General features: G+C 43.6%; 1 protein-coding gene and 1 long non-coding RNA gene across 3 annotated transcripts; one reads left to right on the top strand and one right to left on the bottom strand.

Moving 5' to 3' along the window:
• Positions 1-14631: 14631 nt before the first annotated feature.
• On the bottom strand, positions 14632-49679 carry LOC139574090 (rho guanine nucleotide exchange factor 37-like). 2 transcript variants are annotated; one of them, XM_071398259.1, is made up of 14 exons: positions 49496-49679; positions 39403-39480; positions 37093-37487; positions 36476-36605; positions 33809-33956; positions 33171-33370; positions 32886-33016; positions 32359-32463; positions 31792-31905; positions 31230-31547; positions 29431-29559; positions 26991-27186; positions 26428-26639; positions 14632-19405 (listed from the first exon to the last, which is right to left on the bottom strand). In XM_071398259.1, the coding sequence occupies exons 3-14, from the start codon at positions 37474-37476 to the stop codon at positions 19199-19201; spliced, it is 2274 nt and encodes a 757-aa protein (XP_071254360.1). In that variant the 5' UTR covers positions 37477-37487; positions 39403-39480; positions 49496-49679; the 3' UTR covers positions 14632-19198. The 2 variants fall into 2 exon arrangements, with proteins under 2 accessions (XP_071254360.1, XP_071254359.1); XM_071398258.1 differs by lacking the exon at positions 49496-49679 and having other exon boundaries at positions 39403-43406.
• A 15673-nt stretch (positions 49680-65352) lies between these two features.
• On the top strand, positions 65353-66867 carry LOC139574089 (uncharacterized). The gene is made up of 2 exons (XR_011674718.1): positions 65353-66317; positions 66427-66867. It is a non-coding gene; the product is annotated as an uncharacterized lncRNA (long non-coding RNA).
• Positions 66868-72089: the final 5222 nt, after the last annotated feature.

Raw genomic sequence — 72089 nt, 5'->3', positions numbered from 1 at the left:
AGTTGTGCAATGCATTTCATAGATAAAAAGATAAGTTGCATATTGTTTTTAAAGGTGTGGATGCTTTTTTCCTCTGAAAAAACAAAAGCTGATTCCAAGGGCGTGTGGCAGATTTCAAAACCCTTCAGCGAATGACTCAGGTAGGATATACATGACTCTCCTTGATGAAAGATGGCTTTCAAGGATGGGAGGACATTCTTCTGTTTGCCTACTAATGAATTGACATCTACCAAATGAGAAAAGGCCAATGTCACCGCATCAGCTTACAATAATGAAGTCACAGCCAGCCAGGCAGAAAATGTTGTGACCCCGCCCACCTCTGGCATTTGACCTTGGGTCTTATTGGGTACAGGGCGTGCACCTGTCAGTCCGAGGGGCCACTGCGAGGGTCCCTAGCAGCAATGTCCAATCCAGATCCATAATCCTGACACACATGTGCTCAGCTCAGATCAAACAGCATTAGCAATCTTCTTGCCACCTTATTATTGACAGAACATATACTGGCAGTTCAAAGCTTCAAAGCTAGCTACAGTAATAACTTAGCAGGGGAAAGTAGGGTACAGAGACTGCACATTTATGTAACACTTTCAGTCCTAACAACAAGCGTGTGCACATATTTATACAGAACAAAAATATAAACGCAACATGTAAAGTGTTGGTCCCATGTTTCATGAGCTGAAATAAAAGATCACAGAAATGTTCCATATGCACAAAAAGCTTATTCCTCTCAAATGTTGTGCACCAATGTGTTTACATCCCTGTTAGGTGAGCATTTCTCCCTTGCCAAGATAATCCATCCACCTGAACGGTGTGGCATATCAAAAAGCTGATTAAACGGCATGATCATTACACAGGTGCACCTTGTGCTGGGGACAATAAAAGGCCACTCTAAAATGTGCAGTTTTGTCACACAACACAAATCCACAGATGTATCAGGTTTTGAGGGAGCGTGCAATTGGCATGCTGACGGCAGGAAATTCCACCAGAGCTGTTGCCAGAGAATTGAATGTTCATTTCTCTACCATAAGCCGCATCCAACATTATTTTTGAGAATTTCGCAGTACGTCCAACTGTCCTCACAACCGCAGACCACGTGTAAACAAGCCAGCCCAGGACCTTTACTTCCGGCTTCTTCACCTACGGGATCGTCTGAGACCAGCCAACCGGAGTATTTCTGTCTGTAATAAAGCCCTAATGTGGGGAAAAAACTAATTCTGATTGGCTGGGCCTAGCTCCCCAGTGGGTGGGCATATGTCCTCCCAGACCCACCCATGGCTGTGCCACTTCCCACTCATGTGAAATCCATAGATTAGTGCTTAATTAATTCATTTCAATTGACTGATTTCCTTATATGAACTGTAACTGTAAAAATCATTCAAATCGTTGCATGTTAAATTTATATTTTTGTTCAGTAATAGTTGCATTGCCTGGAACTGACAGACAATCATCCACATGTACATAGTAAGAGACGTATCCAGTGCATACCTACAGTGCTCACAGGCTCATGCACACACTCAAACACCCTCTCTGCCTCTCTCCTCTCCTCCTATTTCAGTCATGGCCTGCAGACACAAGCACGCACGCGGACACACAAGTCAAATGACTTTACTTTGTCCCTCCATGATTTCCAGGCTGGCTTAAACTGCGTGTGTGTGTGTTACTAATAACTCAGACATGGCAGATATCTGAAGCATTTAGTTGCAATTCATACTTCAGCTCCCCCCCCCCCCCCTGCCCTCAGAGTGCTCACACATCTATCTCTCTCTGCTCTCTCTCCCTCTACTCTCTCTTTATCTATCTATCTGCCCCCCCCCCCCCCACCTCTTTCCCTCACTCTTTCTTTATATATCTCTGTTTTCTAAAACAATGAGTTCTTGGAGTGTTTAGAGTGTGCGGCAGGCAGGGCTAAGCTGTACAGACTGAGTCACAGAACCGCTCCAGCCCCGAATCTGTATGACTAATGGGGCCGCTGAGGAGCCTTACTCCTTTTTAAAAAGGACTGCTTTGAAAAATGCATCCAGCACCAACTTTCCACCTACCTCCCACAGCCCAAAATCTACTGTGGCTCTCATAAGAGCAAACGGATGTATTATTGAACAGATGGGCTCCCAGCTCAGGGGACTGGGGTCGTCACATCAATAGCTCTGGTAGAAAACAGCCCTTTGGTCAAAATACAGGAGCACTAAGAATTCTCCAAGCTTTGAGAGACGAGGCTCCCCAAACTCAGTTTGTATGCTAACTTGAGCTTCAGCTAGAGGACTAAACTCCAGTGCTTCAGCATGGGATAGAGTTAGTAAAGCACCATTGAGTGGCTAATAGTAAATTGCTCTCCTTGTCTGACCTTGATCCATAGGGGTCAGTCTTACCTCAAGGATATCATTTGGACAAATTCTGTCGTAAGGATTACATACGCCTCTGAACATGTTAAGAGTTTGCTTTTCACCAGAGTGCAGCCATAAGCAAATGAAAAGCTTACATTGACAACCGTTGGCAGGAAGGGCGTGCAAGAGTCAAAACAGGTCACAGCGAGCGGGAGAGTCAACGCAAAGCAGTACCGGGCTTATAAAATGAACTCTCATCTTTCCGGGTTACTCATTTCCAGGGAAATTGTCTCTTCTCTGAAATCCTACAGCGGTGATAATGTCAGGCCTGCAGTGTGCAGTTGGGGCTTACAGCAATATAAATCACACTGGCCCTCTGGAACGTGCCAAATGTTTTATAGCATGAGACATGAGAGGCTATCTGGTTTCATGACAGAATAGACTGCGTCCATGTGGGATTATACGGGTCACCAACTGGACAGGACAAGCATACAGGCATACGAGCCAGCCAGGCAGGCAGGAAGGATAAACATCTGCATGCTTGCTTATCAGATTAGTGTTTACAACTGGTTGAAAGACATAATAACGGTTGTGGGTATGAGAGGTTAGTTGATCATTGTTTTGTGGCACGCAGTATGTTTTGGTTTAGTAAATGCCATGGTGTGACCTTTTAACCCCTACCAAGTCATTCATCGGTGTAGGTGTGATGAGTAAGCATCACTTCGTGTCCCTTGCTTATGTGCAACTTGTTTTTTTCCCCCCCTTTCATTGTGAGGAGGGAGGTGGCCATGGTGCGTAACATTAGGTTGTAGGGGAGCCGTGTGTCTCTGTGGAATAGGTTGTGGCTAATGTCTCTGTGGAGGGGACCTGTGATGGGCCTCGCAGGCAGTGAGTGGGGGCGTAGTGCGGCCGGCCATCCATCCATCTACCGGGATTAAGAGCTCAGAGCCAGTTTCTGCTCTCACACAGAACAGAGTAAGGGAGGGGACCCTAGAGAGGAGATGTCACCTCAATCAGAAGTGCTCAGAGCATTCACTCGCCACCACTGTACCAGGAGCCAGCAACACTGCAGCAATAACACAACCGCAGTTGAACTAGACGTTATTACTTTAGGTCAGCATTAGCTCAAGGTATTAGTCCCTGATCACGTCCCATAGCATTGAAGCACAGATGGGAATATCCTTTATACCAGTGTGTGTAATTCAAGATTGATCCAATAGAAATCTGGGACAGCCACTAGGCTAGGCATAGTTTGAGCCGGGAGGACGCCATCTACTACTTGTTTACATTTGTGGCCAACCCTGCTTCGGGCTGGGTTATATAGACAATACAATGTAATACAGTACAGTACAATGTAATACAGTACAGTACAATGTAATACAGTACAGTGAAATGTAATACAGTACAATGTAATACAGTACAATGTAATACAGTACAGTTTAGTAGTACAATATAATACAGTACAGTTTGCTGTGCTAAAGGAGGGTTCCTCCTTCTTTAGATAACTGGTGTGTTTTTATTCATTCCCAGACTAATATGAGCCCAGACCAGTACCATACTATGTTGCCCAGCCCTGACAGGGAGAGACAGAGAGAACAAGCCTTACTACAGTGGGCTTTCACAGTTCACAGCCCAAGACAGACACAGGCTCCTGTTTATGAAGGAGACAAGCAGCCTAAATTTAGTTTGAAAGCACTACGCCCCGCCCCTCCTTCCTGCCTCCCGACAGCACCGACGGAGCCTGTGGCTCTCTCAACAAGATGGATGACGTCCACAGAGTTCATCGAGGACCAACTTCACGACATAACATCATGAATGAACACCGCATTCCGATGTTCAAGATGGGGTTATCACCAAAAGGTTTAACCCTTAACGGTCACTCGGAGTAATTGGACACACTTATCGTAGCATTTCTACAGCGTCTCAGAGAGTGCTACTTTCACATTGTAATGTCCATGAGAGTATAGGAGGACAGGGTGGACGGTAGAGAATGGAGGGGGGGACAAAGTCCCTGCAGCTAGTCGGCCTTGATTGCTGGCGATCATGATGTAATCAAATCAGGCTTAATGGAGGATTTGTTGTGTGTGTGGGACTCTCCTCCCTTCCCTTCACTCTCATTGACTGACAGGACAGCCTACCTGACTGACAGTATAGACTAGAGCCTGATCTGTGTGTACGGGGGGTGGGGGGGGGGTAATCTGCACAAACCCCCGGCCCAGAGTGGATGGTCGGTCCACAGGGAAGACAGCCAGGTCAACTTTAAACTGTCATTGAGATTACTTACGCACAGCTCTCAGTCCATCAGAATTGGGTTGTGATTGTGCTGCTGCGTCACTATCTTGACTTGGACATCTGGTTGATAGCTTGCCCTCTTCATTTTTTGTTTCTCTCCATCCTTTGGAAAATGACAGCAATAAAAGAGGCGAGATATGAGTGTCGTTTGATGTTTCAATCAGTTACAGAGCAATCGTGAATGGCACTCTCTGATACACACACAATGGATTTGCAGTGGACGAGGATAGGGACATGAAATCCTGTTCGTTTTTGTAATTTCATAACTGTTCTCGCTCTCTAATGTTATGAGACAGTAGGCTATCTAAAATGAACCAGCCAGAGGTTACACCGTAGGCTGTGTGTACTGTTACCATTATAGTAAGGCATCTATTGATGCAATCCTGAGAAAATCGGTAAAGTCTGGTCAAGATGTGGGGGCCATATCATATGGAGACTGATGGGCTGCATGACACAAAATTGTTTATTGATAATCTCTCCAGGAAGAGAGGGCGAGGGGGGGGGGAACAAGCTGACGTTGCCCCTAGTGGCGGCAGATGGCAGAGATCTGTTTGGAATCCAGACGAAAGATTGTGACAGTAACACTAACCTTAATTCACAGCAGGCCTTCAGGCCAGGGAGTGAAACAGCAGATGATGCACTATACAGCATCAGTGTTGTCTCCTCAGATTCAACACTGCACCTCCTCCTTGGTTGGTCTGCAGTGAGGCACACAGACATATGCACGTACACGTGTACACACACTTACACGTACACGCGCGCACACACACGCACACGCACACACAAAATAAATGTTTGGGTTCCACCAAATCATGGAGAGGTATGGAAAGAGAGTCAGAAAGAGAGTCAGGATTTCCAAATATTTATTGAATGCGGTATGCTGAGCAGTAGTGCTCTTGTTAACCGCCTAGAGTCGATTGATGCACCGGTACGTCAATATAAGAAACATAATTCAAAAAATCCCCATCAAAATGCGTCAGTTTAAGCTAGAGAGATGTCGCACTTCTCACAAAAATGTCTGTAGCGTCTGAACCGTTTGGACTACAAACTAATGTGACCCCACTGTGGAAATTCTCACGAACTCGATGGTTCTCCGTTTTGCTCTATGACCCCCATAAGTGTCACGGGACTCATCTGAAGGTTATAAAAAATAAATGTAAGTATGAAGGTAGTTTTGTGCCTACCCAATACGTTTCTCTAGGCTATGGTAGTAAAGGCCAAATTCTATATTTTATCAACTCATTTTTGTGTATATTTTTATAACTAAAGGGGTCCTTAAATGTTTTATCAAATAGCTAAATGATCCATAGTATGACCATTTTAAAACAATTCCATCTTAAAACACATTTTTTCATGCTCTTTCACAACTGTTAATTGTTAAAACATCATTATTGTAGGGTTTACGTCATACTTGCTGTAAACTGCAGTCATGGACATTATAAAAACCGTTGCATCATAGCAAAGATTTACAAGGCATCCGTTGTTATCAGGAATATCAAACCATGTTGTTTTGAGTGCCAATGATCCACCATGTTGACTGTTTACAGTGACAACATTGTTTACTCCAATCAGCCAGCATGATTCACTGAGGGCAGTGTTTACATGTAAAGCATATTAAAGAGGACTCATAACATAACCCTCTGTGATCTCTCTCTCTGTTCGGTGTGTGTGTGCACGCGCGTGTGTGTGTGTGAGTACAGATAGGGGAGAGAACAGGCCGGCAGCATCCAGAGAACCTGTCCCACCAAATGCCTCTAAATACCAGGATTAGGGCCTGAAATCCCTTCATCTGCACAGGGATTACGGTGCAAGTGAAACAGGTGTTTATGACATATCATTCAGCAAGTCAATAAACAAGCATCACAACTCACCAGAGTACCACTTGTAGTGATAGCCGGGCTAGAGCTAGGGTGACTGGGGACACAAATAGGCAGTGCTGGCTGGGACGTGACTGGGACATGTGTGGCTGTAAGAAAGGAAATCCTAAAAAGTCAAAGTCAGTCAGGGCCTTGTGCGTGCCTGACGATTCCTGACCTCTGGTGTGACCCCCCTCCCTTGGCTCCTGAGTGCTCTGCGTCCTGTCCTAGCTGCTCTGACTTATGTCGTTTTTATCACAGTAGCATTTCTTGTATGTCAGTGCTATTATAGACATGACCTTGAGTTTCAAGGCAACCTTGATTGAGTGGCTGGCTGGGGCTGGGAGGCAGAGAGAGGGGCAGCTGCCTCGGCAGTCACACTGGATATAGGGGGATAAAAAAAGAGGGAGAGAGAAGGGGGGGGGCGAAAAGGTGGGAGCGAAAGGAGGAGACAGATGGAGAAATAGGGTGAAAGATGGGGTGGGGGTAAAGAGAGAGAGAGAGAGGTACATGAACAGGGAAAGGCACAGGGCTTTTAAGATACAGGCAGTTACTCATGTAGCAGAGGGATGCATTACATGATCACATGGATACACCATGACATGTTCTACGCTAAAGAGCATTAATTCACCATATTGCATCTGTGCACTCTACTATTGATGAACTAAGTGCATTTAAAAATCTGTTTCACCTGCTACAGCCCTCATAACATTATCTACGGCATTTTGTGTGTCGTCTGTTTTCCTAATTGGCGTCGGCATAGCAGGCTGTGGGCTGTGGCAGTCAGTCACCTCGGTCTCTTTCGTCTGCTTTGCTCTCTGTTAATATCAACCCACCGTCTCCAATCCACTCCAGTCTCTGCTCTGGGCTTCCTCACAGGCTGATTCACAAGCCTAAATTTGCCAACATTTCAAGCTGTGCTGGTCAAGCTGGTCTGACCAGCATGGTCTAGATCAGGTATTCTCAAACTGGGGTATGCGCAATGCCGTCGGGGTTTACGACCAAATAAAATTGTGATTCACATTTTAAAACAGTTTACATTTTCCAACGGGGCTATACATTTCGGTGAAGTTTTTTTCTCGCCTGAGTAGCCTTGTTTCACTGCCAAAAATAAAATGAAACCATCTAGTGTTCAGCAATGTCAAATACAGGTAGCCTAGTCAAATAATTAACATCCAATCATAATAACCATTAGTCTCTCCCCAAAGGTAGCTGCTGCTCATTCCGTTTGCTCGAAAATGAATAAATGGTTAAATAGAGACACATACCAGCTCTAGTGGTAGTACTGCTACTACCAGCTGCTACTACCAGCAGTACTACACCTGCACCTATCAACGACACAAGTTGTTCTGCTTCCACGAGCACATCCGATGCTAGCATCAGTAATTCTACATTTGTTGTTAGCCCAGCTAGCATGGACACTGACAGTTGTGAATCTGATGCAGGCGAAGAGCTACTGCCCCCTTACCCGGGAAACCACCGAACAACAGACAGGGACGTTGGACCATCGAAAAGGCACAAATATGATGAGGACTACATTGATCTGGGGTTCACTTATACTGGAAGTAGTGCCTTTCCTCAGCCACAGTGTGTTATATGTGCAAAAGTACAATCTCACAACTCGATGAAATCTTCACTCTTGCGCAGACATTTAGAAACAAAACATGCCAATTTGAAAAATAAGCCACAGGAGTTTGAGCGATGATTAAGACGACTTTCGAGTAGAAAGACGTATAAAAGCAACAGATACCATTAATAAGAAGGGTCTAGAAGCGTCTTATATGGTGAGCTACCGAGGGACTAGGACAGGCAAGCCCCATACTATTGTGGAGGATTTAATGCTTCCTGCTGCCGCGGATATGGCTGGGACAATGCTGGGGGAAAAGGCCCAAAAAACTATACAGACAATGTCTTATCAAACAACACTGTTTCACGATGCATCAGTGACATGGCAGGAGATGTTTTGAAACAATTACTGCTTCGCATATCTGGGTGATGTCTTTTCTCCCCTGAATGATCTGAATCTAGGATTACAGGGACTCTACGCAACTATATCCAATGTGCGGGACAAAATAGAGGATATGATTAAGAAGTTGGAGCTCTTCTCTGTCTGCATTAACAAGGACAACACACAGGTCTTTCCATCATTGTATGATTTTTTGTGTGCAAATGAACTCAAGCTTACGGACAATGTCAAATGTGATTTAGCGAAGCACCTGAGTGAGTTGTGTGCGCAATTCCGCATTTACTTTCCCGAAACAGATGACACAACCAACTGGATTCCTTATCCCTTTCATGCCCTGCCTCCAGTCCACTCACCGATATCTGAACAAGAGAGCCTCATCGAAATTGCAACAAGCGGTTCTGTGAAAATGTAATTTAATCAGAAGCCACTGCCAGACTTCTGGATTGGGCTGTGCTCAGAATATCCTGCCTTGGCAAATCGCGCTGTTAAGACACTGATGCCCTTTGCAACTACGTACCTATGTGAGAGTGGATTTTATTTGTTAAAAAAATGGATCATAGCAGGCTTACAATGATGGAGATTGAATGTTTTAAGGGGTACGGGAGTATAACATATTTGGGAACCACTGGTCTAGATGTTGATGCTGGTGACTGGTACGTTGGTGATGCATGTGACCATCTCATGCTGGCATACTGGTGATGCTGGTATGCTGGTGATGAGCTTATGCTGGTGATGCTGGTATGCTGGTGACCAAGCTGGTCTATGCTAGTCCAGCATGGTCTAGCAGTCAAGCTGGTCTGCAAAACCTCGCCGATCATTATCATATTTCCCAGTATGCTCTATTGCAGTTATATTTTTTTATTGTTTGTTTCAATATCCGTGTTTGCATTTACAATGATTGATTAATGACTCAATTAATGTATCTTATGTGCACACAGATCAATAAAATAAATGTTTCTAAACTAATTCAATCTGTTTGTTGGACTTAACTGAAATGGTTGTTCCAGTTTATATGATTTAGGTAGTCTCATTTATCATCTTTCCAACCCTGGCAGTCATTCTGAATGCAGATCGTAGGTGAATACAACTTCCAGTTGCTGGATATCCCCACTCTGGCTGTATTCCAATAGGAATTAAACATCACTTTACAAGCCAGCATAATGTGACTTAATGCTGGTTTTACTGGTGACCAGCATACAGATGTAGGATCTTAATTGGATCACTATGTTGCAGAACTTTCCTAGCCTGATGTCTCATGCTAAATTCTTCAGCTGCTCTGTCGTTCGCTACATAAATTAGTCTGAGACTGCCATCATTGAAATTGTTTGTGGTGATGAGGGGCGTTGTACAAAACAAAGTCATCAGTGATTGGATCGTCTCCAACCAACCAGAGTATCAAAGCCAATGACGAATTTACAATCCGCCGCTGTACCCACGTGTGTTCTGGCCCAACCCATCGGTTTTTAGACCAATCAGATGGCCCCAATTGTGTTCACGTTCGGTGAAGGGTCGGGGAGGTACTCAGATCCGGACTCATCGCGGATAAGAAACTAACGTCCTTGGGCGTGGCGCAGCATTTGGCCAGAGCAAGGAGTCTGGGTAGCCAGGCAAGAACTTTCCTGCAATGCAGGACATTTTTAACTTTTAGTGTATTTGAGGTTTAAAAAAAGGCTTCTGAAGTTTGTAATTTACACTTTGAACTTTTCCCTTACGAAAAATGTAACAAGCCCTACAAAAATGTCTGTTAATTATACTCCACATAATAATTTACATTTCCTGTTGATGCAGGATTATTTTCCTGCAGTAGCAAACTGGCTCAAATTAAGATCCTACATCTTTATGCTGGTACGCTGGTGACCAGTGTCCAAAACACAACGAAGGCTGGTCACCAGCAAAAAACACAGCGAAGGCAGGCCACCAGCAAAAACACAGCGAAGGCTGGTCACCAGCAAAAACTCAGCGAAGGCAGGGCCCTGTGGGACTAATTTCCAGTGTGTGTGTTGTTGTTTATGTCTGTCAAAGAGCCGCGCAGTCTAGATCTCATCACTCCTCACCTCCAGCTCGTGTCTCCAGCCAATTAGACTGTCCCCATGCCCCCCACCCTCTTCCCATGCACTGATCATGATTGGTCAGCTGCTCCTAGCTAGCCCCGCACTGGCCAGTCGGGTCCGTTGCATCCTCTCTCAAGCGTATAAATATGAGCCGGGCCCAAACTGTGCTTTTCCAGTCCGAGAACATGGGTGGGCATGGGATGCATAAACAGTATTCTATGTAGTTTCTCATTCCTGTTATTATGTTACTACTGATATTGTCCGCATTGATTAGTCACTGTTTACTACTTCCTATTTATTTACATATACTCTTTGCCATTATTCTTAATGTGCTACTGCCATCTTAGTCATTAATATGGTGTTACTATGTAATACATGGTTATTAGGTCATTATTAGATACAGTCCTTGTTCTCGAGTATTGCTGTGTAATAGCCGACTGTTTATTGCGGCAGTGAATTATCATACAGTCCTTCCTATTGTGCTATTGAAGTTCTATGCCATTACATGTTTATAGCTCATTTATATCATCCATTCCATACTTTGTTCTATTCAGTGCACTCTGCATTACAGAACCATCCCCATGTTCATCTTCCCCAGTGTGTTTAAATAAAGTTCCTGTGTGTGTTAACTCTTGGGCTGCTTTATTCCCCTCTAACCGCGGCGGTGTCAGTGGGTCACAAACCAGTCAAATATGTAGAGCCGGGTCGCTCTCTGTCAACCAGTGAAGGCACCAGCAAAACACAGCGAAGGATGGTCACCCGCAAAAACACAGCGAAGGCTGGTGACCACTGACCAAGGTGACCAGCCGTGGCTGGTTTATGATGGGTTTTTTTCAGCAGGGAAACACAAGGCAGGAAGTCCAACACCAAGCAGCCAAATCATTCCGCTCTGTAGTCTTTACTCTAGCTAAACACACACACACAATTACTCCTCAATGATTAAGCCATGCTTATTAATCTAAACCAGCAGTCTTTCACAGGGCTCTGTGGAAGGGGGATGGTGTGTGGTGACTGAGCTGTTAATTTAATCGCAGGGAGGGATCCATGCAGGGGCTGGAGCTGGTTGGATACATGAGGAAAAGGTCTCCACACAACCTGTGTGTGTGTAGGTTTATGTTGCGACGTGAAGACATGGGGTGTTAGCAGCTTCTCATTGGCCAGGCCTCTGGGACGAGGAGATGCAAAGATTGGAATGGAATTTTCACAACAGACAGATAGTGATGGTTTCTGAAACGCCGGACTGCAGCGTAGCAATAACAACCTTCAGCTGGCTGGGAGAGACGGGAAAATCAAGCTCGTAAAGATGACGCCGTATACAGTGGCTTGCGAAAGTTTTCATCCCCTTTGGCATTTTTCCTATTTTGTTGTCTTACAACCTGGAATTAAAATTGATTTTTGGGGGGTTTGTATCATTTGAATTACATAACATGCAAAGATGCAATTTGTTTTAAATTGTGAAACAAACAAGAAATAAGAAAAGAAAAAAATGAAAACTTGAGCGTGCATTACTATTCACGCCCCCCAAAGTCAATACTTTGTAGAGCCACCTTTTGCAGCAATTACAGCTGCAAGTCTCTTGGGGTATGTCTCCAAGCTTGGCACATCTAGCCATTGGGATTTTTGCCCATTCTTCAAGGCACAACTGCTACAGCTCCTTCAAGTTGGATGGGTTACGCTGGTGTACAGCAATCTTTAAGTCATACCACAGATTCTCAATTGGATTGAGGACTGGGCTTTGACTAGGCCATTCCAAGACATTTACATGTTTCCCCTTAAACCACTCGAGTGTTGCTTTGACAGTATGCTTACGGTCATTGTCCTGCTGAAAGGTGAACCACCGTCCCAGTCTCAAATCTGGGACTGAAACAGGTTTCCCTCAAGAATTTCCCTGTATTTAGCGCCATCCATCATTCCTTCAATTCTGACCAGTTTCCCAGTCCCTGCCGATGAAAATCATCTCCACAGCATGATGCTGCCACCCCCATGCTTCACGGTGAGGATGGTGTTCTCGGGGAGATGAGAGGTGTTGGGTTTGCGCCAGACATAGCATTTTCCTTGCTGGACAAAAAGCTACATTTTAGTCTCATCTGACCAGAGTACCTTCTTCCATATGTTTAGGGAGTGTCCCACATGCCTTTTGGCGAACAGCAAACGTGTTTGTTTATTTTTTTCCTTAAGCAATGGCTTTTTTCTGGCCACTCTTCCGTAAAGCCCAGCTCTGTGGAGTGTACGGCTTAAAGTGGTCCTATGGACAGATACTCCAATCTCCACTGTGGAGCTTTGCAGCTCCTTCAGGGTTATCTTTGGTCTCTTTGTTGCCTCTCTGATTAATGACCTCCTTGCCTGGTCTGTGAGTTTTGGTGGGCGGCCCTATCTTGGCAAGGTTTGTTGTGGTGCCATATTCTTTCCATTTTTTAATAATGGATTTAATGGTGCTCCATGGGATGGTCAAAGTTTCAGATATTTTTTTATAACCCAACCCTGATCTGTACTTCTCCACAACTTTGTTCCTGACCTGTTTGGAGAGCTCCTTTGTCTTCATGGTGCCGCTTGCTTGGTGGTGGCCCTTGCTTAGTGGTGTTGCGGACTCTGGGGCCTTTCATAACAGGTGTATATATACTGAGATCATGGGGCAGATCACGTGACACTTAAATAAAGTCCACCTGTGTGCAATCTAACTAATTATGTGACTTCTGAAGGTAATTGGTTGCACCAGATCTTATTTAGGGGCTTCATAGCAAAGGGGGTGAATCCATATGCAACCCCCACTTATCAGTTTCACATTTACATTTTATAATTTTTTTAAACAAGTTACATTTTCATTTCACTTCACCAATTTGGACTATTTTGTGTTTGTCCATTACATGAAATCCAAATAAAAATCAATTTAAATTACAGGTTGTAATGCAACAAAATAGGAAAAACACCAAGGGGGTAAATGATTTTTGCAAGGCAATGTAGAGGCCACCAAACCAAACTTCCTTCCAAAGTTCCCAACAAATCACCATTACCTCAAAATGAATTTAGTCAATAAGCCACACTACCAACTTCATATCTACAATGGTTTAACTTTGAAGTCCGCCTCCAAATCCTATTCAGACACGCTAATGTGCAGTATGTTTTCATAGAGATTGTGTACAGTGCCACAGTTATTCACACAAGCTGCATTTAAAGGTTGCAAACCAATTAAAAGGGAGAATTTAAGGGTCATTGCATGTGTTGTGACATGACGGTGATGAGATTGAGGAGAAGTAGCTAGCTAGTGCAACAGTGAGTAGAGGGCAGCGCCCTATGTGAACACTAATGACAGAATCTTTATTGAATGGCCATAACGGTGCCCTCTCCCCAAAGACATATTACCACATTCATTTTACGGCCACAGAGGCGGAGAGAAGATCCGTCAATGACAGCTTTAAGGAACTGTTGGATTGGGGTGAATCGAGCAGAGGAAGGTCAAAGATTCACCTGCCACGTGAGGCGTGAGCAATGCACAGGTTCCTCGTCGTTCTACTGCATTATTGACACGGGATCAGACCCAGGGCTGGAGCATGAGCGAGAACACGAGCCAGCTTCACGTGGCCTTGATCGCAGGTGCCAAATACAGAGGCTGGTTTCCACAGTGTGGACATGCTATAGGTCTATTGGTAGGGCCCTGTGTTTAGGAGAATCATGTCAAATGACCTTGTTTTTAACATATAGTTAAAACTTTTTCATCAAACTGTCCACTTTTCTTTTTATGTCAGATGGTCCTGCACAATCCTCAGGCATTTGCTTTCATTTTTGGTGTAATTCTCATTTCTGGAAAAGGCTTCAAATAAAAAGGTTTAAATCTAGGTCATGTGACATGATAGTCCAAAACACAGGGCCCTCCCTACTTATCGGATATCTACTACTACAGATATCACATTGGTATTCAGAGCACACCCTATTGGCTGAGCTCAGGCTATCCAGCTGTATGTTCGAAGAATCCAATGGCCAGAAAATCCATTCCCTGCGTCTCATCTTCCCTGAATGTCCCCCCCATACAGAGCAATGCACAGGTTCCTCGTCGTTCCCACCTCAAGAAACATGTTACCGTACACGGGCAGAATAACACAATCAACTAAAAACAGGGCAAGACACAGAATCACACATCTCACAGGGGGGGGGGTTTAATATATGTTTAATGTTAAACATATTTGCTAAATATGTACAATACATGTACAACTGCAAAACTAAACAGTTAGTTCCACCACTAGCAACATAGCACTTCATTTGGCGGTAGCTGCCGTCCATACTGTACAATACAGCAACAAGGGAACATGAAATGATTGACAGTTTAAAGAGCGAGATGAAAATATTAGTACCAGATCTATTAAAAAAATATAAATAATAATAAAACATTCAATAGCTTGACACAGCAGCGCCTAAACTTAGAAATTCAGTCCAGCTGAAAGAAATTTGCACTTCACGTGTTATAATGTGTGACACCCTATAAGCGAAGTGTCATGTAAGTGTTATAAAGTGCCTTATCGGGTTGCCAGAAGGGGGCATGGCACATAGTCTGTCCCGGTGTCGGATGGTGGGGATGAGCTCCTCTTTCACATCAAACATAAACACCCCCTTCCCTCCCTCTCCGCATGGCTCTGCGTTTCACGCCCACTAGACTATAGCAAGCTCTAAGCCCTGCGCCCTCGTGATGGCGGTTGACATCCCTGACATTCTAGGCCAGCGCTGTTTACAAGAGAGGGCTGGGCTTACGTATGGACCACACGGTTACCTGTTTCAAAACACAGTTAGGGTCGTCACATAATTGGGCTGGGAGAGGTGGTGCCCTGTCCTCTCTGCTGAAAAACAAAAACCGGGCCTTGAGCGGCCGCCTGCCCGCCTTGCGAGCCAGTAGCCAGCCCATGACTGTACGTCAAAGGGTTCAAACAGAAACAAAAGAAAAACGGAGCGTCTCGATGCCACATTTCGCAGCGTAGTGAATGAGAGAAAAAGACAAAGCAACGGCATCATTTCAGGAAATGTAAGAAGGGAGGGGGATTGTACCGAGACTGTAGGTTCCAGCGGAGTGTCTACAAACTCTGGGTTAGAACAGTCTATGATCAACGCAGTCCCCCTCCAGTTAGAATCCTCAGAGGCCCGAACGCAGCCTCTCGCTCTACCCCAATCATCCCTTGCCCTCACCCCCACCCATGCGCCTCCCTCAGTCTGAATGGGCCCCAGGACCCAAAAGGAATGGGCCCCAAAGGATCGTCCAGTCTATTTTGTACTAAGGGGCCAATGTGATTTACACCAAGGGAAAGGGCACTGCCCTATACAGCACAGTTGAGATCAACATGTAAACAATCCTGTAATACTCTTTGGTTACAAATAATGTTTGGCCAATTAAAAGTATCCAGTTATAGAACATCAAAGCAATTCCTTTATGAAGGCCACATAAGTAGCCCTGTTCGAGACGCTAGTCTATTGCAGGCCACATAACTTCCTTTAAATGGAAAGGGTATATAGAATTCAGTTTCAAGTCAGTGTGTGGGAAAATTATGAATGGAATGATATCCAGTTGAAGGGAAATGTAAATTGTATCTCTTATGTCAGTGTACAGTGCATTCAGAAAGTATTCAGACTCCTTGACTTGTTCCACATTTTGTTACATTACAGCCTTATTCTAAAAGTTTTTTTTTTCTCCCCTCATCAACCTACACACAAAAATGCAATCCATTTTAGAATAAGGCTGTAATGTAATAAAATGTGGAAAAAGTCAAGGGGTCTGAATACTTTCCGAATGCCCTGTACATCTGTCTTCTGTATGTCTTATTCAAAGGAGGGCTGGAAGCATGAAGGAGAAAGCAGAAAACAGCCGATGTCCTGGAATTAGGAACAGCCAAGTCAATCCTCCTGACGACAAGGAGATCTGTTAAGCTTGACTGCCGTGGCTCACTCACACGCTCTCACTGACACACATGGCGATTGGGCCATGTCAGTGGCTCTCTCCCCAAGGGGAGCCTCAGGAGAATTTTGCTGCATGGCTGCAGAGTGTCACATGCATCCCTGCCTTGCCGTACCCTGCACCGTCCACGCCTCAGTCTCACCACTATCTTCTAAACCCCCAGTCATTAGCTACAAGCCTAAGGAAAATGTCCCATTCTAGTCCAGCAGCAGAGGGGATGAACCATTGTTAAAACTAAATTGGTTTTGCCAGAGACAGGGCCTTAAAGAGCCAGCTGACAGGGTCTTAAAGAAGCCAAGCTAAGGCATCAGGGGCGGTGCCAAATGGTTACCAAATACAGCCCTGGCTTAAAACAACCAGGACAAGCCCACTGCTGCTATTTCTGTGGCCAGCCCAGCGCGGCTTTGACGGATCAGCCCCCGTTACACTGCGCTTTAACACTTCCTCACAAGTCAGGGGAGGTGGTGGAGGGAGAGACTCTCAGGAAAAATACCCCCCCGGCACCCAGATGCTCTTTCCCTTGACAGCCACAGTGACCCCCTAAAAATGGACAATAATTTCAGCGCAGCACATAAATCTGAGGCTGCAGCCAGATAAGCAGACAGTGTTACAGTGGAGCAGCTGATCCACACTCTGAATGGAGCCTGAGGCTGACAGAAACATGGACGCCTCGTCTCAGCCCTGCCTGCAAAGCACCGGATTACCCTCATAGTCAGGAGCCCAATTCTCAAAGACAGAAACAACAACCAACCTAATTGTTGTCTGTATACTCCCCTATGGATTTTAAGCCAAGAGCGGCCCTGGAGCCATGCAGGGGGGATAGTATAACAGCCGCTGTTATGGGATTTACCACCCAGAGGAGGAAGGAAGGGAAAAACAACTTGTTTCCACAGTAGCCAGCAGGGGGAGGCCAAGGGTCCAACAAGGGATGCTATAACGACAGTAGTCTATTTATAGAACCATTGAATGAGAGAAAGTGTATTTTTAGAGCTGCGTAGGGTTCTGTCATGCTAGGGATAGCGGTAGCTGCAGGGAGTCACTGCATCAAATCCCTGTTGACAACCCGTCCTTAGCATCAAGGTGACAACCACAAATGCGGAAAAAAGCCACACATATGTTTAGATGTCATATGGAGGACAGCACGCGCCACACAGTAGCATTGTTTGGTTACGTTAAGTGCAACCCTAAAAGCCCTGACGTCCGTTTACACTTGATTACCCTCCATTCTGGTGCTCTCTTAGTGAAAGCTATGTTATAATAGCGCTCTCAAAAGATGGTGACCCATTTACGTGGCCTTTCCTTAAAATACATCTCAAATTCAGAAACTGCACCATCTTAGAGCCGCATACAAATCCTGTTCTGAGCCAACATGGTAAAATGGAGGTGAATATCTGAAAGGCTGTATACCCAGCTTGAATTTTGTATTATCCAGGCCACACAGACTACTATTCTGCAGCAATCAGCATAACAATGACACTGCTGCACCAACAGAGCAGAGCTGTGCTCCCTTTCAAACTGTTTTTGGCTATACTGAGTCATTTCATCTTCCATAGCTCATTTCATGAGAACACACGAAAGCCTGATGTGCGGCCCTGCTAGGGGTAAATAAAAAGAATAAATAAAAAAACACGGCATAGGATTATCCCTGACAGTAGACTTACTGAGCAAACGCATTCTCATTAGATAATATTATGACGCAGATAGTGACAGTCAAATTAATTATATATGACAACACTGTTAAGATATGAACATGTTTAGATTGTGCAACATCCACCAGAAGCTTAACATCAATACTGACTGAGGTAATAATAAAGATGATAAAGCTAAAGCCTACAAAAGCCATCTGTTAGGTGAGAATTGGTGAGGTGCGCCCCCTTGTGGCCAGCTCAGAGAAGACAGAGTTCTGCCTCGTCTAGACAGCCCAGATACAGCAGCAGCATCATGTAACGTCTTGTCTTCTCACTCTGCTCTGACATTTGGACCAATGAGAAGGCGCCGCTAACACTACAAGTACTTTGCTATTAAAGCCATGACAACCGAATGATGCAATTGCTTTAATAACAGATGTTTGCTGCCATTTGATATCTGGAATCAAACTAGCTACGCTTCATCCATTTGAACAGGACTTCTCTCATCCACTCTCCCCCTCATTCTTATTTGATCATGCACTCTAGCATTAATGTTTTAGTATGCCGACCTCATTTCTTCTTAGAAATCATAAAACTATTTGCCTGAGCATAAATTGCATTGCTGTCAATGCCAGTGGCAGATTCACAGAGTCAGGGGTTTGTACATATGTCCATCAGTTTAACTGCCAGCGCCAGTTGTGAGAGAGAGAGAGAGAAGAAGATCCGCTCAGTGGAGAAGCTTTGTCAGGTAGGTAAAATATTCACAAGAACCAATTCCCTTGCCACAGACTGCCTGCTCTCCTTCATCCTCATGCTGTGCTGAGGCATTGCTACCTGCCTGCCAGTCAGTCATTCTCTGTAGGAGAAAGCAGCATTTCACCCCTGGTTCCTGGTGATGGAAGCGGCCTCCCACTTACATGCTTCTAATAGGTGCTGCAGTCGAGGGCTTGGAGCACTCTACATGCAAATGCCTGGTGCACCACTTCACACACACCTGTCATCCAATCCATCACACACACACACACACACATCTCTCTCTCCCTCCTGTAGATGTCGGCTTCAGTGAGAGCGCTTCTCCCACTGAGCAGAGGTGCGTGGGCAGCGATGGTCGAGTGGCGTCTAGCACGTACTGGCTGGTTGCCCGGGGCAACCCTAGTGGTAGGGGGTGGTGGGCGACATAGATGTAGGCACCGCTGCCAGGTAGTTGGAGGGCACATACCCCCTCTGTTCCCGCACCTCCACCAGGCTCCAGTCACGGCTACCCCTCTTGTCGTGGGGTTCCAGGACTCTGATTGGTTCCCCCGCCCTCAGAGAGACCTCGTGACTGCTCCTCGCCGTGAAGTCATAGCCTGCAAACACCTGCAACGATACCGCGGTGGACAGACAGAGCAAACAAGGCTTTATTATCGAGCATGGTGATCTAACAGAGATTGATGCCCTAGCAGCCTAGCAGGGCTAATTGCGGTTTTTAAGCTTGGTGGTCTGGCCAACGCCATTAGTAAACACAGCTCTTCTCTGGACAACATGACTTTAGAAAGTTGGCCATCAGCAAGGCATGTAAGTGCAGTTTAGGGCTCCGCTGTGAGGCCTGTGAATGTAGTGGACTTATAATCACCAGCAGTCTCCTCTGCTCACAAAGGCACAGAAATTACAGACTCAAAATGGACGACCCGAGTTGAAGAATTCAAGCCTTAGGGAATTGTCACCTGCCTATGATTAGTGATCATACTTCCAGCGGTACATGATGATGGCTGGCTATAAGGGTATGATAAATGCCTCCCAAAGGTCATGAGGATAATCACTCACTTTTACAACTTGTGACATTTCTTTCTTCTTAATGCATTTGAGCCATTTGTGTTATGACAAGGTAGGGGTGGTATACAGAAGACAGCTCTATTTGGTAAAAGACCAAGTCCATATTATGGCAAGAACAGCTCAAATAAGCAAAGAAAAACGACAGTCCGTCATTACTTTAAGACATGAAGGTCAGTCAATCCGGAATCATTTCAAGAACTTTGAAAGTTTCTTCAAGTTCAGTCGCAAAAACCATCAAGTGCTATGATGAAACTGGCTCTCATGAGGATCGCCACAGGAAAGGAAGACCCTGAGTTACCTCCGCTGCAGAGGACAAGTTCATTAGAGTTACCAGCCTCAGAAATTGCAGCACAAATAAATGCTACACAGAGTTCAAGTAACCATGTATACACCAATGTATACTGATGTTTGAAGAGCTAAAACAAATCAATTAATAAAACAAAGAGGGTTTGAGGGCACTCTGCGTATCAACACTGCTGACAAGGGTAAGCAGACATTTTGGAGTTTTCCACCAAAACCCTCACACACATCTGATAGGGTTTGATTGATGGGATGCTGTTCCCCCCAATTGCATACACCCATCATCCATTTCCCTGACACACAAAGCAGAGCAGGTAATCAGATGTGCTTTAACAACCTGCCACTCAGAAACCACCCACCCCTCACGCTGCTCTGGCCCTCGTGTCACTCACTCGTGTGAACTCGCCCCTAGACGCTAATCCTGGCTCAGATTAGCATTTTTCCCCCCACTAATGGTTAAGGGATAGTTCACCCAAATTACACAATTACATTGGTTTCCTTAGCCTGTAAGAAGTCTCTGGACAAGGTATGACATCAATCCATGCTTTGTTTCTTTTGTAATGTTTCCACATGCCAACACTATTTTAGCATTTGTTTGTGCCACAAAAGTCATGGGAGTAAATTGTTCACATATCATGTCCAAATCATCCGAAAGTATCTCACATTGATTGTGAAGCTCAACAAAATCACTTAATATCAAAACTTTTTCACGTGCCCCGAATACAAGTGTAGACTTTACCATGAAATGCTTACTTACAAGCCCTTAACCAACAGTGCAGTTCAAAAAGAGTTAAGAAAATATTTACCAAGTAGACTAAAATAAAAAGTAACGATAAAAAGTAACACAATAAGAATAACGAGGCTATATACAGGGGGCACCGGTACCGAGTCAGTGTGCAGGGGTACAGGTTAGTTGAGGTAATTTGTACATGTAGGTGGAGGTGAAGTGACTATGCATAGATAATAAACAGCGAGTAGCAGCAGTGTACAAAAGGGAGGGTTAATGTAAATTGTCTGGTCGCGATTTTATTAATTGTTCAACAGTCTTATGGCTTGGGGGTAGAAGCTGTTGAGGAGCTTTTTGGTCCTAGACTTGGCGCTCTGGCACCGCTTGCCGTGCGGTAGCAGAGAAAACCGTCTATATCTTGGGTGACTGGAGTCTCTGACAATTTTATGGGCTTTCCTCTGACACCGCCTATTATATAAGTCCTGGATGGCAGGAAGCTTGGCCCCAGTGATGTACTGGGCTGCACACACTACCCTCTGTAGTGCCTTACGGTCAGATGCCGAGCAGTTGCCATACCAGGCAGTGTTGCAACCAGTCAGGATGCTATCGATGGTGCAGCTGTAAAACCTTTTGAGGTTCTGGGGACCCATGCCAAATCTTTTCAGTCTCCTGAGGGGGGGAAAATGTTTAGTCGTGCCCTCTCCATGACTGTTTGTTGGTGATGTGGACACCAAGGAACTTGAAACGCTAGACCCGCTCCACTACAGCCCCATCGATGTCAATGGGGGCCTGCTCGGCCCGCCTTTTCCTGTAGTCAACGATCAGCTCCTTTGTCTTGCCCACATTGAGGGAGAGGTTGTTGTCCTGGCACCACACTGCCAGTTATCTGGGGAGGGGACTAAGTACTCACCCCTGAGGGGCCCCAGTGCTAAGGATCAGTGTGGCAGAAGTGTTGTTGCCTACTCTTCCAACCTGGGGGCGGCCCATCAGGAAGTCCAGGATCCAGTTGCAGAGGGAGAGGTCTAGTCCCAGAGTCCTTAGCTTAGTGATGAGCTTCGTGGGCACTATGGTGTTGAACGCCGAGCTGTAGTCAATGAACAGCATTCTCACATAGGTGTTCCTTTTGTCCAGGTGAGAAAGGGCAGTGTGGAGTGTAATTGAGATTGCATCATCTGTGGATCTGTTGGGGTGGTATGCGAATTGGAGTGGGTCAAGGGTGTCCGGGAGGATGCTGTTGATGTGAGCCATGACCAGCCTTTCAAAGCACTTCATAGCTACAGACGTGAGTGCTACGGGTCGGTAGTCATTTAGGCAGGTTACCTTAGTGTTCTTGGGCACAGGGACTATGGTGGTCTGCTTGAAACATGTAGGTTAGGGACTCAGTCAGACTCAGTCAGGGAGAGGTTGAAAATGTCAGTGAAGACAGTACTTATTTTTTAATAACACCTTTATTTAACCAGGTAGGCCAGTTGAGAACAAGTTCTCATTTACAACTGCGACCTGGCCAAGATAAAGCAAAGCGACAAAATTACACAGAGATACACATAGGATAAACAAAAGTACAGTCAATAACACAATAGAAAAATCTATATACAGTGTGTGCAAATGGAGTAAGGAGGTAAGGCAATAAATAGGCCATAGATGCAAAGTAATTACAATTTAACAATTGACACTGGAGTGATAGATGTGCAGATGAGGATGTGCAAGTAGAAATACTGATGTGCAAAAGAGCAAAAAAACAATATGGGGATGAGGTAGGTAGTTGGGTGGGATATTTACAGCTGCAGCGATCGGTAAGCTGTTCAGATAGCTGATGCTTAAAGTTAGTGAGGGAGATATGTCTCCAACTTCAGCAATTTTTACAATTCGTTCCAGTCATTGGCAGCAGAGAACTGGAAGGAAAGGCGGCCAAAGTGGGTGTTAGCTTTGGGGATGACCAGTGAGATATACCTGCTGGAGCGCATGCTACAGCTGGGTGTAGTTACGGTGACCAGTGAGCTGAGATAAGGCGGAGCTTTACCTAGCAAAGACTTGGGTATGGCGACGAATATGTAGCGAGGGCCAGCCGACGAGAGCATACAGGTTGCAGTGGTATATGGGGCTTTGGTTACAAAACGGATGGCACTGTGATAGACTGCATCCAATTTGCTGAGTAGAGTGTTGGAGGCTATTTTGTAAATGACATTGCCGAAGTCAAGGATCGGTAGGATAGTCAGTATTACAAGGGTATGTTTGGCAGCATGAGGGAAAGAGGCTTTGTTGCAAATTAGGAAGCCGATTCTAGATTTACATTTTGGATTGGAGATGCTTAATATGAGTCTGGAGGAGAGTGTACAGTCTAGCCATACACCTAGGTATTTATAGTAGTCCACATATTCTAAGTCAGAACCGTCCAGAATAGTGATGCTAGTCGGGCGGGCAACGATCGGTTGAAGAGCATGCATTTAGTTTTACTAGTGTATAAGAGCAGTTGGAGGCCACAGAAGGAGTGTTGTATGGCATTGAAGCTCGTTTGGATTTTTTTTTAACACAGTGTCCAAAGAAGGGCCAGATGTATACAGAATGGTGTTGTCTGCGTAGAGGTGTATCAAGGAACCACCCTCAGCAAGAGCGACATCATTGATATATACAGAGAAAAAAGTCGGCCTGAGAATTGAACCCTGTGGTACAGGCCCTCCAATTTGACACACTGAACTCTGAGAAGTAGTTGGTGAACCAGGCGAGGCAATCATTTGAGAAACCAAGGCTGCTGACTCTGCCGATAAGAATACGGTGATTGACAGAGTCGAAAGCCTTGGCCAGGTCGATGAAGACGGCTGCACAGTACTGTCTTTTAGCGATGGCGGTTATGATATCGTTTAGTACCTTGAGGGTGGCTGAGGTGCACCTGTGACCAGCTCGGAAACCGGATTGCACAGCGGAGAAGGTACGGTGGGATTCAAAATGGTCAGTGATCAGTTTGTTAAATTGGCTTTCGAAGACTTTAGAAAGGCAGGGCAGGATGGATATAGGTCTGTAACAGTTTGGGTCTAGAGTGTCACCCCTTTGTAGAGGGGGGATGACCGCGGCAAATTTCCAATATTTTGGAATCTCGGACGATACGAAAGAGAGGTTGAACAGACTAGTAATAGGGGTTGCAACAATGGCAGCGGATAATTTTAGAAAGAGAGGGTCCAGATTGTCTAGCCCAGCTGATTTGTACGGTTTCAGGTTTTGCAGCTCTTTCAGAACATCTGCTATCTGGATTTGGGTGAAGGAGAAGCTGGGGAGGCTTGGGCAAGTAGCTGTTGGGGGTGCGGACCTGTTGGCCGGGGTTGGTGTAGCCAGGAGGAAAACATGGCCAGCCGTTAGAGAAATGCTTATTGAAATTCTCGATTATCGTGGATTTAAAATCGGTGGTGACAGTGTTTCCTAGCCTCAGTTCAGTGGGCAGCTGGGAGGAGGTGCTCTTAATCTCCATGGACTTTACAGTGTCCCAGAACTTTTTGGAGTTATAGCTACAGGATGCAAATTTCTGTTTGAAAAAGCTATCCTTTGCTTTCCTAACTGACTGTGTGTATTGGTTCCTGACTTCCCTGAAAAGTTGTATATCCCTGGGACTATTCGATGCTAGTGCAGTACGCCACAGGATGTTTTTGTGCTGGTCGAGGGCAGTCAGGTCTGGAGTGAACCAAGGGCTATATCTGTTCTTAGTTCTACATTTTTTTAAAGGGGCATGCTTATTTAAGATGGTGAGGAAATTACTTAAAGAACAACCAGGCATCCTCAACTGACGGGATGAGGTCAATATCCTTCCAGGATACCTGGGCCAGGTTGATTAGAAAGGCCTGCTCGCAGAAGTGTTTTAGGGAACGTTTGACAGTGATGAGGGGTGGTCATTTGACCGCGGACCCATAATGGATGCAGGCAATGAGGCAGTGATAGCTGAGATCCTGATTGAAAACAGCAGAAGTGTATATGGAGGGCAAGTTGGTCAGGATAATATCTATGAGGGTGCCCATGTTTACAGATTTAGGGTTGTACCTGGTGGGTTCACTTGACAGTTGGTCCACGTATGCTTTGAGTATACATCCTGGTAATCCGTCTGGCCCAGCGGCTTTGTGAATGTTGACCTGTTTAAAGGTTTTGTTCACATCGGCTACCGAGAGTGTTATCTCAGTCATCCAGAACAGCTGGTGCTCTCGTTTATGCTTCAGTGTTGCTTGCCTTGAAGCGAGCATAAAAAGGCATTTAGCTCATCTGGTAGGCTCGCGTCACTGGGCAGCTCGCGTCTGGGTTTCCCTTTGTAGTCCGTAATAGTTTTCAAGCCCTGCCACATCCGACGAGCGTCAGAGCCGGTGTAGTAGGATTCAATCTTAATCCTGTATTGACGCTTTGCTTATTTGATGGTTCGTCTGAGGGCATAGCGGGATTTTTTATAAGCATCCATATTAGTCTCCCGCTCCTTGAAAGCGGCAGCTCTAGCCATTAGCTAGATGTGGATGTTGCCTGTAATCCATGGCTTCTGGTTGGAATATGTATGTACAGTCACTGTGGGGACGACGTTGTCGATGCACTTATTGATGAAGCCGATGACTGAGGTGGTGTACTCCTCAATGCCATTGGATGAATCCCAGAACATATTCCAGTCTGTGCTAGCGAAACAGTCCTGTAGTGTAGCATCCACATCATCTGACCTCTTCCATATTGAGCGAGTCACTGGTACTTCCTGCTTTAGTTTTTGCTTGTAAGCAGGAATCAGGAGGATAGAATTATGGTCAGATTTAGCAAATGGAGGGCGGGGGAGAGCTTTGTATGCATTTCTGTGTGTGGAGTAAAGGTGGTCTAGGATTTTAATTTTTCTCTGGTTGCACATGTGACATACTGGTAAAAATGAGGTTACACGGATTTAAATTTGCCTGCATTAAAGATCCTGCCACTAGGAGCGCTGCTTCTGGGTGAGCATTTTCTTCTTTGCTTATGGCCTTATAGAGTTGGTTGAGAGCAGTCTTAGTGCCAGCTTCGTTCTGTGGTGGTAAATAGACGGCTGCGAATCATATAGATGAGAACTCTTGGTAGATAGTGTGGTCTACAGCTTATCATAAGGTACTCTACCTCAGGCGAGCAATACCTCGAGACTTCTTTAATATTAGACATCGCGCACCAGCTGTTATTGACAAATAAACACATATACCCCCACCCCTCGTCTTACCAGAGGTAGCGTCTCTGTTCTGCCAGTGCATGGAAAATCCCGCTTGCTCTATATTGTCCGTATCGTCATTCAGCCACGTCTCGGTGAAACACTTAGATGTTTTGAACATGCCAATATCGGTCCAATGACTTGAATGGGATTTGTGCCACAAATGCTAAAACGTTAGCATGTGGAAAAAAACAAAGCATGGATTGCTGTCATCTAGTCTATAGACTGCTTACAGCGTAAGGAAACCAATAAGTAATTTTGTAATTTGGGTGAACTATCCCTTTAAGATTAGGATTGGGGAGGGGGACACTGATCCTAGATCTGTACCTAGAGGAAACTTTACCAGGGAGTGTCACTTACCTGGAGGCAGGGCATGGTCATCGACAGAGTCCTCACGGGCTGGGGTGTATCAGGGGAGAAGGAGTGTCGCCTGATGTCAGGGGTGTAGGAGTGTCGCCTGACTCCTCCAGCACAATCCATGGTAGTGACTGTCAGATGAGGGGACGGGGGAGGGGCCATGGTTACCTGGTGGTAACGCACCAGTTTGGAGGAGGGGACGTATCCTCTTGGACCTGGACACAGATTGTGTAATAGATGATCATAAAAAATGTGTTTATCAATTTTATACAGTAATAAGATACATTATAAACCACATATTATCCAATAACTGATCTAATCTATTTGGATAGATAGAATTAAACACTTACTATGAGTCAGCAGTAACAGTAAACAACCATTAGATGTCTCCACTAACTGGTGGTGGCTGAACCAGAATTCTAGTTTGGTATTCACTGCTACATTGAAAGACAACTCAATACATTGACTAACTAAAGGGACTGACTTTCCTTTAGAATGTGAAGCAGTGTGTTTTTTTTAAAGATCATCCCCTCAAGTGAAAAGGTGAGATATCCTGGAGGTCTTACCCCCTGCGTCGACCAGCCAGCGGCGTCTGTCCCCCCGTGTGTCCATCTCACTGATGATAGCCACCAGCTCTCCTCTGTTCAGGCTCAGGTCCAGGTCTCTAGTCCCCACCACATGACCCGTCAGCTGGTAGATCTTGCCTGAGCCGTGCTTGTCTGTCAGGACCTTCAGACACTTCTGAGACCCAGGGCTGAGAGGCTGGGAGGACACAAATGAACAGAACAGGGGTGTGCTCATTACGCACAAAACAGAAGGAAACTGACTGAAACAGGGGGACTACCTGGATTTATCCAATAATAAAATGCTATGTTTTCACTTTCCGTTGCAAAAAGTTGAAACGTTTTGATACGGTATGCCCTAATGAACCCATACTGTACGATCAGGAACATAGTTATGCAGCAATCAGGCACATAATTAAGCAACATACAGTAGTTTAACTAATTAGCGGCATCAAATAAAAGTGTATTGGTCGTGTACACAGTTTAGAAGATGTTATAGCGGGTGCAGTGAAATGCTTTCGTTACTATCTCCTAACACTGCAGTAAAATGCCAAACAAATACACAAATAATCACACACAAAGAAATCAAGAAATGTGGTAACAAATCCAATAGCACTGTAATCCTAATGCAATCTATATACACCTGATGAAGACATACTAACAATATATCTAGTGTACAAAACATTAGGAACACCTTCCTAATATTCAGTTGCACCCTCTTTTGCCCTCAGAACAGTCTCAATTGGTCGGTGAATGGACTATACAAGGTCCTCGAAAGTGTTCCACACGAATGCTGGCCCATGTTGTCTCCAATCCTTCCCACAGTTGTGTCAAGTTGGCTGGATGTCTTTTGGGTGGTGGGACCATTCTTGATACACACGGTAAAAAGCGACGGCAGAGCACAGCAGCATTGCAGTTCTTGACTCACTCAAACTGGTGCGCCTGGCACCTACTACCATACCCCATTCAAAGGCACTTAAATATATTTTCTTGCCCATTCACCTTCTGAAAGGCACACACACAATCCATGTCTCAATTGTCTCGAGGCTTAAACATCCTTCTTTAACCCGTCTCCTTCCCTTCATCTACACTGATTGAAGTGGATTTAAAAAGTGGCATCAATTAGGGATTATCGCTTTCACCTGGTCAGTCTATGTCAGGGGTAGGCAACCCTGGTCCTGGAGCGCCGCAGGCACTTGATGTTTTTGATTTAACCGACCTGGAAGACCAGGTGTGTGGAATTTAGGCAATCATTGAACTGATCAATTAGCTGGTCAGGTGTTGTGACTAGTTGGAACAAAATCCTGCAGTTCCTGTAGCACTCCAGGAAGACGTTTGCCAACCCTCTGGTCTATGTTTTGTACACCCAGTGTGTATTAAGAGTGAGCACTCATTAACACTGGTGTTTGTTCGCCTGCTTAGCTTCACCCGGGGTGACTTGTAAGGTTTATGGCTTTACTATCTCATCTAAGAGCAGCTAATGAAGTGATCCCGTTGCCTTCTAGTGCTGTAGAAATGGTGCCTGTAAGTGAGAGCCATCGCCAGCCACAAATGAGCTACCCATCCCCACTACTGCTGTCATGTATTCCTGTAGATCTGACAGGCGGAGGCTCATTACTATCATATAGGATCCATCGCAAATGGCACCCTATTTCCGATGTAGTGCACTACTTTTGGCCAGGGCCCATCTGTTCTGAGGGCTGCTCACACTGCAGACAGAAAGACATAAAACACAGATTTTAATGTGGGCTGTGTGAGAGGTCTAGATTAGGCTGAGACATGAAACCAGACCCTTTCTCTCTCCTCTTCTCTTGGCTTCACATTCTCATCATTTAAAGTAATGCGTAGTGGTGTGGTGATGATACGAGCCACGTGTTAGCTGGAGTTAAGTTATTACTATTATGACTAAGCAAAATGAATGGCGCTTTCTGTTCTAACTGGGGAGGAAAGATAATGGAATTTCCAGTTTGCTATTTATGCATGTTGAACAGAAAATATAGTTTGTGAGTTGTGAATGTGACATGTCCTAGTGTGTTAGTTTTGACAAATGGCTTATGCTTAGTTACAGTACTGTCCCCTCAGGCAGCACACCTTCCTCAGAACCTTCAACAGGTAAACAGGTCATCTCGGTTAACTCAGAACTAAAATACTGCGCAATTTGATTAGTCGCCCGTCTGTCCACGAAAAAGATTACTCAACAACTCTAAGGCTAATATAAATAACCATCCCGATCCAATTCAGGTTATTCCAAACACATGATGGATTTAGATAATAAGAACATTTACAGTGAATGGGTCTAGTATGAATCGTCCTGCTGCTATTTGACAAGTCCTGTGAGGCTGTGGATGTATACATGCACTGTCCCTGGCGATGTTCCCCGGCAACAAGTCACATCACCACCAACCAAACAACAGATTATAGTGCAGCTTCTGTTGGGACTGACCTGGACAATGGGAGCATTGAGTTGGTCCTCCACATTCCGACACAGACTCTCCAGCATCCTCGCACCCTCCAGCACCGAACACTCTGCCCACTCCCAGAATGCATTAGGCTCCAGGGAACTGTGAGGGAGCTGCAAAGAGAGGTCAGACAAAACAAGTTTAGAAAGATAGTTAAGTTCAACTTCAGCTGGATCTCTGGCCTTAGATATAGTTCTCACTAATCAATCACTGAAAGTGACACTGTGAAAACTGCAACACAACATGCTTAACAATATCCAGTGAATAAAAATGCAACAATTTCAAAGATTTTACTGAGTTACAGTTCATATAAGGAAATCGGTCCATTTAAATAAATTGGGCCCTAATCTATGGATTCCACGACTGGGAATACAGATATGCATCACAGATACCTTTAAAAAAAGTAGTGCCGTGGATCAGAAAACCAGTCAATATCTGGTGTGATTACCACTTGCCTCATGCAGAGCGACACATCTCCTTCGCATAGAGTTGATCAGGCTGTTGATTGTGGCCTGTGGAATATTGTCCCACTCCTCTTCAATGGCTGTGCAAAGTGGCTAGATATTGGCGGAAACTGGAACACGCTGTCGTACATGTCGAGCCAGAGCATACCAAACATGCTCAATGGGTGACAAGTCTGGTGAGTATGCAGGCCATGGAAGAACTGCAACATTTTCAGCTTCCAGGAAATATATACAGATCCGTACGACATGGGGCCTTGCATTATAATGCTGAAACATGAGGTGATGGCGGCGTTTGAATGGCACGGCAATGGGCCTCATCACGGTATCTCTGTGCATTTAAATTGCCATCGAAAAATGCAATTGTGTTTGTTGTCCAATGTTGTAGCTTATGCCTTCCAAAACCATAACCTCACCGCCACCATGGTGCACTCTGTTGACAACGTTGACATCAGCAAACCGCTCGTCCACACAACGCCATACACGCCATCTGCCTGGTACAGTTGAAACTGGGATTCATCCGTGAAGAGCACACTTCAACTTGCCAGTGGCCATTGAAGGTGGGCATTTGCCCACTGAAGTTGGTTACGATGCCTAAGTGTAGTCAGGTTAAGACCCTGGTGAGGACGACTAGCATGCAGATGAGCTTCCCTGAGACGGTTTCTGACAGTTTGTGGAGAAATTCTTCAGTTTCATCAGCTGTCCGGGAGGCTGGTCTCAGACAATCCCGCAGGTGAAGAAGCTGGATGTGGAGGTCCTGGGCTGGCATGGTTACACGTGGTCTGCGGTTGTGAGGCCGGTTGGTTGTACTACAAAAATATCTAAAACAACATTGGAGGCGGCTTATGGTAGAGAAATTAACATTCAATTCTCTGACCACAGCTCTGGTGAACATCCCTGCAGTCAGCATGCCAATTGCACACGCCCTCAAAACTTGAGACATCTGTGGCATTATGTTGTGTGACAAAACTGCACATTTTAGAGTGCACAAGGAACACCTGTGTAATGATCATGCTGTTTAATCAGCTTCTTCATTACCTTGGAAAAGGAAAAATGCTCAGTAACAGAAACGTAAACTAATTTGTGCACACAATTTGAGAGAAATACGCTTTTTGTGCGTATAGAACATTTCTGGGATCTTTTATTTCAGCTCATGAAACATGGGACCAACACTTCACATGTTGCGTTTATATTTTTGTTCAGTGTATAATGGTCAATTGCAATGGTCAGCATTGGTCGTCCGCAGATACCCTATACTAAAGTCTATCTTGTTACCCCCTCTAAACCCTTCTACAGTGACTGTGGTGTACCCACTAACCCACCTGTTGGGCAAAGCCCTGGAAGAGCTGCTCCATGTCTGCAGCCAGATCCTTGTGCAGGCAGCTGAAGGCCCCCAGCATGCCCCAGAGCAGGGTGAGGGCCAGGCCATTAAACTGGGGCAGCTCGTTGAGGAGCAACGTGTTGATGGTCTTATAGGTGTTTGCCACCGCCTGCTCATCGTAGCTCAGACTGGGCTTCTCTTCGATCAGCTCGTAGTCAAGCAGCTTGTCCAGGCGCTTACGGATCAGGTTACGAGGCCCCGCCAGCAGTTCTCGAAGGGCACAGAGGGGCTTGTGGACCAACGTCCTTATCCTCTTCTCCTGGAAATGGAGTGGGGGATGGGGAGAGAAAGAGAGAAATATTAGGGAATAGAGAGTGGGGGGAGGGCGATGGATAGAGGCGTGAGGTCCAGGCAGTGCAATCTGAAGCCTGAAGGACATGTGGGAAAGTGAAACACGGCCATGGGCGTAATTCAAAAAAGATGGTCTGTCCGCCCACCCAACTTATTTTCTGATGCCCATTGTTGTAGCATGCATAACAAAGGGGTACTTTGGCTTGACTCACGAATGTAGGAAGTATCCATTGTCTCAATGCTGCTGTGATTTCCTTGTAGCATATAGCAGGCTTCTCCCCGTCCATGTCAAGGTCAAACTCCTCCGGTCGACAGCTAAGGAATCTCTGTAATAGAACGATGGAAGAAAAGATGCCACGCAAACTATATTGAGACGTGGAAAAAACGCAAACAGAAAACTGAGGTAGTTGTCAGAAATGCATGGTTTATGACAGGCGGTGGCTGTTTGACAGTGGGGAGGGTCTGCATTCAAATAGGTGCGGCAATGTGAAGGAGGCTGAAACCGTAGATTTTCTTACAACATCTTTACATTTTCAAATGCTCACCACTGAAACATTAGCCAAGTAGTTGTAGTTGACACCTGGTGAGGAGGATTACTGATCCAACAGTGCTCATTATTTAGTGAGAAGAGGATGCCAAGCTAGAGGTGAATCTAAAGGGATTGGGCACTAATTGTATGTTGAGTGGAAAGCCAGGTGTAAACAAAGTGATTCCAATGCTGTCATGGTGATCTTACTCTGGTCTCCACGGGCACAGGGATCAGGTCTACAAAAGCTCACCTGCAGATGGCTGAGATACGTCTCCACATTTTCATGTAGCACGGCGATACCATTTTCGAGGAGATAGAAAAAGCCCTCCAAGGCATCAAACTCCTCATCAACCAACTGGAATTGAACCGAGGGAAGTTATTAACAGAAAATTCAATACATTTTTTACAGAGATTTAAATAAGAATGTTCTACCATCCATCGCTAAAAAGAGACCCAGAGCTTTAGTTTGTGACTTGATGAATAATATGTCTAAAAAAGTCCGCAAGGGAATACTCATAACCATGTGACATGCCACCAGCATAGTACGTGTCATTGTATTCAGCTACTCTCTACATACTTTATGTAATAAATGCTCCCCGGAGGTGTGAATCAAGGTTCGAATACAGCGAGACCTTTTAAGAAGTAAACACTGGTCATGTCATATGTTATCTCACAGCTTTTTCCATTCCCTATGTTTAATTATTAACCCAAAGGCGCTGAAGAAGGGCGTGTAGCTGCATTTTATGGCTGAGTGAACAGGTACGGAAAGTGCCTTACCTTTGGTGCAATCCCCGTCTCATGCTTGATGAACTGACTCAGTCTGGCAGTCTTCTTTGCGATGCTGTGGCTGTTCAGACGATTTATCTTATCTCTTATGGTCAGGGTTTCCGTCTTCTTGTATTTGTCCGCTGTGATGAGAAGACAAGAAATTCTAATATGGGTGTTCAGAAGAAAAAAAAAGTGAAGGCAATGCCCACAATCTATCAATACCCTTGGTCTGAATAGTTAAAATCAATCATAGGATTTGATTACTAGTACGTGATAGCTATCATGTGTCCTCACCAACGTCTCGGAAGCGTTTGTACTCATTGATCCTGCAGTTGACGGCTACGGCGGCGTGGGCAGTCTGCTCCAGGAGAGAGTAGGCCGGGTGCCCAGGGTCTGTATGTTTCATGATGGTCTGGAGGAGAAGAGGGTAGCGAGCGATCCTTTGGACTGGCATCACCAGGAAGAAGCTCAGAGAGGTAGCATTCACCTCTGGCCTGTACACAACATAGTATAAACGTGTCTTTTTCTAGATTTGTAATGTGAGAAAGCTGTATTTTGACATCCGTAAAACATATATATATTTTTTTAAATGGGGTGTGATATTAAGGGCAATTTCAGTATTGTATTTCAATTGGACAATAGAGACAATGTATGGTACGAACAGGAATGCAGAAAGTGAGACAAAAGGTACGTCCATTCACCTCTGGCCTGTATCAACACATATACTGTGACAATACTGAAGGATGGACATTGTATTTCAATCTGACAATAGGGTCAAAGTTAGCCTGGTCACAGATCGGTTTGTGCTCTATACCCTATTGGGTGTTTGGCATGAAAACGACCATAGATTTGGGGCCAGGATAGGAACAGAAATGCAGTATGGTAGCAAGTACGGTTGGAACAGGAATGCAGAGAGAGAGCGATAAACATACGCTGAGGACTTGATGACTTTCACCATCTCAGTCCACAGGGGTTCTTTCTGTTTGTAGCTGTTCTCTAACGCTGTGACGTTGCTGTAGTTGGACAGGTACTCCTTGTAAGCCGACTCTATGTCTGTTGATAGACTGAGGAAGGCGTCGCCTGAAGGGAATATGAATCAAGTATTTATGACGTGACATAAATGTACATGTATGCCTCCCGTGCGGGTCCTTTATCCGTCCCCATGGAGCGTTGCTAAGGTGATTTGTCACATGCTCCGAATACAACAGGTGTAGACTTTCCCGTGAAATGCTTACTTACGAGCCCTTTCTCAATAATGCAGAGATTTAACACGTGATATCAATAAGGGATCATAGCTTTCACCTGGATTCACCTGATCAGTCTGTGATCGAGTGTAGAAAACATTTCTGTGTATATTTGTCTCTCTAGCCATTCTTGCAGGTTAGATCTCTGCAGAAAAGAGGAATGTGTGAACACCTCGCAGTCCAGCTGCTGAGCGAGGTCAACTAAATAATGGAAAAAAGGGAACTCTGACACACCGGCACTCTTGTTTGCTCTACATTGAAATATAGCAGGGCAAACAAGGTCGCAACAGAGAGGGAGTTTGTTTTTCCCATTATTTAGCTGACCTCAAGCAGCTTGACTGCAAGGTGTACTGTATGAAGTGTTTGATTTGCAACACCATGGTGGGAAATGTGCTAGTAGGCTTTTAATACACGCAGGTACAGTGAGGGAAAAAAGTATTTGATCCCCTGCTGATTTTGTACGTTTGCCCACTGACAAAGAAATGATCAGTCTATAATTTTAATGGTAGGTTTATTTGAACAGTGAGAGACAGAATATCAACAAAAAAATCCAGAAAAACGCATGTCAAAAATGTTATGAATTGATTTGCATTTTAATGAGGGAAATAAGTATTTGACCCCTCTGCAAAACATGACTTAGTACTTGGTGGCAAAACCCTTGTTGGCAATCACAGAGGTCAGACGTTTCTTGTAGTTGGCCACCAGGTTTGCACACATCTCAGGAGGGATTTTGTCCCACTCCTCTTTGCAGATCTTCTTCAAGTCATTAAGGTTTCGAGGCTGACGTATGGCAACTCGAACCTTCAGCTCCCTCCACAGATTTTCTATGGGATTAAGGTCTGGAGACTGGCTAGGCCACTCCAGGACCTTAATGTGCTTCTTCTTGAGCCACTCCTTTGTTGCCTTGACCGTGTGTTTTGGGTCATTGTCATGCTGGAATACCCATCCACGACCCATTTTCAATACCCTGGCTGAGGGAAGGAGGTTTTCACCCAAGATTTGACGGTACATGGCTCCGTCCATCGTCCCTTTGATGCGGTGAAGTTGTCCTGTCCCTTTAGCAGAAAAACACCCCCAAAGCATAATGTTTCCACCTCCATGTTTGACGGTGGGGATGGTTTCTTGGGGTCATAGGCAGCATTCCTCCTCCTCCAAACACGGCAAGTTGGGTTGATGCCAAAGAACTCCATTTTGGTCTCATCTGACCACAACACGTTCACCCAGTTGTCCTCTGAATCATTCAGATGTTCATTGGCAAACTTCAGACGGGCATGTATATGTGCTTTCTTGAGCAGGGGGACCTTGCGGGCGCTGCAGGATTTCAGTCCTTCACGGCATAGTGTGTTACCAATTGTTTTCTTGATGACTATGGTCCCAGCTGCCTTGAGATCATTGACAAGATCCTCCTGTGTAGTTCTGGGCTGATTCCTCACCGTTCTCATGATCATTGCAACTCCACGAGGTGAGATCTTGCATGGAGCCCCAGGCTGAGGGAGATTGACAGTTCTTTTGTGTTTCTTCCATTTGCGAATAATCACAGAAACTGTTGTCACCTTCTCACCAAGCTGCTTGGCGATGGTCTTGTAGCCCATTCCAGCCTTGTGTAGGTCTACAATCTTGTCCCTGACATCCTTGGAGAGCTCTTTGGTCTTGGCCATGGTGGAGAGTTTGGAATCTGATTGATTGATTGCTTCTGTGGACAGGTATCTTTTATACAGGTAAGAAACTGAGATTAGGAGCACTCCCTTTAAGAGTGTGCTCCTAATCTCCGTTCGTTACCTGTATGAAAGACACCTGGGAGCCAGAAATCTTTTTGATTGAGAAGGGGTCAAATACTTATTTCCCTCATTAAAATGCAAATCAATTTATAAAATTTTTGACATGCATTTTTCTGGATATTTTTGTTGTTATTCTGTCTCTCACTGTTCAAATAAACCTACCATTAAAATTATAGACTGATAATTTCTTTGTCAGTGGGCAAACGTACAAAATCAGCAGGGGATCAAATACTTTTTTCCCTCACTGTATGTAGTACACATAATGAGAAGCAGCTGGTATCAATAGTCCTGTGAAACAGAGGTGCTTGACGTGAGCCTATTCTTGAATAGCCCCATAGAATTAGTAGGTGGGGTGATGCAGGTGTGAATATATTACTAAGTACCTGTGAGTAAGAATCACTAGGTGTGATAGTGTATGTTTGAGGTGTGAAGGTAGCTCGCCGCGGTGACGGTCCTGCAGTACTGCTCCTGTATGGCTCAGTTGGTAGAGCATGGCACTTGCAATGCCAGGAATTCAATTCCCACGGCCACCCATTAGTAAATGATTTTGATAAAAAAATTATAATAATCTGCTTACACAGGGTCTCCAGAAAGAGAGGATCATGGGGCGTGACCTGCTTCTGGTCCAGGAGGCTGAGGAGGCGTCCCGACACATCAATCACCTCCTCTATGTACAGGAACATGCTGTCCAGGTTAGGCAGCTGAGGCTGTGGTGGGGAGGAAGGTACACCATTTATCATAACGACTTTACTTCTGCACAAAGGGCATCATTCACCCACCACTACACTACCCCCTCCTCCTATCCACCTTTCTATCCCTTCTCTCTCCATTCTCCTCCCTGTCTCTCACCCTCTGCATCCTCCTGCCTCTTTCCGTCCGTCCACCAACATTAGCCCTCCTCATCATTACCACTGGCTGACGCATAGAGAGGCTTGCCTTCCAGCCCATAAAATGTGATTTCATCCTGTTTTTACGAGACTCCCATTTTAAGCACAGCCTTCTATTCAAATACATTCGATGATATGGTAATTTAAATACCTTCAGAGACAGGAAAGGAAATAAAGCGTGGTGCTTCAAGACCATTCCTTAGAGATTTGTCTATTGACTTTAGACCCACTAGGGTCCGTAGTTTTCCCCGGACAAGTCACATGGTCAGGAAACTCCTAGCCCTGTGCAGCGGTGCAGTAGAAGTACCTGTAGTTTCTGCAGGTTGCTCCTGATGGTGCAGGTGCAGACCTGGAGGAGTCTCAAGTAGTTCCTCTCGGTGTAGACCAGCTCCTCTGTGGCCAGGAGCTGCCTCTGAGCCTCTCTCTCAGCCCTCTCCTTGGCTGCAGCCTCCTCAGCCGCAGCCTTCTCTGATGCATCCTCTGCTGGCGCCTCCACAAACACGGTCATCTTTGATAACAGCGAGAGACATATAGGGTCCTCCTCTGTGTCCACTGCCTCACACTTATCCGCTGTTCCCTCGCTCTCCTCCGACCTCTTCTCTTTGGCCTCAGCTCTGGGACTTAGAGAAGGAGTATGGTTTCGGGGAGCCAGGGTTGGGGTAGCTGGCTCAGCCCTCACTGGGCTTTCCATGCTGAGGCTGTCTGTCAGAGAAATAGGGGGTTAGCTCCATGTGGGGCCTGAGGTCTATATCCCACCCAGTAGTAGCAGCCAGTGGCAGGGCTATTATAGTGGGTCTGAATGGCTTATACTCTGCATTGTTTCCTGTCCTTTGAGCTGGAACACCACGTGTTCGCACAACATGGTCCTGCTTTTACAAAGCTGTTGCTACTAAAGCAACTTCCATTTTGAGCAGATTTCAATCAATCAATGTAATAAGGTTTACAGTGCCTTGAGAAAGTATTCAAACCCCTTGACTTGTTCCACATTGTTGTGTTAAAGCCTGAATTCAAAATGTATTAAATTAATTCTTTATCACCCACTACACACAATACCACATAATGAGAAAGTGAAAACATGTTTTTTAGAAGTGTTTGAAAATGTATGAAAAAAGAAATACAGAAATATCAAATTTAGGTACTCAACCCAGAGTCAATACTTTGTAGAACCACCTTTAGCAGTGATTACTGCTGTGAGTCTTTCTGGGTAGGTCTCTAAGAGCTTTCCACACCTGGATTGTGCAACATTTGCCCATTATTCTTTTCAAAATGTCTATTAATTGGTGGATGTCATTGTAAACAGCTTTCGTACGCTCTTTTTTACTACAAAAACATAGACGTGACATTTTCACATAATTTGTTGATGTTGGGGTGGTGATGGAGATTACATTTCCTTTAAAGATTACAAGCATACCCATAACATGATCCAGCCACCACTATGCTTGAAAAATATGGAGAGCAGTACTCAGTAATGTTGTTGTATTGGATTTGTCCCAAACATAACACTTTGTATTTAGAACAAAAAGCGAATTGCTTAGCCATATTTTTAGCAGTATTACTTTAGTGCCATTTTGCAAACAGGGTGCATGTTTTGGATAATTTTTTATTCTGTACGGGCTTCCTTTTCACTCAGTCAATTAGGTTAGTATTGTGGAGTAACTACAACGTTGTTGATCCATTCTCAGTTCTCTAATCACAGCCATTAAACTCCGTAACCGTTTTAGTCACCATTGGGCTCATGGTGAAATCCCAGAGTGGTTACCTTCCTCTCCGGCAACTGAGTTAGGAAGGACGCCTGTATCTTTGAAGTGACTGGGTGTATTAATACGCCATCCAAAGTGTAATTAATAACTTCACCATGCTCAAAGGGATATTCAATGTCTACTTTTTTTTTTATACACATCTACTGTACCAATAGGTGTCCTTTTTTGCGAGACATTGGAAAAACCTACCTGGTCTGTGGTTGAAATTCACTGCTCGACTGAGGTACCTTACAGATAATTGTATGTGTGGGGTAGAGATGAGGTAGTCATCCAAAAATCATGTTAAACACTATTATTGCCCACAGAGTGAGTCCATGCAACTTAAGCACATTTGTATAATTATTATTATTTAGGCTTGCCATAAATGATGGTGTATTGTGTGTAAACAAGTGACAAAAAATCTCAATTTAATCTATATAAACTCAGGCTGTAACACAACAAAATATGGATGAAGTGAAGGGGTGTGAATACTTTCTGAAGGCACTATAGCCGTTTAAAAACGCAGGTACTGTCTTTGACTCATTCATGTTATGGGAATACTGACTAGAAATGTGTGGAGGGACATTCAGTGGTTGTGATTCAGCAGCAAAATGACTTGAAAAATGTTGACTTAGCCGTGATTCACCACTGAACAAAAGTTACCAAAACAAAGTGATCTACCTAATGAGTCATACTGTTAATTAATAAGGTGGATAGAAATACAGACATTACATAAATAGACACACCACCATAACAAAACAGGTCTCTGGATTACTAGTTTAATAATCCAATATCAACAACAACAACCTCACCTCAGGCTGAAAATATCAGGTTCTCAGTGACAGTGCCAGCAGAAAACAACCATTAAAGCATATTACCTTGAGAAGAGGCCTGGGATCAGACGCAGCAGGGCTCGCAGGCCAAAGGATTGTGCTGCGGTTGTTGCAGTCGAGTGCCTGGCAAACACACCAACATATAGAGACTGGTGTAACTTTCTCCACTGACTCACTCACTAACAGAGCTGTGCCTCATGTGGCATGGGTGTGTGAGTGGAGGCTTGTGGGGGAATGGGGGATGGGAGGGTCAGCGGCATGGGATGTTTGTTGGGGTAAAGTGGGAGGCAGATAGGGAGGTTGTAGGCTTTTAGCAGTGTGGAAAGCCCTGAGCGCACACAGCACATATCCTCTCTGTGCTGAATAAGCTGATTGACTGCAGCAGCCGGTGAAAAGGAAGTGACGCCTGCTCAGGAAGAAGCTCATTGGCTGGCACCCATTCAAGAAGAAAGGCTGGCCCGCCAGTAGAGAGACAGCACCATGCCGATTGATGTTTTCTCACAGGAAACAAAAGCTCAAAGGGAATTCAATGCCAATTGCCACCCAAGTAATTGCAAAGATTTTCCACCTGTAAGAATTTAGAAATATGTGGATGTCTGAGTACAAGACAAACTCATATGGAGTTCACAGTAAATGTTTATCTTGAGGGTGATGAAATTTGTCAGTTATTTACAGAGAAACAATTCAGCTAACAAACATTTCAGGCCCAACAAGGAAAGAAAATGGATCCGAGTTGATAATATTGGAACTGGGCCAAGGAATGCTGCGTAAATTGATGAATTAATAGTTCATAGTTCGGTCATCATTGTGATCACTTGTAGTTGTTAAACAAGTACAGGTGATGATAACTCATTGCTAATTTTACAACAGGAAACAGCAATAACCTTACCCATGTGTTCAAATTTAAATATTCCATTGACCAGGGAGGAAACTTGGATTCCAGGGATAGCAGGATACTGAATGGCTGATGGGTCGGTCCTAATGACCAGAGGATAAAAATATGTTTCAGACTAAATATCCTCCACTCATCACATCATAATTATCTTCCTTTTTACTTAGGTCATGGCCCATTTCAAATGTACAGTATAGCAGATTGTAGAAAAATTACAGTAGGCCTACTACTTCTACAGCAGTAGATTGTAGTACTAGTATACAGTTGAAGTCGGACGTTTACATACACCTTAGCCAAATAAATTTAAACTCAGTTTGACACAATTCCTGACATTTAATCCTAGTAAACATTCCCTGTCTAGGTCAGTTAGGATCACCACTTTATTTTAAGAATGTGAAATGTCAGAATAACAGTAGAGAGAATGATTTATTTCAGCTTTTATTTCTTTCATCACATTCCCAGTGGGTCAGAAGTTTACATACACTCAATTAGTATTTGCTTGCATTGCCTTTAAATTGTTTAACATGGGTCAAACGTTTTGGGTAGCCTTCCACAAGCTTCCCACAATAAGTTGTGCGAATTTTGGCCCATTCCTCCTGACAGAGCTGGTGTAACTGAGTTAGGTTTGTAGGCCTCCTTGCTCGCATACACTTTTTCAGTTCTGCTCACAAATTGTCTATAGAATTGAGGTCAGGGCTTTGTTATAGCCACTCCAATACCTTGACTTTGTTGTCCTTAAGCCATTTTGCCACAACTTTGGAAGTATGCTTGGGGTCATTGTCCATTTGGAAGACCCATTTGCGACCAAGCTTTAACTTCCTGACTGATGTCTTGAGATGTTGTTTCAATATACCCCAAAAATATTCCTGCCTCATGATGCCATCTATTTTGTGAAGTGCACCTGTCCTTCCTGCAGCAAAGCACCCCCACAACATGGTGCTGCCACCCCCGTGATTCACGGTTGGGATGGTGTTCTTCAGCTTGCAAGCCTCTCCCTTTTTCCTCCAAACATAGCGATGGTCATTATGGCCAAACAGTTCTATTTTTGTTTCATCAGACCAGACATTTTTCCAAAAAGTATGATCTTTGTCCCCATGTGCAGTTGCAAACCGTAGTCTGGCTTTTTTTAATGGCGGTTTTGGAGCAATGGCTTCTTCCTTGCCGAGCGGCCTTTCAGGTTATGTCGATATATGACTTGTTTTACTGTGGATATAGATCATTTGTACCCGTTTCCTCCAGCATCTTCACAAGGTCCTTTGCTGTTGTTCTGGGATTGATTTGCACTTTTCGCACCAAAGTACGTTCATCTCTAGGAGACAGAAAGCATCTCCTTCCTGAGCAGTATGACGGCTGCGTGTCTCATGGTGTTTATACTTGCGTACTATTGTTTGTATAGATGAACGTGGTACCTTCAGGCATTTGGAAATTGCTCCCAAGGATGAACCAGACTTGTGGAGGTCTACAATTTTTTTTCTGAGGTCTTGGCTGAGTTTTTTGATTTTCCCATGAAGTCAAGCAAAGAGGCACTGAGTTTGAAGGTAGGCCTTGAAATACATCCACAGGTACACCTCCAATTGACTCAAATGATTTCAATTAGCCTATCAGAAGCTTCTAAAGCAATGACATCATTTTCTGGAATTTTCCAAGCTGTTTAAAGGCACAGTCAACTTAGTGTGTCAACTTCTGACCCACTGGAATTGTGATACAATTAATTATAAGTGAAATAATCTGTCTGTAAACAATTGTTGGAAAAATTGCTTGTGTCATGCACAAAGTAGATGTCCTAACCGACTTGCCAAAACTATAGTTTGTTAACAAGAAATTTGTGGAGTGGTTGAAAAACGAGTTTTAATGATTCCAACCCAATTGTATGTAAACTTAAGACTTCAACTGTAAGTAGTAGATTAAATACTTCCCGAAGGCACTGTATCTTGGTAGCCAGAGTTCTTGACTTTTTTCACATGGTTACAGCCTTATTGTAAAATTGATTAAATAATTTTTTCACCCATCAATCTACATACAATACCCCATAATGACAAAGAAAAAACAGGATTTTAGAAATGTTTGCAAATGTATTTTAAAAAATTACAGAAATATCACATTTACATAAGTATTCAGACCCTTTACTCAATACTTTGTAGAAGCACCTTTGGCAGCAATTACAGCCTGGAGTCTTCTTGGGTATGATGCTACGAGCTTGGCACACCTGTATTTGGGGAGTTTTCCCATTCTTCTATGCAGATCCTCTCAAGCTCTGTCAGGTTAAATGGGGAGCGTTGCTGCACAGCTATTTTCAGGTCTCTCCAGAGATTTTCAATCAGGTTGAAGTGTAGGCTCTGGCTGGGCCACTCAAGGACATTCAGAGACTTGTCTCGAAGCCACTCCTGTGTTGTCTTGGCTGTGTGCTTAGGGTTGTTGTCCTGATGGAAAGTGAACCTTCACTCCAGTCTCAGGTCCGGAGCACTCTGGAGCAGGTTTTCATCAAGGATCTCTCTGTACTTTGCTCCGTTCATCTTTCCCTCGATCCTGACTAGTCTCACAGTCCCTGCCGCTGAAAAACATCCCCACAACATGATGCTGCCACCACCATGCTTCAGCGTAGAGATGGTGCCTGGTTTCCTCCAGAAGTGACACTTGGCATTCAAGCAAAAGAGTTCAATCTTGATTTCATCAGACCAGAGAATCTTGTTTCTCATGGTCTGAGAGTCTTTAGGTGCCTTTTGTCAAACTCCACCCAGCCTAAACCCCAAAGAGCAAGCAAAGCAGATGAAGCTGAGTTTACAGCACCAGATAAAAGAAAGAGCATTTAATAAGATACACGCTTGGCCGAATCGAGAACTAAGAAAACTTAATGATGCTAAGGTTGGTTGAAAATTGTGTGCTACACCAAACAGTACCTAACCTGTAACTCCCAGTAATGGATACCAAAAATCTTAAGTTAAATCACATTATCTGGTGTAACAATCTGTAGCTACTCTACCCCCTTCATAGAAGCTAACTACTTTAGAGCCTATTGACAATAGTATCTGTGACCCGATTCAGGAAACTAGGCGTATGTCGCAAGTCACGACTTCACAGAAGAGCCGTTTCAACGTAAAAAATATTTTATCAAAATGCTTTTTTTTGGAAGAAATACCTTCTCGAACATGTGAACTTTTATGTGGCTTAATAACAAACTTGTATGCCATCTGTAAATACAAATAGAATTGTTTAATTACGAGCCATGTTGTTTAAGCCACAGAAAAAGACAGCAACCTTCCAACTAGCCATGATTGGCTGAGATAATGAGTGGGCTGGACATGCCGAGAGAGGAGTTCGCATTGGTCTGCCATATAGAAGGCTTCTGTCTATTTGAGCTTGTCAGTCTGTGTTGTTAATCCTGTCGAACACTGATTTTTTAAAATGTATTGTGTAGTGGAGCTGCATAAGTTTTGCTCTCCACTTTCTGGAGGATCAAGTTATGAAATTGGTGGAATTAGAGTATAATAGCTAGATAGAGGTGTTTTCTCCATGTCTCCGGATTATATCTTCAAACTAAGGGCAACCGTGGTATGGCATTCCTGACAGGGAGATGCGTCCATCATGCATGATGATGTATACAGGTCAGTTAGCTAGCTTCATTTTCAGATATTACACGTTTCTAATTTTGACAGAAAGTTGTTTAATTTCAAGCTAAAGTGTACTGTTAGCTAGCTAGCTGACATTAGCTGCTGGCTCCCTAGCTGACGTTATTATTTGTTTCCCAGAGTCGTTTGCTTTTCTAGTTGGAGCCTAATGTTAGCTAGCTAACATTGAACCTGGTTGGTTAGCTCCCAGCACTGTGGCATTGTTGGCACTGTTCATTGTTGTTTAACTAGCGAACGTTAGCTGGCTGTCTCCTTACCTAACGTTACGTGTGTACACCACCTGTTGAATATGGCCGGTGTCAGTTAACGTCTGCAAAAAAAAGCATAATCAAATTGTTGCCAGCTGAGCTGGTTAGGCTGTTTTCATGTTATCCAGATGTAAACTAATTGTCAGCCAGAGCGCCATGTGTGCACTCCGAGGGCAAAACGAGATGGGTGGGGCTTAAGCTTAAGAGGGTGTGAACGATGCTGAATGGGTGTAGACAAAGAGCTCTTCACTAGATACCAAAACATTCAAAGGCCATTTTCTCAAAAGTGAGTTTACAAGTTGATCAACTTTCAAAGAAGAATTATTTTCCCATTGTTCCTCAAATGCAGTGTATGATATACCATTTTGTAGCTCTGAGTCTCTACCTTTATCCAATGTAAAAATCCCCATTTCAAATTTTGCTACATAAGACCGAATCCGAATCCAGTCACAGAGTTGCAAAGAAAAACCCATATCTCAGACTGGCCAATAAACACAATGGGCAAAAGAACACAGACACTGGACAGAGGGACTCTGTCTAGAAGCCCAGCATCCCGGAGTCGCCTCTTCACTGTTGACATTGAGACTGGTGTTTGGCTGGTACTATTTAATGAAGCTGCCAGTTGAGGACTTGAGGCGTCTGTTTCTCAAACTAGACACTAATGTACTTGTCCTCTTGCTCAGTTGTGCACCGGGGCCTCCCACTCCTCTTTCTATTCTGGTTAGAGCCAGTTTGCGCTGTTCTGTGAAGGAAGTAGTACACAGCGTTATACGAGATCTTCAGTTTCTCACATGAAATAGCCTTAATTTCTCAGAACAAGAAATAGACTGACGAGTTTCAGAAGAAAGTTCTTTGTTTCTGGTCATTTTGAGCCTATACTCTAACCCACAAATGCTGATGCTCCAGATACTCAACTAGTCTAAAGGCCAGTTTTATTGCTTATTTAAATCAGAACAACAGTTTTCAGCTGTGCAAACATAATTAAAAAAGGGTTTTCTAATGATGAATGGGCCTTTTAAAATTATAAACTTGGATGAGCTAACACAACGTGCCAGTGGAACACAGGTGTGATGTTTGCTGATAATGGGCCTCTGTACGCATATGTAGATATTCCATTTAAAAATAAAATCTGCCGTTTCCAACTACAATAGTCATTTACAACATTAACAAGGTCTACACTGTATTTCTGATGAATTTGCTGTTATTTTAATGAGTAGTGTATATTCAACGGTAGTGTATATTTTTTTAAAGGTAAATTACTACACACCTTTATAGGGTTAGTGTTCCCGCACGGCCATATCTCCATGTTACAGTGCTGGTTTAGACAGATGGAACACACAGGCCGCCACCTTTACCTAAACATCATACTGTTACCATGGCTACTCCATGGATGTTCAGTCTGACTAAAAAAGACGCAATAGTCTCTGCAAGCCAGAATGTTGAATAAAATTATTTTTACACTTACTTTACCGGATCTACATGCTGTTGGTTCTTTTGGCAGCAAAAGGTAGAGATAGAGTATCCGCAGGAGAGTGTTTCCTACCCAACTTTTTGCGGCGCCGGTAGGTTCTGTCGTTTGTATTTTCTCTTGACACATTGCATGTCATGCACAATATGTAAACCATAGTCGAATGTAACCAAACTTGGTCTACCGAAGCATATTTCCTCGCAATTACCTGAAAGTGTTTGCTGTTTGGTCTGCGGTTCAGCTCTGCCATATTGTGCAAGTGTTTGTCACATGCGAATTTCATCAATATTGAAAATAAAATCCGGAAATACAAACTGATCATTGGCGATTTTAGCATGTAAATCTTGGTAGAGAAAAAAAAAAGTGGGATGCATGCCAGCAAAGCCACTACACAACAACACATTAATTGCACTATAACGGTGACAAACACTGCCCACAAACTGTTAGGGCCTAAATAAAGCTGTCCCAACAGCAGAGACCCAACATCTTACCACTGCTACACCTGGCTTTCAGCGGAGCCTTATCTGGCAGCAAAACTGTTCATTCAGCCTCATTTACTGCCTTTAAAAAAAACATAGCTGACATGACTGACTTGCTTAAACTAATGTGGTTTTCACTGACTATGGAGATGTACAAACTGTGGAATAAGGGGATGACAAGCGGATAAGAGGCAATCTGTAATTTCGATTAAGACATTAATGAGCGAGCGACGACGGACGTAGTCAATATAACTATTTGTTCAGCACTTTTGAAATGTACAGCGACAGAATTCAGAACATGGGCCATTCTTACAGTACTCCCTGTACAACAAGTCAGAACGGTAGGATAAATAAAGGGGGCATATAAACAGAAAATGAAAGCTCTTACAATATTCGATGATCACATTTCTCTAAAAACAGGTTATAGGCTACATGTGCACCACCAAGTTAGAACAGTAGGTGAAATTAAGAGGTGAAAATAGACCAAATTATTAGGGTGAGGCACATTGAATGCCGTTTGGGTCTTTGAGTGTCAAAAAAGATACGTTAAAAAAGGTTTTAATTTGACACGTCAAATAACAATTATATTATAGAATGTTTTGTGTGCTAAATTTGCACGTGCAAGCCAAGCACCACCACTACTATCAAAGCTGTACAAAAAAAGTTAGCAAACAAGCACACACCGGCCACGAACGATGTGTTTACAATACATCGTTGGTGAAAATAGACCAAATTATTAGGGTGAGGCACATGGGCTACTAACAGCTTACTACACAACATACAGTATTACTTTCTAAGCTACAATATACATATCTCCCTTGCATATTAGATCATTTATGCAGCAGCATACAAGCATACAATTTTTGGACTCACCTTATGAAGGTGGCGCAGCCGGTCCTTTGTGGGCAAATTTTGTCATCAAACAGTCATCAAAGTCTGGCATTCTCTGGATTTATGGTGGGAACTCTGGGGGGGGGGGGGGAACACAGCCGCTCCTTTGAATCGTTAGCTTTGCAATGTTTGCAGTTAGCCACTGATTCCTTCCAGATATAATTATTGTTGAAATTTTTCCAACTTGTGTAATCTTTATGTCCAATGGCCGATGAGCACTGATACATTTTATCTATAATTTCTCTTCATTATTTCTCTTCATATGACAAGGATTAAAAGGATTTTCCAGTAGATTGTCGACTTGATTCATTAAGACTTTGAAAGTGAGATGATGACAAAAATGTGGGGCTCAAATCAGGTGGGGTTCTGCCCTGAATGACGGGTCGTCACTGAAACTGATATACAGACAAGCCAGTGGAGGCTGCTGAGGGCAGGACGGCTCATAATAATGGCTGGAATCATTCCATTGACTCCATTTCAGCCATTATTATGAGCCAACCTTCCCTCAGCAGCCTCCACTGAGACCAGTGTACTGAAGGTCGGGTTGATAACAAAAATCGGCAGGTAAATTAAGTTGAAATTAAGTTTGTTCAACATTCTGACTTGTAATGGGACTGTTCGGGAATGCTGAGCCTTACATGTTGACCAAACCGCTCACGCATGTGCGATCAGGACACGCAGGTTGAAATACCAAAACAAACTCTGAACCAATTATATTAATTTGGGGACAGGTCAAAAAGCATTAAACATTTATGGCAATTTAGCTAGCTAGCTTGCTGTTGCCAACTAATTTGTCTTGGGATATAAACATTGGGTTGATATTTTACCTGAAATGCACAAGGTCCTCTACTCCGACAATTAATCCACAGATAAAACAGTAAACTGAATTAGTTTCTCGTCATCTCTCCTTCCTTCGGGCTTTTTCTTCTTCTTTGGACTCTATATGGTGGTTGGCAACCAACTTTACGGTGCATTACCCGACTGGAGTGTGGATGTCAGTTCATCTTTCAATCACACACGTGGGTATATGCTCCTAAAAACCAATGAGGAGATTTGAGAGGCAGGACTTGCAGCGTGTTGAGCGTCACAAATAGAACCAAGTTCTATTTTAGCGTCTGGCCACGTAGACGCTCGCGAGCGTGTAAATATTTCACTCTGATAAGAGGCAACCCCCACCTGTGCCAGTTAGCCATCTAGCATGCTCCGAACACCTGTGTAAGCTAACTGTGTAGAAAATGTAGTTAGTCAACTGGCATGAAAGATATGGGGCATATGTTTCGAAAACAATGAGACGTTTCCAAACAGTGTTGGAATAGTAGGTTGTGGGAGACTAATGGCTAAAAACCCTACAGTACATAAGGAGAAGGGTTTTCGATAAGTAGCTATTCGAGCACAAGATGTAGGACTCCAACTGTTCACAGCACAACTCCAACTACAAGATCAGCGCTCACAGAGAAATCAAAGGGTGTGTTCTTAAATTCAATCTACAGTGTCAGAGTGCGCTCAAAGCGTTGTCGTCTTTCTTTTCCCCAACGCAGTTAACCCAAAACCACACCCCGTTATTCAGAGGGACGTCTCACTCACAGGCGATCAGCGCAGAGACCGTGACCTTCCAAGGTAAGGATGGAAAATGTAATATAACAACTAGCTACCTACCTTAATGCAGGCCTATTATTATCATCACGTTTGGTAACATTTGCCCATGTATTTATTTTCAGAGTTTCAATGAGTTGTCAATTTCTCAGAACTCTGCTGAATTCCCTCAATTGAAGGTTGCTTATTATTCATAATTTCTCTAATATTTATTAGCTAATTATTCAGTCGAATAAGCTATGCTACAGCCATTGAATCGGTCTTTGAGCATTAAGGGACGTTAATGGCTAGCTCGGTCCACGACATTTTGTTATTATATTTTTCAATCTTGAAATACAAGGGCAAATGTTATTAATCAGTCACTGAAATTTCGCGCTACTTGATATCCACTTCCGGACTTGGAGAGCGCCCCACTGAATAACGGGGCGTGGTTTTTGCTTAACTGCGTTGGGAAAAGAAAGACGCGTTCAGACCGCACACTGAATGCTCTGGCCAAGGTCACGCACCCAAGATAACTGGCTAACGTTGGTTAGCTACTTCCAGACACAATGAGAGAACACCTCCCTCTTACCATTTTATTTGCCCTACTAGCAGAGCTGGTTAGCCTGTTTTCATGTTATCTAGAGCGTTGGTGACTAACTGTGCTGCTGGCAACAATTGATTTGCGCTTTTGCCGATGTTTACTGACGCTGACAATAGTCAATAGGTGTTGAGCATTCTTAAATTCATCAGTTATTATGCGCTCTGGCACACAGACGAGAGTGTTCTGAAAACGGAGTAGATAGCCAGCTAATTTACCAGCGCACCCAAAATTGTCTTTACCCTAGGGGATTAAATAATCTTCTAAAATATTGTGGAACTACTGTGCGATAAAGAGATCACGCTTTTAGAAGCTGTAACGTAGTCTACTGCGGCGACACTGTCACAAAATACACGCTCACCTTAACACTTATTGTTCGTCTTTGAACCCTCATTCACCGGAGTGGTATACTACGAAGCAAGCTAACGTTATATCTACTCAGGCGTTTCTAAAGCTAGTTAGCTTCACATTGCAGATCAGTCTTCATCTGTACTACAACCGTAGCTATTGCTCGTTTGCCTGCTGCTAACTCTAGCAGGTTTATAACTGCACATATGTTGCACGTGGTTAGTTGAATGCCGAACTCTTCAATGAATACAACGCTAAACCACGCAGCCTGGTCTCATAGACTAAACGTAGCATAGTAAACTGAATCCGGGAACTTATAATAGTGTATTATACAACGGGTGGGTTGTATATAAAACCGCATTCCAGCCGCTGTCTATTCCACAAGTTACCACCGGCTAAATCTATGACATTAAAATGCCTATTTACTCTGTTCCATCTGACTGCGGCAATCCACTGTCTCATCAGCCCAGCCAAGCAATTTATAAACTTAATCTCCACTATACAAAGCACCGCTAGACAATATCTCACATTTCTTTTAGACTAACATTTAGTTTTCAACAGCGGAAAGATTTGTATAAACCTTGCTGTCTGTCTCTCTGACATTTGAAACATTGTTTTAATATTCACATTTGATATCCAGCTGTCCCATAGTAATGAACGTGTCGAGACGAGATAGACAGGCAGGCAGCGTTTCTCATCCAGTCGAAATCATGAATCAACTGGCATTATTTTTATGGCTAGCGTTAGCCACCTAGTGAACGTTAGCTTTACCCACCTAGCTAATGTTAGCCACAATATATTGGAATTCGTAACATATACAATGGGGAGAACAAGTATTTGATACACTGCCGATTTTGCAGGTTTTCCTACTTACAAAGCATATAGAGGTCTGTAATTTCTATCATGGGTACACTTCAACTATGAGAGACGGAATCTAAAACAAAAATCCAGAAAATCACATTGTATGATTTTTAAGTAATTAATTTGCATTTTATTGCATGACATAAGTATTTGATACATCAGAAAAGCAGATCTTAATATTTGGTACAGAAACCTTTGTTTGCAATTACAGAGATCATACGTTTCCTGTAGTTCTTGACCAGGTTTGCACACACTGCAGCAGGGATTTTGGCCCACTCCTCCATACAGATCTTCTCCAGATCCTTCAGGTTTCGGGGCTGTCGCGGGGCTATACGGACTTTCAGCTCCCTCCAAAGATTTTCTATTGGGTTCAGGTCTGGAGACTGGCTAGGCCACTCCAGGACCTTGAGATGCTTCTTACGGCGCCACTCCTTAGTTGCCCTGGCTGTGTGTTTCGGGTCGTTGTCATGCTGGAAGACCCAGCCACGACCCATCTTCAATGCTCTTACTGAGGGAAGGAGGTTGTTGGCCAAGATCTCGCGATACATGGCCCCATCCATCCTCCCCTCAATACGGTGCAGTCATCCTGTACCCTTTGCAGAAAAGCATCCCCAAAGAATGATGTTTCCACCTCCATGCTTCACGGTTGGGATGGTGTTCTTGGGGTTGTACTCATCCTTCTTCTTCCTCCAAACACGGCGAGTGGAGTTTAGACCAAAAAGCTCTATTTTTGTCTCATCAGACCACATGACCTGCTCCCATTCCTCCTCTGGATCATCCAGATGGTCATTGGCAAACTTCAGACGGGCCTGGACATGCGCTGGCTTGAGCAGGTGGACCTTGCGTGCGCTGCAGGATTTTAATCCATGACGGTGTAGTGTGTTACTAATGGTTTTCTTTGAGACTGTGGTCCCAGCTCTCTTCAGGTCATTGACCAGGTCCTGCCGTGTAGTTCTGGGCTGATAACTCACCTTCCTCATGATCATTGATGCCCCACGAGGTGAGATCTTGCATGGAGCCCCAGACCGAGGGTGATTGACCGTCATCTTGAACTTCTTCCATTTTCTAATAATTGCGCCAACAGTTGTTGCCTTCTCACCAAGCTGCTTGCCTATTGTCCTGTAGCCCATCCCAGCCTGTTGCATGTCTACAATTTTATCCCTGATGTCCTTATACAGCTCTCTGGTCTTGGCCATTGTGGAGAGGTTGGAGTCTGTTTGATTGAGTGTGTGGACAGGTGTTTTTTATACAGGTAACGAGTTCAAACAGGTGCAGTTAATACAGGTAATGAGTGGAGAACAGGAGGGCTTCTTAAAGAAAAACTAACAGGTCTGTGAGAGCCGGAATTCTTACTGGTTGGTAGGTGATCAAATACTTATGTCATGCAATAAAATGCAAATGAATTACTTAAAAATCATACAATGTGATTTTCTGGATTTTTGTTTTAGATTCCGTCTCTCACAGTTGAAGTGTACCTATGATAAAAATTACAGACCTCTACATGCTTTGTAAGTAGGAAAACCTGCAAAATCGGCAGTGTATCAAATACTTGTTCTCCCCACTGTATGTTTTGCAAATTCAAAACATATTGTACAAATTGCAATTACTAACATATTATATAAATTGCAATTCTTAACATGTCATATGAATTGTAATACGTAACAGCGTATGAAATGGATGATGGATATTGTTGTGACATGAATACCATTAGGGCAATGACGATTATTTTTAAAAATCAATTAACTACGTTTAACCTCTCTTGGGTACGTGAGACGTTAGCGTCCCACCTCTTCAACAGCCAGTGAAACTGCTGGGCGCCAAATTCAAATACAGAAATACTCATTATAAAAATTCAGAAAATATATTAATAATATATATATTTTACATAGGTTTAAAGATGAACTTCTTGTGAATCCAACCACGGTGTCAGATTTTAAAATGCTTTACGGCGAAAGCATACCTTACGATTATTTGAGAACATAGCCCAGTAGACAAATCATTACAAATAGTAACCAGCCAAGTAGAACAGTTACACAAGTCAGAAATAGAGATAAAATTAATCCCTTACCTTTGCTGATCTTCATATGGTTGCACTCAGCAGACATTCATTTACTCAATAAATGTTCCTTTTGTTCGATAAAGTCTCTTTATATCCAAAAAACTCAGTTTTGTTCGCACGTTTTCTTCAGTAATCCACAGTCTCAAACGCAGTCAAAACAGGCAGACAAAAAAATCCAAATTGTATCTGTAAAGTTCATAGAAACATGTCAAACGATGTTTATATTCAATCCTCAGGTTGTTTTTAGCCTAAATAATCGATAATATTTCAACCGGACAATAACGTCGTCAATATAAAATGTAAACAAGAAAGGCACTCTCTCGGTTGTGCGCATGAAAAAGCTCCGTGACCCTTTAGGGTCCACTCATTCAGACTGCTCTTACTTACTAATTTTTAAGAATACAAGACTGAAACAATTTCTAAAGACTGTTGACATCTAGTGGAAGGCATAGAAACTGCAATTTGAGTCCTAAGTCAATGGATACTGTAATGGCATTGAATAGAAAACTACAAAACAAAAAACTACTTCCTGAATGGATTCTTCTCAGGTTTTCGCCTGCCAAATCAGTTCTGTTTTACTCACAGACACTATTTTAACAGTGTTGGAAACTTTAGAGTGTTTTCTATCCAAATCTACCAATTATATGCATATCATATCTTCTGGGCCCGAGAAGCAGGCAGTTTAATTTGGGCATGCATTTCATCCAAAATTCCGAATGCTGCCCCCTACCCTAGAGAAGTTAAATGTTTACGTGATTAAATTAACCACGTAATAATTAACTTATTAGCAATCTTGGGGCACCATGGGAAAAGTTTGTTTAATGAACTACCGTTTCTCAAATTAACTCAAGAATATCAGAATATACCGTTATCATATTAGTCATCCATTAATTATTATTACCTCATATCAGTCTCAATATGAACGTCATTGACTTCAAATCTGCACGAACCCTGGTCTGCATGATGATTCAGTGATACACAAATTGGCTTATTTATTTATTTATTTACTAACTAACTAAATAATCACACAGAATTACATAAACACACACACAGGATAGATTAGACGTTGATTACTAACAAAATACAATGAAAAGTCCCTAGTGGAGTAACCCGATATGACGGCAATGAAAGGGGTGGGGAAAGAAAGAGCGGAAGAAGGAGAGACAAAGGAATTCAACTATCGTACATACAGTTGAATAATATGTTCATCGTAAATATGTATATTTAACACCCTAACAACCGCTCATTCGGATTTAGAAATGCAATGTACATATTTACGCTTACCATTTTCTGGTCTGGTAGAGTCTAACCATTTTACACATGTAGCCACAGCTCCACACTTTCTGGTCTAGTAGTTTTAAACCATTTGTGACGTCCGGCTTACCGTCCGTATACTGGTCTAATGTACATTTTGTTAGGAGTCCTTTTATAAGCACTCTGGAAAAAGGGGCTTTCCAACCTTTTGGCATAATGTCTGTGCTAACGTGGGCGTGGTTACTTTACATGAAAACAATTATCTAATTTAGAAGGCTAAAATCACATTTCATCTTCTCACAAATAGTTTTATATTTAATCATATGTCATTTTTACAACATTTAGATGTAACTCTGACATATACATTGTTAAACCTCTTAAAGTTACAATGTTTCCATTATAATGTCTTCAATGGTACCACAAAACAATAACTGATCTGACATGATTGTTCCCTCCCGACAATTTCTCACATTATTTATGTTAGAAATATTGTTTTAATGTCCAATCTTTTGATGTTAAAGTATTTAGGCCAGAGTCTCTCTCTACACACACAAGATTTTTAACTCAGTTCTACAGAGCAGAAGGGAGGGTTTCTGCCAGGTATTTACGATCCGGTTGTTAAGTCATAAAACTCTGGTGGGAGGAGGGGGGGTGGTCTGGTTATCTGTCAGCCCTGTGCCGAGCTGATCTGGCGCCTATAATCCTCACCCAAGAGAGAGAGAGTCATGACAATATCCACAAATTAACACATACCATACTATTTGAGGTGTCCCGGATTTACGTTTACTATGTTACGTCTACCCCTTGATCCATGGACAAGCAGTGACACATTTTTATTTGTGCCGAAATCAAAATTAAACAAAAGTTACCTTGCAAATTCAGCAGGCTATCATGTGAAAGACTTTTAGTGCTGTATTTATTTGATTACTTTGGTGCGCTTTGATGTGGTTATCATTATCAATGCACAAGCACCTTTTTTCCCCCACTCCTACCGATAATATAATTGTATTCATAATATAATTGTAGTAAGTCATACAAAAGTTTTACTTGAAGTTTTGTAATTACAAAATGCAAAATGCATTCTCTACAAAATGGGGCTGGAAGAAATGGCAGCAGTTTTATGGGCGCCCAACTAATTGTGCTATTATGTGTTTTTTTCCGTGTTATTTGTAATTTATTTTGTACATAGTGTTTCTGCAACCGTATCTTACGGAAAAAAAGAGCTTCTGGATATCAGGACAGAGATCACTCACCTCGGATTAGACTAAGATATTTTCTACAACAAGGATGACGCACAAGACATTCTCCAAACACCCCACAGGGCCGCTCGTTATTTGCAAGAGGAAGCGATGCAGGTACAGAAGACAAAAGAGCTGGATACCTGGTCAGGACCCGGAGAAGGCGACTGGGAAAGCTGCCATTACTGTCAATACTACTCGCCAACGTGCAATCATTGGACAATAAATTAGACGAGGTACGATCACGAATATCCCACCAACAGGACATTAAAAACTGTATTATCCTATGTTTCACGGAATCGTGGCTGAATGACGACCTGGACATTCAGCTAGCGGGATATACGCTGCACCGGCAAGATAGAACAAGATAGAACAGCACACGAGGGGGGGGGGGGGGGGGTCTGTGCATATTTCTAAACAACAGCTGGTGCACGAAATCTAAGGAAGTCTCAAGATTTTGCTCGCCTGAAGTAGAGTATATTGTGATAAATTGCAGGCCACTCACCCAGGGGCGGCGCTCCTAGTGGCCCGGAGACTTTAATGCAGGGAAATGTTAAATGTGCAACCAGAGGGGGAAAAAATCCAGATCACCTGTACTCCACACACAGAGACGCGTACAAAGCTCTCCCTCACCCTCCATTTATTAAATCCGACCACAACTGTATCCTCCTGATTCCTGCTTACAAGCAAAAATTAAAGCAGGAAGCACCAGTGACTCGGTCTATAAAAATGTGGTCAGATGAAGCAGATGCTAAACTACAGGACTGTTTTGCTATCACAGACTGGAACATGTTCCGGGATTCTTCCGATGACATTGAGGAGTACACCACATCAGTCACTGGCTTTATCAAGAAGTGCATCGAGGACGTCGTCCCCACAGTGACTGTACGTACATACCCCAACCAGAAGCCATGGATTACAGGCAACATTCGCACTGAGCTAAAGGGTAGAGCTGCCGCTTTCAAGGAGCGGGACTCTAACCCGGAAGCTTACAAGAAATCCTGCTATGCCCTGCGACGAACCATCAAACAGGCAAAGCGTCAATACAGGGCTAAGATTGAATCATACTACACCGGCTCTGACGCTCGTCTTATGTGGCAGGGCTTGCAAACTATTACAGACTACAAAGGGAAGCACAGCTGCGAGCTGCCCAGTGACACGAGCCTACCAGATGAGCTAAATCACTTCTATGCTTGCTTCGAGGCAAGCAACACTGAGGCATGCATGAGAGCATCAACTGCTCGAGACGACTGTGTGATCACGCTCTCCGTAGCTGACGTTAGTAAGACCTTTAAACAGGTCAACATACACAAGGCTGCGGAGCCAGACGGAAAAAAGGAACACTTATGTGAGAATGCTATTCATTGACTACAGCTCAGCATTCAACACCATAGTACCCTCAAAGCTCATCACTAAGCTAAGTATCCTGGGATTAAACAACTCACTCTGCAACTGGATCCTGGACTTCCTGATTGGCCGACCCCAGGTGGTGAGGGTAGGTAGCAACACATCTGCCACGCTGATCCTCAACACTGGAGCTCCCCAGGGGTGCGTGCTCAGTCCCCTCCTGTACTCCCTGTTCACCCACGACTGCATGGCCAGGCACGACTCCAACACCATCATTAAGTTTGCAGACGACACAACAGTGGTAGGCCTGATCACCGACAACGACGAGACAGCCTATAGGGAGGAGGTCAGAGACCTGGCCGGGTGGTGCCAGAATAACAACCTATCCCTCAATGTAACCAAGACTAAGGAGATGATTGTGGACTACAGGAAAAGGAGCACCGAGCATGCCCCCATTCTCATCGACAGGGCTGTGGTGGAGCAGGTTGAGAGCCTCAAGTTCCTTGGTGTCCACATCAACAACAAACTAGAATGGTCCAAACACACCAAGACAGTCATGAAGAGGGCACGACAAAACCTATTCCCCCCCAGGAAACTAAAAATATTTGGCATGGGTCCTGAGATCCTCAAAAGGTTCTACAGCTGCAACATCGAGAGCATCCTGACTGGTTGCATTACTGCCTGGTACGGCAATTGCTCGGCCTCTGACCGCAAGGCACTACAGAGGGTAGTGCTTACGGCCCAGGACCTTGCCATCCAGGACCTCTACACCAGGCGGTGTCAGAGGAAGGCCCTAAAAATTGTCAAAGACCCCAGCCACCCTAGTCATAGACTGTTCTTTCTACTACCGCATAGCAATCGGTACCGGAGTGCCATGTCTAGGACAAAAAGGCTTCTCAACAGTTTTTACCCCCAAGCCATAAGACTCCTGAACAGGTAATCAAATGGATACCTGGACTATTTGCATTGTGTGCCCTCCCCAACCCCCCCAACCCCTCTTTTTATGCTGCTGCTACTCTCTGTTTATCATATATGCATAGTCACTTTAACTATACATTCATGTACATAATACATAAATTGGCCGACCAACCGGTGCTCCCACACATTGGCTAACCTGGCTATCTGCATTGTGTCCCGCAACCCACCACCCGCCAACCCGTCTTTTACGCTACTGCTACTCTCTGTTCATCATATATGCATAGTCACACCATATCTACATGTACATACTAGTTCAATCAGCCTGACTAACCGGTGTCTGTATGTAGCCTCGCTACTTTATAGCCTCGCTACTGTATATAGCCTGTCTTTTTACTGTTGTTTTATTTCTTTACTTACCTATTGTTCATCTAACACCTTTTTTGCACTATTGGTTAGAGCCTGTAAGTAAGCATTTCACTGTTGTATTCGGCGCACGTGACAAATAAACTTTGGTTTGACTAAATGTGTAATGTGTTAGGTATTTTAACATTACTCTTTTTTTAACACACAAACACATTTGATTAATTAATGCCCCTATTACCGAGGAAGAGATAATGTTCGCAATTAAGAATCTGCAAAATGGTAAGGCCCCAGGACCAGACGGGTTTTGTAGTGAGTTCTATAAAGAGTTCCATGGCCTGATCCTTGAGCCATTGCGTGATATGTTTAACCACTCATTTTCAAATGACCAGCTCCCTCAAACGCTGAGAGAAGCCGACATATCACTTATTCTCAAAAAGGGAAAATGTCCAGAGTCTTGTTCCTCGTACAGACCAATTTCCCTTCTGAATGTGGATAGAAAATTGCTTTCTAAAATTCTAGCCACAAGATTAGAGGACTCACTGCCACTAATTGTGAAAGGAGACCAAACTGGCTTCATTTAATCAAATATTTACTAAATTGTCTTCCTCAAATTATGTGGACAATAATGCAATATGTGAGAGGGAGAGAATCTAATTACATTGATCCTCAACTCGCTCAGAAACTTTATTCAGGATAAATGTATACTGAACAAAAATATAAACGCAACATGCAACAATTTCCAAGATTTTTACTGAGTTACAGTTCATATAATGAAATCAGTCAATTGAAATAAAATCATTAGGCCTTTAATCTATAGATTTCACATGGGGATACAGATATGCATCTGTTGGTCACAGAACCTTAAAAAAAGGTAGGGGCGTGGATCAGAAAACCACTCAGTATCTGGTGTGACCACCACTTGCCCCATGCAGTGAGACACATCTCCTTCACATAGAGGCTGTTGATTGTGGCTTGTGGAATGTTGTCACGCTCCTCTTCAATGGCTGTGCGAAGTTACTGGATATTGGCTAGAACTGGAACATGCTGTCCTACATGTTGATCCAGAGCATCCCACAAATCAAATCAAATCAAATTGTATTTGTCACATACACATGGTTAGCAGATGTTAATGAGAGTGTAGCGAAATGCTCGTGCTTCTAGTTCCGACCATGCAGTAATATCTAACAAGTAATATAACAATTTCACAACAACTACCTTATACACATAATTGTAAAGGAATGAATAAGAATATGTACATAAAAATATATATGGATGAGCGATGGTCGAACGGCATAGGCAAGATGCAGTAGATGGTATAGAGTACAGTATATACATAAGAGATGAGTAGTGTAAGGTATGTAAACATTATATAAAGTGGCATAGTTTAAAGTGACTAGTGATACATTTATTACATCCAAGTTTTCCATTATTAAAGTGGCTAGAGATTGAGTGAGTATGTTGGTAGCAGCCACTCAATGTTAGTGATGGCTGTTTAACAGTCTGATGGCCTTGAGATAGAAGCTGTTTTTCAGTCTCTCGATCCCAGCTTTGATGCACCTGTACTGACCTCGCCTTCTGGATGATAGCGTGGGGAACAGGCAGTGGCTCGGGTGGTTGTTGTCCTTGATTATCTTTTTGGCCTTCCTGTGACATCGGGTGGTGTAGGTGTCCTGGAGAGCAGGTAGTTTGCCCCCGGTGACGCATTGTGCAGACCTCACTACCCTCTGGAAAGCCTTACGGTTGTGGGCGGAGCAGTTGCCGTACCAGGCGGTGATACAGCCCGACAGGATGCTCTCGATTGTGCATCCGTAAAAGTTTGTGAGTGTTTTTGGTGACAAGCCGAATTCCTTCAGCCTCCTGAGGTTGAAGAGGCGCTCCTGCGCCTTCTTCGCCACGCTGTCTGTGTGGTTATTTTCCTGACACCACACTCCGAGGGCCCTCACCTCCTCCCTGTAGGCCGTCTCGTCGTTGTTGGTAATCAAGCCTACCACTGTAATGTCGTCTGCAAACTTGATGATTGAGTTGGATGCGTGCATGGCCACACAGTCATGGGTGAACAGGGAGTGCAGGAGAGGGCTGAGAACGCACCCTTGTGGGGCCCCAGTGTTGAGGATCAGCGGAGATGATCACCACCTGGGGGCGGCCCATCAGGAAGTCCAGGACCCAGTTGCACAGGGCGGGGTCAAGACCCAGGGTCTCGAGCTTGATGACAAGTTTGGAGGGTACTATGGTGTTAAATGCTGAGCTGTAGTCGATGAACAGCATTCTCACATAGGTATTCCTCTTGTCCAGATGGGTTAGGGCAGTGTGCAGTGTGGTTGCGATTGCGTCGTCTGTGGACCTATTGGGTCGGTAAGCAAATTGGAGTGGGTCTAGGGTGTCAGGTAGGGTGGAGGTGATATGGTCCTTAACTATTCTCTCAAAGCACTTCATGATGACGGAAGTGAGTGCTACGGGGCGGTAGTCGTTTAGCTCAGTTACCTTAGCTTTCTTGGGAACAGGAACAATGGTGGCCCTCTTGAAGCATGTGGGAACAGCAGACTGGGATAAGGATTGATTGAATATGTCCTTAAACACACCAGCCAGCTGGTCTGCGCATGCTCTGAGGACGCGGCTGGAAATGCCGTCTGGGCCTGCAGCCTTGCGAGGGTTAACACGTTTAAATGTTTTACTCACCTCGGCTGCAGTGAAGGAGAGCCCGCAGGTTTTGGTAGCGGGCCGTGTCAGTGGCACTGTATTGTCCTCAAAGCGAGCAAAAAAGTTATTTAGTCTGTCTGGGAGCAAGACATCCTGGTCCGCGACGGGGCTGGTTTTCTTTTTGTAGTCCGTGATTGACTGTAGACCCTGCCACATACCTCTCGTGTCTGAGCCGTTGAATCTACTTTGTCTCTATACTGGCGCTTAGCTTGTTTGATTGCCTTGCGGAGGGAATAGCTACACTTTTTGTATTCGGTCATGTTTCCGGTCGCCTTGCCCTGATTAAAAGCAGTGGTTCGGGCTTTCAGTTTTGCACGAATGCTGCCATCAATCCACGGTTTCTGGTTGGGGAAGGTTTTAATAGTTGCTGTGGGTACACATGCTCAATGGGTGACATGTCTATTGAGTATGCAGGCCATGGAAGAACTGGGCCATTTTCAGCTTCCAGGAATTGCGTACAGATCCTTGCGAGATGGGGACGTGCATTATAATGCTGAAGCATTAGGTGGTGGCGGTGGATGAATGGGACGACAATGAGCCTCAGGATCTCGACACGGTACTTCTGTGGATTCAAATTGCCATCGATGAAACGCAATTGTGTTCGTTGTCCGGAACTTGTGCCTGTCCATACCATAACCCCACCACCATGGGGCATTCTGTTAACAACGTTGACATCCGAAATCCGCTCACCCACACAACGCCATACACATGGTCTGCAGTTGTGAGGTCGTTTGGACGTACTGCCAAATTCTCTAAAATGATGTTGGATGCGGCTTATGGTAGAGAAAATAACATTCAATTCTCTGTCAACAACTTTGGTGGACATTCCTGCAATCAGCATGCCAATTGCACGCTCCCTCAACACTTTAGACATCTGTGGCATTGTGTTGTGTGAAACACAACTTCACATTTTAGAGTTGCCTTTTATTGTCCCCAGCACAAGGGGGACAATCAGCTTCTTGATATGCCACACCTGTCAGGTGGATGGATTATCTTGGCAAAGGAGAAATGCTCACTAAGAGGGATGTAGACTAATTTGTGCACAACATTTGAGAGAAGCTTTTAGTGCATATGGAACATTTCTGGGATCTTTTATTTCAGCTCATGAAACATGGGACCAACACTTTACATGTTGCGTTTATATTTTTGTTCAGTGTAGTTATGCCACATTCAGGTGTTAGTTGGAACTAGGAAACTCTTGATAACTTGTTGTAGTTATACACGTGCCACGTTCAACGAATCAGCATGTCGGAAATTTGAATCTCCTAGTTCTGACTAGCATTTGAATGTGTCAATTAGCCCGTAGTTTAGCATGTCACATGCTTCCCAGTGGAAACAGTTAGCTCATTTTATGACACATTTTTCTGATGTTTTTGTTTGTTTTGGTGTTTTTCCAGCTGTTCCTGCACACATCATTTTTTCTTGTGGCAATGTGAAGTTTGGTAGCCAAAGTCTACACCCCTTCGTTGGTGATTGGTCAACAGTACTGCTCCTAGTAAGTGTGGGAACTATTGTCGCGTTCACGTGCTAGTTGGAACTCGGAAACTTCCAACTTGCTAACTGGTTGAACGCAGTTGTCATTCAACTAGAGATTACTAGTTTTCACGCAAATGTTTTCACTTGAGAAATACTGCACCAAACATCTTAGTTAGATGTAAAATTGCGAGACTAAGACCTCCTCGGCAAAAACATCTAAATTAATTAAAGATTTCTAGATTTATCTTAGATTCATTCTGACTATTTTGAGGAAGTGTATACTGGCTATGTTGTTGCTACAGCTTCTCAAGAAGAACAAACAGTAATATTGATGTTTTTTTCTCCTTTTTCAAGCAGTCTTTTAGGAGAGTATGCGAGGCACAGACGTTCGCTTCACCTAGCCGAGTTCTACTAGGAGCAAACCAAGCCTAGTAGGCAGGTGCCTTCAGTTTAGATCTGAAGGATTCATTGCCATAGAAAATTTCAGTACCTGGCTAAAAGGTGAGCCACTTTCGTGGTACCAGTTATCCCAAGTTGAACTCAGAATTGACCAACGTTACCTCACTAACTCCTCATTACTATATTATTTACAGTAGGCTCAGGTAGCCTACTGTAAATAACGTTTAAACTTGACTTAACCTATGTGTCCAATTACAGTGGGACGATGGCAGTAGCCTGAACTATCGGGACATCTAATGGTATCTTTTTCCCTGCAAAAAAGAAGTGGCCTATTTGGCCCCAAAAAAATCCAACGAGGAACATCTCTGATACTGTCCTTGGAATCTCTCAAATCTGGAGTACCTGGCTCCTACCAACTCGCTCGCACAGGTGAGATCAATGGCGACAACAAACAATTCGGATTTCAATGATTTACAACAAATATATGTTTGGAAAGTTTAAAAATGTGTCTGAGTATTTCTTATAAAGTTTAGTTGAGGTTCATTAATCAAGTTTATTTTATATAGCCCTTCGTACATCAGCTAATATCTCGAAGTGCTGTACTTGGGAGCATTCATTTATCAATGAATGCTCTGGTAGTCTTTTCCCACCTACAAACAAATCGCCTACGCCTACCACAAAAATGACCATGGAACAAAGTGCATTCATGGATTTCTACATCCATCACTGGGGCCCGAGCTCCCTGCCATCCAGGACCTCTATACCCAGGCGGTGTCAGAGGAAGGCCCTAAAAATTGTCAAAGACTCCAGCCACCCAAGTCATGGACTGTTCTCTCAGCTACCGCAGGGCAAGTCCGGAACTAACAGGACCCTGAACAGCTTCAACCCCCAAGCTACAGTGCCTTCAGAAAGTATTCACACCCCTTGACTTTTTCCACATTTTGTTGTGTTACAGCTTGAATCTAAAATCGATTAAGATTTTTTTTTTTGTCACTGGCCTACACACAATACCCCATAATGTCAAATTGGAATAATGCTTTTTTTTCGACATTTTTACCAATTAATAAAAAACTAAAAGCTGAAATGTCTTGAGTCAATAATTATTCAACCTCTTTGTTAAGTTCAGGAGTTCAGGAGTAAAAATTTGCTTGACAAGTTACATAATTTGCATGCATTCGTTCTGTGTGCAATAATAGTTTTTAACATGATTTTTTAATGACTGCCTCATCTCTGTACTCCACACATACAATTATCTTACCCAGAAAGACACAGCTTTAATCGCTGCCAAAGGTGCTTCTTCAAAGTATTTACTCAGGGGTATGAATACTTATGTAAATAAGATATTTCTATATTTCATTTTCAATAAGTTGGCAAGAATTTCTAAAAACATGTTTTTACTTTGTCATTATGGGGTATTGTGTTTAGATTGGTGAGATTTAAAAAATAAGATTTAATCAATTTTTAATTCCGGCTGTAACACAACAAAATGTGGAATAAGTCAATGGGTATGAATACTTTCTGAGGGCACTGTAAATGACTGCTAAATAGTTAGTTAAATAGTTAACCAATTGAGTACCACAGTATGAGTGAAAATGCTCATAAAACCTGGTGGTAGTAATTTTTTCACCATTCATTATTGTGTCAGAGATTATCAAACTACTTCATATAAGGTCTGTGTTTCATGTATGCTTGATAACCAAGCAAATCTCTCTCGGAAAAGGTCACTTTTATCAATATATGCACCTGTAATTACCCCCTAAAAACGAAATGCTAATGTAGCTAACATACAGAACTACACATCTTGTCGCAATCTTTAACATCATCCCTTAAGGCACATTTGTCAATGCAAACTCATGGACAAGTAGCAAGTAACCTAGCAAGTAGATATTATAACCTTTTTAGTTTCTCATGTAAATAATTGATAGTGTTTCTCCTGTGTACTCTTGTTTAGCATTTTTCAGATTACCTAGCTAGCTACCTTAGCATATCTAAATTACTAGAATTTTTTTAATTACCCTCTGGCCTTTGTAGCGAACTAGCTAACCTTAGGTCTCTCTGTCGATCAGAAGCAAGGATGGTTCTGTCCTACGTACCGGATTGTAACCACTACTCCGATAAACACAAGTGTATTTGATCCTTTTCCGACCTCTGTAAGCGAGAGGCGTCGCTAGAGCCGTGTGATAAGGCAAGTCCTGTTTGCTAGCTGCTAACGAGCAATTTTGGTTAAGTTAAAGATCTGTGGTTAGCCAGATGTCTTTAAAAATTTGCTAGATACCCACCGACTGTAGTTACATGTACAACACACGTTAACTTCCTTACAAGTAAAAAGAAAACCAGCATAGGCTAGCATAATGACTGTTGACATTTTTATTGACAAGGCTTTAGTGAGTTGCCAGCTACTTTTTCATGTGGTGACATGCTAGCTAGCGTTAGCCCACCAAGGAAGGGATATTTAGCTAGCTAGTTAACGTTAATTTACCGTTCGTGTAGTCAGACTTGCTAGCTAACGTTAGACTAGCCCCATGGCAAGGATAGTCACCACTTAGAAAAGTCTACACGGGCGGTGAGCTAATGTTAACTAGCTAGCTGGCCATATAATGCCTGGTGGGATACCTAGTTAGGGACCTTGGTTGGCTAGATAGCTACATTAGCTAAAGTTAGCTAGCTAACTCACAAGATAATGTGGGCTCAATGTTTCCCATACTAAACACAAACGTTTTTGTTCCACGAGTGCATCTGTTGTACAGGACTAGTCAAATTACCTGTGAAGTCAATTATAAATGTCAGCAGGGATGGGAATTAAGTTATCCCAAGTCTAGCACTACACCTGAATGTAGAAATCGTGGTCTGCTGGCCAGTGCCCAAAACCCTTATGTTACATCCCTGCATGTCAGTCCCTTTCGGGCGATCACTGTTGGTCCTCCTCAGTGACCGCACGGCTGAGGGTTTTAACTTTCCTCTTGATAATTAGAATCAGAAGTACAGTTGTATAGTTCATCGCAATACTTTACCTCTTTGGGCAAATAGTACCCTGTTCTGATCATCTACATAGTTGAGCATTCCAGATAATTCCTCCATCCCAGCAGAAATGTCCCATCCACATAGCAGGATTTTAGATGTGCAGATAGACCAAAGCCCAGTCAATTTTACAGTTACTATAGTCAAGTATGTGGGTTATGGTATTTAAATATAGATATGACCATTTTAGTAATCAACCTAGGTAGCTAGTAAAATTTACTTCTTTTTTTTGTCTTTCAGAAAGGTGGACCAGAAACCCAGTGACAACACTAAAATGGTAGCTGCCATTTTCTGTTGGGAAAGAGAAATGGGTCTGTATTTTCCAGAAAAGGTAGCTCATCCACCATGGTAGTAGAGGAAGATCCAGACACATCCACCATGACAGAAGAAAATGATCCAAACACATCCACCTTGGCAGAAGAAAATGATCCAGACACATCCACCATGGCAGAAGAAGGGGATCCAGACACATCCACCATGGCAGAAGAAGGGGATCCAGACACATGCACCATGGCAGAAGAAGGGGATCCAGACTCATCCACCATGACAGAAGAAAATACAGACACGTCCACCATGGCAGAAGAATAATGATCCAGACATATCCACCATGGCAGAAGAGGGCGATCCAGACACATACACCATGGCAGAAGAGGGATATCCATACACATACACCATGGCAGAAGAGGGGGGTCCAGACACATCCACCATGGCAGAGGAGGAGGATCCAGACACATCCACCATGGCAGAAGAGGAGGATCCAGACACATCCACCATGGCAGACGATGAAGTTTCAGGCCCCTCGGCTGCTGAAGAATGTAGTACCTGCTGTCTGCACAGTTGCAGAATGTTCTCACTGAGGTGCATCTTGAGGAAACATTAGCGCAGTTGATGCCTGCAGGAGTCACTGCTAACATTCCTCCATTCCTGAACCACGGAAGGTTCACAAAGTGAGATACTGTACATCACACAAGAAACATAGCGAGAAACTGGATCCATGTTGAGAGGGGAAATGCTTGACTTAAAGATGTTAAAATCCTGAGATTCATCCCACCTTATCTGCGTTGTTATAGTAATGTGCTGGTGCAGACTTGCTGTGCACTTGTAAACCTCCAAGACCCACTCATCAGAGAAGTAGCTGTTGATTGGGAAACAGGAACAAACAATGAGGCATGAGGATTGGGTGTTGAGGGACCACATTGTCCAAGGTGGGTTTGTGTTATGATAAAAAAAAGAATGCATTTTCTGTTCAGATAAAGATGTTTATACAGCATTGAAAAACACCCACCGTTGACCAAATGTCTCTTTGTTTTCCAGTCCAACAAGAGTGCATTCCCTCAGACCATCCGGTTCATGGACATCCTGTGACAGTGTGATCCAGTTGTGGCGACAACTGCACATCGAGCCTGTGGACGAACAGCTCAGTAACTCATCAAATATGATACGATATTGTGTAAAACATAGAATTTGTAGATGCATCAACATTTTGACTTTATGCTCCCTTTTCCCCATTGTCTCTCCCATCCTGCATTTACCAGAAAAATAAGCTCCACACAACAAAGGGGCTAAGAAATCATTTAAACTTGACAGGTACCTTCTTTTTTCCTCATCTTATTCAACTGTTACCATGCACCTGCAAAAAAGATAGCACAGATGTGCGAGTGCCTTTTGAATTTGAAACTTTACAGATATAAATTCCCACTGTGCCCATTATAAAATGCAATTAATAAAAATGTGAGGATATGCACTCAGACCAGCCATTGTGATTGAACTTACGTGAACTACATTACTGTGTGTGTATGAACTATGTGGAATATTTTTGGACCATTGGTTTCCATGAAAATAGGTACTGACAGAAGGCGGAACAAGAACACTGATCCATTTACCCCCCCCCCCCCAAAAAAAAATTATTGGAATAAAATATGTTTCCAAATGTTCACTATTGCAGTACCAACTTTGGGAGCATGTGGTCCTTGAAAAACTGCTCTAGTCCAGCATTATGGGTCTGCCAAAGGTCGTCAGGCTGGATAGGTATGGTGATGGAGGCTTTGGTGGTCCACACAACGAAGAAGCAAGTGTGCCTTCCACTGATGTGGGGCTGCCCTTAGACCTGGTGCCAGTAAGGATGGTCTTTACAGAGGCTGTAAGACCCTCCCTCCTCCTGGATATAGAAATCTTTTGACCTCACTGCCACTTCAATGTTAAAGTCCCTTGCACCATATGGACACTTGACCACAACTGCTGTGGTGCGCACCAGACCATCCGGTGATGCACCCAGGATCCCAGACCCTGTGAACCAAAGCCCTGACTCCTGCACATTAATCCCTGTAGCCATTGATGTCCTCCTCTTCGTTATCTGTACCCCACTTTACAGACAACACCCCGTCCAACGACTGATCTGAGGACCCTTTTTGGCACGCTTGGCCCTAACCACTGCTCCAAAATTGCTGGCCGTCAACCTCCCTCTCCTCATGGTGTGCAAGTTGGGGTTGGTGTGCTGTCCAGCTGTTGCCTGCCGTATAGCTTCCTGCTGCACCCCCGATAGCGCCATGCCAGCCAGGATGTCTGCATGCTCCAGGTGCCATTGTTTTTTAACAATGTCCGGTACAGACAGGAAGGGTAGCGGTTGTTCTGGCTCAGGTTCAAGGGGACATGCCATTCCACTGAACCTGCCCCAGAGACAGTTCCTTAGACACTGAAGATCTTTCTCTGTGGGCTCAGGACAGAGTTGTAGTCTTCGGCTGGGTACATCTGGTTGGGCACGGCTGGCTTCCTCCAAGCGCATTCTACCTCCGTTCAGCCGATATTGTGAACTGCAAAAATAGCCAATGCATGGCTACACTTATGAGTTCCATGGTGGCATTTGCATGTGGTAGAGAGAATCCCCTGGTCACCTATAGAGACCTGACAAGAGGAAGGATGTTAAGTGCCACTTGCCTTTCAATGCATGACTTTGAACACCTTGAAATGCATTTGTTGTAAGAAATATGCTATATAAATGAACCCAGGATCCCAGACCCCGCGACCCAAAGTCCTGACTTCTGCACATCCATCCCTGTAGCCATTTTGAATGCCTCGATGCCCTCCTCTTCGTTATCCGTTCCCAATTTACAAACACCCCATCCAACAACTGAACACCTTGAAATGCATTTGTTGTAAGAAATATGCAATATAAATAGTTTGATTTGATTGATGACATTACAGCTGTATTTAATAAAATATAATTTTCACATGAGGATAAGTGCAATCTTTTCCCATAAACTTTTAATTGATAACTTGGGATTGTATCACTTGACATATCAATCATAGGATCCTATATATCAAGACTGAATGCATGTACCACTCTGAATAAATAAATATTGTGCCTTTGAAGATTTCTCTCTGGACATGAACCTACCATACAGGCTGGATGTCTAACAAAGTCAATTTTGAATGGCAATTTCGTTTTAGAATCATTCTCGTCAATGACAGCATTCTAGAACTGAGTTATCACTCATCAAAGTCTGGTATCCGGGGTAATCTGGTTAATGATTATATAATTGATTAAGTGGCTCTTTCCTTGTAGAATGTTGACAGCTGTATAGAACACATTGCATTGCTAAGATGCTCAAATTTAACATAATAGCTACACTCACCGACAGGATAACTTTATCCCTCATGCTGGCCCTGACCAAACTGGTAAGTTGCCTCTCACTATAGCTGCACTTCTCCACATTGCCATACATATATAGTGGTCTTATCCCCTTTTAAAGTTATGCTCATCCTTGAAAAATGCCATAAGGTCTGAACTAGACAACCAAGTCGACATACTGTACAAACAATAATCTAGGCTAAGTAAAACAAAATAATTGTTTGATCTACTGCTCTACTAACTAGCTAGCTAAAGTGTAGCCAGTGGCTAGCTAAAACAGAGAAAGGGGACATACATTCGTGGATTGGGCACAAAGGTCTCTGATCACGCTGGTAAACTGTAGCTGACAGTGTTGGCTAGAGATTATGTGTTGGAGATTCCTGCAAGAATTTGTAGTCTTGCTGAGGTCTTCTCTGTTGCTAATTAACGTTTTTTTTTTTTAAAGACTAAATTCAGGCAAATAGAACTCACCTTGTCCGAGAGAGAATTACATGGCTATCAAAACGTCACGCTAGGGTAAGTCTACACGAAACACAAAGACCTTATATGAAGTAGTTCTACAATTCCAGACGCAGCTAGGTTTTATGGGTATTATGAAGCACCCACTGTGCTGGACTGTAGCTACCTAGAATATCTGCATGGACCCTTTTTGCTGGGGAGTTCCCATTCTTCTCCTCAGATACTCTCAAGCTCTGTCAGGTGGATGGGGAGCGTCACTGCGTAGCTATTTCCAGGTCCCTCCAGAGATTTTAGAGCGGGCTCAAGTCCGGGCTCTGGCTGGGCCACTCAAGGACATTCAGAGACTTGTCCCGAAGCCACTCCTGTGTTGTCTTGGCTGTGTGCTTAGGGTCGTTGTCCTGTTGGAAAGTGAACCTTCACTCCAGTCTCACGTCTGGAGCACTCTGGAGTACTTTAGGATCTAGGATCTCTCTGTACTTTGCTCAGTTCATCTTTCCGTCGATCCTGACTAGTCTCACAGCCCCTGCCACTAAAAAACATCCCCACAGCATGATCCGTAGGGATGGTGCCAGGCTTCCTCCTGATGTGACACTTGGCATTCAGGCCAAAGAGCTCAATCTTGGTTTCATCAGACCAGAGAATATTGTTTCTCATGGTCCGAGAGTCCTTTAGGTGCCTTTTGCAAACTCCAAGCGGGCTGTCACGTGCCTGTTACTGAGAAGTGGCTTCCGTCTGGCCCCCCATAAAGGCCTTATTGGTGGAGTGCTGCAGAGATGTTTGTCCTTCTCGAATGTTAACCCATCTCCACAGAGGAACTCTGGAGCTCTGTCAGTGTGACCACCGGTTTCTTGATCACCTCCCTGACCAAGGCCCTTCTCCCCCGATTGCTCAGTTTGGACGGGCGGCCAGTTCTAGGAAGAGTCTTAGTGGTTTCAAACTTCTTCCATTTAAGAATGATGGAGGCCACTGTGTTCTTGGGGAACTTCAATGTTGCAGAAATGTTTTGGTACCCTTCCTCATATCTGTGCCTTGACACAATCCTGTCTCGGAGCTCTACGGACAATTCCTTCGACCTCATGGCTTGGTTTTTGCTCTGACATGCACTGTCAACTGTGGGACCTTATATAGACAGGTGTGTGCCTTACCAAATTATGTCAAATTAATTGAATTTACCACAGGTGGACTCCAATCAAGTTGTAGAAACATATCAAGGATGATCAATGGAAACAGGACGCACCTGAGCTCAATTTCGAGTCTCATAGCAAAGGGTCTGAATACTTATGTAAATAAGGTATATCTGTATTTTTTTATTTTATACATTTGCTAAAATTTGTATAAACTGGTTTTCGCTTCGTCATTATGGGTGAGTGTGTAGATTGATGAGGGTAAAACAAAGATTTAATCATTTTTAGAATAAGGCTGTAACATAACAAAATGTGGAAAAAGTCATGGGGTCTGAATACTTTCCGAATGCAGTTTATATGTACACATCTACCTCAATTCCCTCGTACCCCTACACATCGAATCGGTACTGGTACCTCGTGTATATAGCAAAGTTGTTCTCATTATATTTTTATTTTATTCCTTGTGTTACTATTTTTCTATTTTTGCTCTATATTGTTGGGAAGCGCCCGTAAGTAAGCATTTCATTGTTAGTATACACCTGTTGTTTACGAAGCATGTGACAAATATAAAGGTGCACGGTGATCTTGAGGCTCCTTTCCAAAAAATATCGATGGTATTATTCTAGTAACATGATGATAGATGTGTGAATGCCATTTTACAAATACAAATATTCTCGCTTTTATCCATAATAATAGCATCATGTCAATTTGCCTAACCACACAGCCTAGATGTTGGCTAGAGCGCACGTGCCAAGACCAGAGTAGTCACATTGACAAAACTATCCGTAGAGTTGAAAATGCAATTGAAACGCATAGCACTTTAGAAACAAAAATTCTACATGAATATTTAAGCGAAAAAGTACATTTTGTGTGCACTATGTCATCACGCACTGATATCTATCCGCAACAAGTCAATTTGGTGGAAACACCACTGACGGGAAAATGCGCATATTTTCTTTATACTGATTTTAGAATATTCGCATAAAAGTCTGTCGCCAATTGGATGGAAACCTAGCTACAGGCACTGTGTCCTTTGTCAGTGATTCACAAGGACTGTCATTGTACTCTCTTAGGCCATTAAAACCACAACTGTAGCCATCCCTAACAAGGGTGGATTGTTAAAAAATTGCAGTAATTTCTTCTCTCATCCTGGAGTTAAGAAAAAATGTATATAATCAAATAGACTGTGGAATATAATCAGAATAATAATACGTTCCAGACCAGGCAATATGCCTTGTGGAGGTCTTTGAAAAAAAGCATATGGTTATAATTTGTCCATATCTTGTTTTTTCTTCTACAATAATATGTCCACCTAATAATTTCTTTAATGTTTGCAGGAGTGAAAACAGATGTCGTCTGGCTCTGACCATACTCAGCTGAGGCTCACATTCATGGAACATTTAAAGACAAATAGGCCATCCCTTTCTGAGTGTTTTCTCACAGAGCATCACTCTGTTCTATTGCATGGGAGTTCAGCATGTGGTCAAAAAAGAGTGACAGTGGAACGGTGTACTTTGTGTATCAGCGCTCCCCCACCACCAAACCCCATCCATCTGCTATGCAGAAAAAAAACAGCATCCTTTTTGACAAACTACTCCTTGCAAGTCAGGACTTAGGGGGAGCTGAGAGTTGAAATGTAATGCATAACAGTACATGGAATTGATTTATTCATCCATTTACATTACATTTAAGTCATTTAGCAGACGCTCTTATCCAGAGCGACTTACAAATTGGTGCATTCACCTTATGATATCCAGTGGAACAAC

The sequence above is a fragment of the Salvelinus alpinus genome, chromosome 4, assembly GCF_045679555.1.
Source record: "Salvelinus alpinus chromosome 4, SLU_Salpinus.1, whole genome shotgun sequence".
Lineage (NCBI taxonomy): Eukaryota > Metazoa > Chordata > Actinopteri > Salmoniformes > Salmonidae > Salvelinus > Salvelinus alpinus.
This window is presented reverse-complemented; position numbering and strand designations above follow the sequence as displayed.

Bases quoted from the DNA above. Each gene is read 5' to 3' on its own strand.
- LOC139574090 (XM_071398259.1), bottom strand. From the start codon at position 37,476: ATGGAAAGCCCAGTGAGGGCTGAGCCAGCTACCCCAACCCTGGCTCCC. The intron at 33,957-36,475 runs GTAAGCAGATTA...TATTCCCTTCAG, and splicing joins TCTCTTTCTGGAGACCCTGT to GCGACGCCTTCCTCAGTCTA. The intron at 32,464-32,885 runs GTAAGGCACTTT...GTTCAATTCCAG, and splicing joins AGACGGGGATTGCACCAAAG to TTGGTTGATGAGGAGTTTGA.